Raw genomic sequence first — 72089 nt, 5'->3', positions numbered from 1 at the left:
TTTCGTACTTTCTAATGAAGTGAAAGCCACATCTCCTTTGTGGAAAACCGTCAATGTAAATGAAAAGTGTATGGAAAATTCAATTATATAGGTATATGCGACGTGCGACGTGCATATTATATACCAAATGAATTTATTAATATTAATACTATTGACTGAAGGTACATGATGGAATTTGAATTTAAATTCTAATGTATTTAATACAATATAATATCTAATATAAGATTGCCTTTCAGATCCAGTGATTGCAGCAGTAGCGATGACTCCATACTAGGCGATTATTATTTAATTATAAGCCTACTTTATTATTTTATTATTATAAGCCTACCTTATTTTAAGCCTACCTTCATAAGAAAAATAATTTTTAATTGCATATTGACTTATTTATATAATCACTTGATTATATATTCTATAAAATAATTTATTTGGCCAACGAGAGATGCCGTATGTGTAGGAATGTATTACACAGACAATCTGCAAAGGTTTTAAAAAATATACCATAGCGCGCCATCTGTCTTGATGTAAATAAAGGTTGCATTATGTTTCAAATAATTCTCAATTTTTTTCATATGGACTTTCCTTCACGTAGCCACGCCCAGTTTATCGAATTGTATAAACTAAGGTAAGCTCCGATCACCGAGCCTAAAACCGAAAAAAAATTCTATGATGTTTAATCGAATATTAATAAATATAGACTGTTTTTTAAAATAAAAAGAACTTTTATGTAACGATTTTTGATGTGTATAAATGTTTTGAAAACATACGTATTTAATTCAAACTGATCGCTTAATTTTATGTCGTCAGCGAGTTTTCGAAGTTTCATTAAATTAGTATGTCGTTGTCATTAGTGTGTACCTATTCATTAGTAGTAATATCGTATTATCTACTTATTTCTCGTAAGTATAACTGACAAGTGTGTTTTTTTATCAGATCTCCACAGCCTACCTCTTTCCAAAAGTCACCCTTCGCCACTGGATTGCAGTCATATTAAAAGTTAGAATAAGTACCTACATAATACATTAAACCTTAATTCTGCAGCATTATTTACTCAGAAGTTCAGTGCCATGCCATATATATTTTTCCACTGGGAAACTAAGCAGCTCTCAGTTCCCAGTAAATACAACAAAATATTCATCAGAATCACTACCGCCTTGCACTATAAAGAATTTTCAATGGTCGTAATACATTCTTGGGTTTTCACCGCGTGTAATTCTTCCTTCTTTCCTTGATTTTTCTCTTGATAATGGCCACTGCAACGAGCCTGAAACGTCAATGAAAGAAGGAAGAATCACACGCGTTGGAAACCCAAGAATCTATTACGATAAAAAAAAAACAAGCGTGAAAGTCTCAAAGATTATAATTTTCCATAGTTTTTGCAAGGTAGTTTTATAGACCCTGGCCGGATCCAAATTAACAATACCCGATGCGGATAGAAAAATAATTATTGTTCTCAATAACGCATTTTTCTCAGCCGGTATAAATCCCCTTTGACTTAACAACAAGTAGAGTAGTTTGCGTGCCAGTGTCCTTAAAAACAAACCTTAACAGTAAATGGGAGATATCCATAAAGGCATCTAGAAAAAAAATACATATAAGTTAAGTAAACATTGCCAAACGAACAATGGAGAAAGATGAAAAACTACAACGGTCAGACTCTTTGGGTATTATTAACCACTGGAATAACTGATTGTGCCGAACTGTACTGCACGTCATTGCACTCTGATGCATCTCACGATTATTGTCTTTGTTTCAAAGCCGATACTATTTTGTGATCATTTTTACCTTGCATATTTTTCATGTCAGCTTCGAGTGCAGTGACGTAGATTAAAGAACGGTACCGATTACTGAATATTTTTTGTTAATACAAAAAATAGTAGGTAGTAGGTTTGATTAACATTGAAATTTTGCATACATATGTCAGGAATTTAATCTGCTCTTGATATTGATATTCAAATTGTAAACGAAAAGCTCACGATGGCCGAGCGGTGACGTGTCGACCAATAATGTCGTGGGTCCCGAGTTCGAATTACGGGTCTGGTAAAAATGCTCAATGAGGTCATATGTACCTGGAATACGCGCGAGTCAAATCGCGACATCTGGACAAGGCCTTAGAGCACGATGCAGAACCTATCTTTAGGAGGCCTATGTCGGCATCTTATACTGCGTCGAATACAGTATCCATACATAATGTACGAAAAAAGCCAATGACAGTGAATCAAACCATTTAATATAGGTTTAACAGTTTACTAAGTCGAGCTAAATTAGGAAATCTACATGGTGTTTATTGCCAAGTGCGACTTGGTTAATCCAGATGGTTTTACATCACGCTGTATTGCAGAGGTATCGGCTGAGTTTATGGGATGCTGGATGAGCTACCAATACGTATCTACGCACCCCCAAAGGGTGAGAGACAACCTGGACGAGAAAAAACTGAGATAGCTGGGCTACAGCACGAAAGGTTAAAGAGTACTTACTTTACCAGAAAGCGACTGCACTGGATTGCCCAGGATGGAGTACGTGTCTGAAGTAGTACCAAAAAATATTGTTAATTGTATTCTTAACATAATATAAAAAATACAAAATATGATTATTGATTTCAATACATAAGATGTATGTGGCGCCACTGCGTCTTAAGACGGCACCACATTCTCAAAGGCAGAGCAATAAAATAAAATAGGACTGTCTTTATATCAAACGACTCATGCTTTCAAAATCAAATAAATAGACCGGGCAGGTATATGTTGATACAAAACTATTTAATTTGTAATCAGTGCCTACCTACTGCTTACCTTCTTCTGCGGGCATTACGTTCCATCTGCTATTTATTTGTATAGGTACCTACTTATATTTATAACTATTGTGTTTTTATATATCTTTACTTATTGTAAGTTATTGATAAGTGATAATAATTATACTTGGTCCCTTAATAGTATATAGCTTATGAAAATTTTAACGACGATATTAGTTATTATTTGTCCTGTGAAATCTTCTTATTAGATAATATAATGTAGTTAGATAGGTAAGTATGTAAATAAGCCACTAAGCCAGTGATTCTCAACCGGGTCTGCAAACTCGTGCAAGGTTAGGTTAGGTTAGAACCAAGATTTTAAATACGTTTTGAAAGGTGAACAAATCGTGGTTTTGCATTAGATATGGCAGTGGCGAAGGGTGGAGATAGGCTGATAAAATCCGAGATAAATAGTGCACACTATTGTCCGACAATAAGAAATCGGCGACAACAGGAAGTCGCTTGTAGAATACTTCTATTGACGTACCTGCCATGGCGGCAACGCGTACTAGAGGCGTGTTTAAATATTGTATCGGCTCTTCTTTTAGATGCTACTCTTTTTCTTCATCGCAATAAACCAAAAGTTTACCAACTCAAAATGTCCCTCTGAGGCGGACGAAACCGGTCCTAATCTCTTGATTAAAAGTGGAATAAGTACTACCAAAAAATTGCGTTTTATTAAATAAAAACAACAATGTATTCTTAATTCAACGAAAACAAATAAATACATATTATTACTGAAAAAATGAGAACTATTTCTGTTGAATCGCCCATAGCATACCTAAACTATTATGGTTTGGTTTAGGAAGAGTTTAATTAAATGTTAATAACTAACCAGCACAATCTGTAAATTGTATTTTTAGTTCAATGATAACAAATGACTGACAAAGTTTAGTGTGCACTATTTATGTCGAACCTTAACAGCCTACCTCCACCTTTCGTCACTAAGGTATGGTTGATTTTGAGTCATCTTCAAGCCGCAGTCAGCTTCGCAATAATTATTATACTTTTGTTCCAGTTAGAGTTAAAACAGCCTACTCGCGTATGTACATTATCGCAAAGGGCTGTAGTACATTCAGTGGTTACTAATGTTGGCTAATTTTTTATTTAAATTTCAACCAATATGTTAACAAATTCCCGGTACTATTGTTAGAACATGTCTCATCACATTACGTTTAAAATTAATTCAAAATTCCATGTATGGTACCTACTTAAGGAATTATATTTGAATTTTCCAAGTTTTAGAATCCGTTAATGGCCCGATGTAGAAGTGGTTATGTATTGTTAGGTACCGCTTTCGCAGGTTACATGTAAATTGTACGTAAAACATTTCACCGTGGCACAGTTCGCCGTGAGCTTTCTATCGGAAAGAGATGGCCGTATACTATACGGTCTCCAATTTTATTAGATTCTATATGAACATTAGTTCAATTTTCATAGCTGATTTTGGCAAAATTCATGAATTCAATAACCTAACCTAAAAAATAATCCTGTAGGTATATCGGCTATTTTCAAATTTTGTTTGCTGCTGGCTTCCTGTAAGGTGTTAACCGACAAGAGCCGTGTTTTATTTAGAGTTGAATTTTTATGTCAGTACTTAGGTACTATATGACCCAAATAAGTTGGACTGTCTTATACGGCCATATATTTCTGATACAACATTTCACGGTGAAGTGTGATACGGCGAACTGCATACGTGCAAGTTTCCGGACACGGCTTTTGCAAGGAAAAAGGGTATATTGTTAAAAACGCGCCAATTTCAAATAAAATCAAACTATATCTCCTGTGGTTAATCACTCACAATCACAATAATACTTCGGTTCAAACGTGATAACAATTTATATTATTATGATGATAACAAATTCATTCGTACATAGGCACATGCTTTGCCTGCTTCTTAAATATTTTAATTTGCGGGACCTCGGAGGCCCTGGACTGTAGCTCCTTTAGCCCTATGGTAAATCTGGCACTGTGTACGAGTATTATAATAATAGTATGTTACATCTTGAAAAAAATTGTACCATATTTTCATTGTTCGCATTTTGCTGCGGTACATAGGTGTCAACGGTGCGCGATATTGCAAAATATTACACGCTCCGTTGCGAGGGATGGGTTCACGCTTCGACTCCTCGACCGCCACGAATATTATTTATTGAATAACACACGATAAAATATTGTTAAACATGCCGCTTGAATAGTGTATGTGCTATTCACAGAGATGGTAATACATAGAGTGGGTATACTATTTCACAACTGTCCGCCAAACCCGACGATAGTGTGTCACAGCCAGAGGCGATTGGTCGAGGTAGGCTGTTCATATTTGACATAAATAGTGCACACTAAACTTTGTTAGTCATACTTATTTATTTTCATTGAACTAAGAATACAATTTGCAGATGGTGCTGGTTGGTTTTTCAAATTCAATTAAGGCGATACTTCAGTGAAACGGCAAATAATTTTCAACTATAGGCGCGACAAAATTTTGGACTCGCTGGCAGTCTGAGAGCGAACGTCGAGGTGTCAATACGTCAATTTGTTTCGTGATGGCGACGGGGGTATTAATTCTTAAATCGTGTAAAGATGACTAAAAACGTTACCCATTTACTTTAAAAAGAAAACATGTCAATGAACCCACCACCACCCGTCATATATGCACAACCGTGGATATGCACGGCCGCTTTCTATGACGCTTTAAACGTGTCTGAAAGAAGTGATTTTAAGTGCTCATTCCGTCCCGAGACGGAGCCGCACGGGACTGATGCTGCAACCATGCACCGTAGTGCTTAAAGAAGAAAGTTAGGAAAGAAAATGTTTGTTTTTTGGACTGGCTCTGCTGTCCGCTGACGTTAAGCGCTTTGTGTACCCGCATACTGAGTGTCACGAATTGAAATGGATGAGTCTACAGAAGAGTCGGGACTATTCCGCTCCCCATACGACGCTGCAAATTTCTCAAATGCCGCAAAGTTGGCCTTGGTTGCTACCAGATCTCCATGAACAATTGGGCCCGTGTGAGGACGGACCCTGGCAAACATAGAACATTGAATGGACGCATGTTGGATTTATATGACAAATTATATTTCGGTCAGCATGCGTAATTTGTACCCGCAATCCGCAATCCGCGCATCGCCTAGCCACGATCTTTTTAGGCCATGCCTCAACTGAGGTGCCTTAAGTAAACCCTGCATAACCTTACGAAGTGATAATGTGATGACAAGCTGATGAATGTTTTCGACAGATATTTCCTCAACATCATTTGTGGCCCGGGATGGATCCTGGCTTTATTAAGTCGTCTTGATCAGTCAATTTCCTACGAATAATAAAATTCTGTGACTGAAAAGACTACCTAAGTCGAAAAATATGAATCAACTTTTAGGAGACCTTAAATCTCAGCGCTCCACCGAGACACCCAATTAGCGTTGCCAATTTAGCGTTTTTTGATAGGCATCTAGCTTGCAAAAATGCATCTGGCTTGTGGCGTTTTTACTAGCGTTTTTTTATGCTTCCAACAGCTTTAAATGTGTTGAAAAAACGCTAGATATTTAGTTTATTTATTTTCATTCGCATCAAATTTCTGACTATCAGATACTTAATGCAGGTAAGTCGATACCCATTTAAATGAGAAATAAAACACTATGAAACAATTTCATGCATTATTTAATGTTTTTGTATACTCAGAATCCAAAATACCTATATAAAATAAAAATTTAACAATTATTCATCTAAAAGGTAGGTATGTTCTTTAATTAATGTCTGCCCTGCAAGAAACTCTCGTCTTCAAACCTGAAATGAATTTGAACGCCGTTGAAACAATATTGGTATTTGTTGTCAATTTTTAAATATATTTCTATTAAAATGTGTGCTTTTTACACGTATTGACATTTTTTCGATGTATGTGTTTTTTTGATTCGCTAAACCAAAGATATTGACTTCGTTCTTGGTAGAATAAGTAAATTTACTTGCAATTTTATTTTCACAACATCTAGCGTTTTTCCTGCCAAATAGCTTGTTTTCATACCCCGTCTGGCATGTTTTTATCAATGACAGTTGGCAACAATGCACCAAATCTTCGGGCCTTTCAACGCCATCTTTCGATTAATAAACCCTGAGCATATATTTTTGCACAAGCAACGAGTGGTCCACTGTTCAGCTGTCAAAATCAGATTCCAGATTGCTTGACATAGTGATTCGCCCTTTCTCGTTTCAAATTGAATTATAAAAAATTCTCAAATCAAATATATTAACTATCAGTGCTATTTTTTTATAAATACTATACATTCCTGTTATTCATCAGTTGTCAAAGTCAAACGAGTCCTTCACACAAAAACCGGTAGTAATATCGATTTCCAAAAAATATGTAGCATTGATCTATGCATTACATTATTGTAGAAGGTGTATATTATTTATTATATAGCTCATCTATCCAATGTCCAATCCATGTGTGAACAGGACAGACGCGTCAATATGAGCACTCTATAGAACAATGACAGGTCATTCGTAGACAACAACGGGAGAGGCGGAAAAGGTAGGACCACTCGTTGTGAATGTATCGGCTTTCTACTTGAGTCGGCGATGGGTCGGTCCGTGAAATGTTTCCGGGTAGGTAACGACAAAGCGAAGATCGCTCCGATGATGGCTTGTCTCCTATAAGGGTGATAGAAGATGAAGAAAAAAAGCTATATACTAAAAATAGTAGAGGAAACAAGGAATGGGAATAGGACAATATATTGTGGTATAAAAAATCTCCAATTTGGCACTGGTCTAAGTGTGCGTCTTACAAGATATTCCACGTGCAATAAATAAACAATAGTTGTTTGTTCTCACTGTGATCATCATAAATAATCTGCGATCATAATAGCGTTTCCTTGGGAGTCGTATTTTCAACCATAACCAATCAATCACAATAATTCTGTGAGCGTATATTCAACGATGTGAACATATCGAATTATCTCTCCTCCGTCACTGACCTACGTTGTCGAAAAGTCAAACCGAGTGAGCGTAGCAATAAATAATTTATTGAATTGTTTCGCGAAAAAAATTCAATGTTGCCAGAGGCGGGATATTACAGCTCGCAGTTGTGGATTATTATTTATGGATTTAATTCACAAAGTGGTCACCTGTCAAATAATAACGTTGCTCGGAAATAACATTTAACACGAGAACAATAAGTAAAAATGATTGTTAAATAATGTTATCTCGAATTCATCTGTTTTTTTAAATGTTTTTGAATTCATTTATTTGTTAAAATTCTTTTTACAAATAATTACTCCGAACATTGCGTGAATGAATTAATCGAAGAGAAGAACTGATGAAATTAAGTTAAGGTCGTTCTAGCAAATTTTGGTTTTTGAATGTTTATATATTTGGCAGGCTTTCTAGTTATATCAGATGGTATATTAGGGAATAATAATATGAAACATTGCGCAGGTATATTTTCGTTTTTCTTCATACTGGTATTAAAGTGAATTTGAAATATATTTAAAATGCTCATATTATATTTTATTCCGCCAAGAAAGGAATACTAATTGTGAAACCGCTTTCATCACAAATAGCGACGCGTGATCTTGTGGTGTTGTTTTGATTAAAGGAGGCATTTTTTTAGCGAATTTGACTCTTCAAACCACCTTTAATTTGATAGTATTGTTTGCAGATATGATGCAAGTTGAGTTTAAAGCATGTGTGCAGCGGCAGAATTTACAAACAATTGTATACTTTGTTTGCGAGCAGGTGTATGTCGGTCTCTAGAACCCTTTAGAGCATGGGTGACCAACCCGCGGCCGTGGAGCAGTGAGTAAATAAAAATAATATCAAATGCTCCCGCTAGATGTGCTAAATTCGCAAATTGAGATTCAACATTAGCTCAAGATTTTAAAAACCACCCTGTGCTTTTTGCTGCATTTGCAACGCCATTCTCCGTAGACGTGAATTTATTACCGGGAAATTTACAAATGGAACATTGTGAAATAGGATATTGCGATGAACAGTTAAAGGAGAAATTCAATCGGGTTGGTTTGGAAGATTTTTACAAAACATATTTGGACAAGGAGAAATATCCTGCATTTTACAAACATGCTCTTATGATGACTTCGCTATTTGGAAACACTTACACGTGTGAACAACTTTTTAGTCGGATGAAGCATACCTATCAAATCCCGAGTAAGAACACGAATCACTGATGTGCATTTGGAAAACTGTTTGCGTGTAGGAACATCACTCGATATCGATATTGATGCACTTACTTAGTTCTGCCACACAAAATCAAACTTCTCACTAAAAAAATATATTTTTATATTATTTTGTTTATTTTTTATTATTTAAAAAAGTGTAATCTAATAAATATGCTTGATTCTCATTTTTGTTTCATTTTATTAATATATATATTATATATTTCTTTTTTGTTTTGTATAATAAAAAAAAAATCGGATGTGCGGCCCGGCAGGAAATTTCATGTTTAGAATCTGGCCCGGCTGCTGAAAAGGTTGGCCACCCATGCTTTAGAGTCTCAAGTTTTGACTGCACGGCCATTAGACGGCCGGCCTGTAGGTACAGCTCGACGCAATGATCCATCAACGGCCTATAATTTTAGTTACCCCATCTCCACAGTCCACCCACCATGTATACGCAGCCGCGAGTTGTGCACGGCCACCTTCCATGAATATAAACGTATCAAAATGAAAAGATTTTAGTGCCATACTTTCTTGTCCCGAAATGAAGCTACACGAAACTGATGTAGCAACCATGCACAATATCAGTGCATAAAGAATTTAGAAAATAAAAAAGAATCTTGACTTGCTCTGCCGTCATGTATCTTTCGTGGCATGAATTGTCCTCTGTATGTATTGAAACTCTGCCAAAACTAGAAAGAGTCAGGAGTTGAAAGCGATGAATCTAAGGAGGGATCGGAAGTATACCGTCCTTAAACTTTTCAAATGCCTTAAAGTTGACCTTCGTTAACATCAAGTCGGTGTGGCCAATTTGGTCCGTGTGAACGGACCCTGGCAAACAGGGTCGGTCGGGATCGGTCGAATCCCTTGTTGGTGGACTAACCACCAGACCTTCTCGAACCACAGTGATCCCCTCACGCCTCCGTGTAAGGTACCTTGCCACGTCTTATTACACCCGCAGCGGTGCTCTCGCTTTACCCTGCTTCATCTCTTTCAATACCTACCCAGGCAGTACAAAATTTACACAGACTACGTGTGGTTATGGTCAGCCACCGGCTGTCGGGTTGAGTTGCACCGGCCAGCCGTCTAATGGACACAAAGGCTTAGAAGCGAATTGTGCTAATGTCTACCAACCTACGATCAAAAATACAATAAAACAGTGTGAAAGAGTAAGTACCGGAAAGCCAATAAAATTAAATGTTGAAATTATTATAAATAACGTAAATGCAATTTTGTTTGTAGGAATAATAATATGTATTATAAAATCCATAAACGCAACAATGTGAGAGTCATAATACCACAATAATATTGAATCAAAATGGAAACTATAATCTTTCTTGATTCGATACAACGGAAGCTTACTACAGATCGTAAATATTAACTGTTATTAGAGGAATAAAAAAAGTACTAGATGCACGAATCGACAAGTCAGTAATAGTGTTGTAACGGAAGCAGGGACTCACTTCTTCAGTGTTATAGTGGCGAAGAGTCCCTGTTGAAGGGAGAAAAGAGACAATAAACCGAAAAGATAGTGTACACTTGGGCAGTTATGCTTTTTTTAAACATGTCCCGATCCCAAGAAAATCATGTGGGCCTCCAAAGAGTGGCGGTTGTTAGCCACTTGTTCAACTTATTAGCTCCATACTCTGGGTCCAAATACACACTGAAAAAAAACAGATTGTTGGTGCGGAGCTCGAAGCAGGAGCTGGAGCAATGGGGTTTTACCAGGAGGAGGAGCGGAGCCGGAGCACCGAAAAATTGTAGTGCTCGACTGCATTTTCGTCCGCGTAAAAAAGAATAGCGAAAGCTACATTTTTTTAACGTAAGTATTTACAAATTAATTATTAATACTAACTGATATGATATATAAATGATATTCAAATTATTATTATGTTCACATTGTTCACTACCAAATACCAAGTCCCACATTACATCACATTTAATCACACAGGGTGAGTTGGGCACACAGAACAGATTATAAAAATAATTCAGATAAGCTATACCCCAATACACTACATGTTGACGCAGGGTTTTGAATGTGAGTATCCTACGAAAATGAACCACACATTATAGACGTGCAATAGTATGAGTTGCAACCTTCAAATACACCAATATTGAATGAGCGTCAGTGCATAAACCGAGAGCAGTTGTCAGAACGAAATACAATCGTATTCTTGACACGTATTTAAGTTTATCCCATATTCTTCCACACTCGAGATCGGTTACCTGTTACTCCACACCCGTTAGGTATTTCAGTTCCCATTATTTCTCTGTCAGCAACCATTCAATGTAAAGAAAATTAATAGAAACTTTTATTCAATTTAAATATTTTAAATGACAATGGTGGCCGTAAGATGCCGCTGGCGCTCGCAGACAATGAGCAATAAAAAACAAATCTAAAGAAATTGATAAAAGTCACAAATTATGTTTTCATTCTGCAGTCATGCGCATATGATATTTTGGAAAGATTAAAAAGTGCATCGCGAGAAAATGACGCTATAATAAATAAATTATTACAACAATATACCTAGTTACTACCTAATTTTATCTATAATCTAACCTTCCTGGATTTACCATAGGCAATGGGGTCAGGAAACCACACCGACATCATAGTATTACAGATCGTGGGGCTGTTATCAAATTCGTAAACATAATTAGAGATACGCATTTTCTTTTATGATTCGTCTACTTGAGATAATAGTATACACGAAAAGTCATAGTGCCAGGCTGGGAAGTGGTCTTCGCTCGCACTCCTCACCTTCGTAACTTGGTACTTGATGGGTACCAGGCGTGCCTCGGATTCGTCTACAATCTAGATAATAATATGATAGACGCAGTTTTTTTTGTCATTCGTTTGCTTAGATCATAGTTTACACGAAAATTCACAGTATTCTGCCAGGAAGTCGTCGTGGCGCCCACTTCTCTTATCTTCATATTTCGGTACTTGATGGGCAGCGCGCACACCTCAGATTAGCCTGTATAAATAATATTATATAGGTACCTACATGCCTAAAAGTGGCAGTACATACCGGAAGTGATCGTGGATCCAACTCCTCACGCCCAAAGTTGAAATTACAATAATAATTGTAATGCAATTATTGCATTGTGTTAGCGCTTTAGTTTCGTATGTACCTACTCGTATTTATTTTGAGAGACGCAGTTTGACTTTGAATATTATTTAAAGCTGGCCATTGGCTTCAAGAATACAATATTATTATGCATGTTTCCAGGCAGTTTGTTGGTTTCGTTGTCTTTTATACCTACATATCATAAAGCACATGAGCCTTAAGAGCCCATATGCCCAACGTATGTAAAAATGGAGATTTTATGGTATTTTCAGAGCATAACCCTGGACATTACTTATACGTTGTAGATAATCTATTTATACAATTTTGAAACCTTATTATACTTTATATTTATTTTAATCATTTGATGACTGCATAAAGTATTTTTATTACATAAAATAGTATTCTTTTAAACCTCTCGATCTAATGTTTTAGAATATAGTCATATTTCACTACATCCATGTGCAGTGGTGTTAAGATTTTTTAGAATTATTAATTTTCAAACGCATTTACAAAACCATTAGTAAAATTAATGTTAACATTATATAGTGAAATATTTACGATAAAAATTTATATTTTATAATCTCTGTGATCCCAAATTTGACAACAATTAGGCATTTTATTATTCAAAATGCATGATTAACACATGTGAAGATAGTTCCAAAGATACTGATTATAAGCTATGTCTTTGACCATTCAAATGTGATAAAAATCATTCGAATAATGATTGTTTTATAAAAATTATTGACCTAAGAATAAGGTAGTATTTTTTTAAAATACGCCATTTCTATTGGCATTTCCTAGTCATAAATTGACAAACGATAATTAATGAAGTAGGGAGTAAAATCATGTTAACGCGCGTGTTTGAACATGTACCTAACCGAAAAAAATCGTTTTTTTTTTTTTTTTTAATGTTGGCATGTTAAGAGCACATAGTGTAATAGTGTTTCGGTTTTAAAGCAGTTTTTTTTAATTCTATGATAAGTACCTAGTGTTATTAGTGTGAAAATTAGGGCACATAGTGACATAAATTATGTAAGTCTGTTAGTATCATTCTCCTTCTTTATCGTCGGAAGCTCGTGGCTGATTGTCGTGAATCGAATAAACTCCACCTCTATATGTAGATACTTAGCTTCATATTCAAATTTACTACGAATTCAATATGTGCTTCTACTAGCGAACACAAGCGAACAAAAAACAGCATTTTAAATAACACTTACTATACTTATACCTACGTCAATTAAAAAAAACTAATTTTCTCATCTCATTTATATCTCATTAGCCTTTCGCAAAAATAGAGCATTTTTTGTATCGGACTTGATTTTTTTAAAGTCATTTGGAGGCACGTGTTGTAGTGTACCCAATAATTAGTTGGTAGGTACTTCAAAATGAGAATACTTATACAAAGAATTTATATAAAAATTATGTCTTCTTATTGGTTTTAAAAAAATATGTGGCAAAGATAAGAAAATATTACTTATATACAATTGACAGCCATGTTTATCAATTTTAATGTAGCTACCTACTAAACTGAGCATAATGCCGGGTCCACACCGAAAACAAGTCGCGCGACAACTCGTTAAATTTTACGATAAGCATGATAATTATCGTAAAATTTCTTAAGCAATTATGATAATTATCGTAAAATTTAACGAGTTGTCGCGCGACTTGTTGCCGGTGTGGCCGCACTTTAAGATCGCACGCACATGATGACCACTAGTAAAATCTTACCATACATAGCAAGAAGAAGCATGATGATAAACACAGGGATATTTTGGAGGTGAGGATATCATTTCCACATGTTCAAACCGTCTCTGCACTGAACATCAAACCTGCAACTTCCTGATATTAGAGGCAATGTTTAATGGTCATAATCTGCGAAGCATAGTATATCAATAGGTATACGTATGTAATATAATATAATGTCGATCTACTTTTTGAGATAACATTTCACTATTTCGATCAGCGTTCGAAATCTAAATTTTTACGAACCGGAACGCTCGATAATTTTCCGAATACATATATTAACATACCTAAATAAATTGTCAGCACCGCAGGCAAAAATTAGGGTTGACGAGAAATAATCATAAATATTTTTTTTACCATGATTCCACCAAATTTCGTATAAACTTTAAATATATGCATCTATATATAAGTATGTGTGTATACCTACCTATCTATAATTGAATTTAATTTTTCTACGAGACGGAGTGATAATCTTAGGAATATCACGAACCTGAGCTACGGTCCGGTACAATCCGAGCCCGAATTTCAATAGTACCTAACAGGGCTTGTGTGCTTTGAGAACCTCTCGCGAATTTCACACCTCGCCACTCCTCATCCTGTGGGCTTTCTCATATATTATACACATTGCCTAAAGTGTTAGAATCCAAAAGAAATCCATTTATTTTACAACATTACAATCATTATCATACTACGGTACAAATTCGTTGTTAAAATGTTGTTAGACATTTTGTTGTAAGCCATTAAAAAAACGAACCTACATACAAGTAGGGCCGTCATATCGAATGAAAGTATCAATACTTACAAGTACCGATGTCCGATACCAAGGTAACGAGACTTTTTATAATTACAAAAATGTAATATTTTCTTGAAAAACAATCTTCAGGATAAATAATATAATATAGGAGTAGCGCAGTGCGAGGTAGGCTGTTGAGATCCGACATAAGTGTAGGTACATTAAATTTTGTCAGTCATACGCATGGCCCCTGAAGCGGGCCCAAGGCTAAGATCTTTTTCGGGCCCCTCTACCTATTTCCAAGGTTAAAGGCAGTGTGACGCACTAAAGTAGCGTTTTCCAAATGACTTTCACAGTAAAATTAAGGGTACCTATTTACTGTATTTTTATTACTTACATTCATTCTAATTTTGGAGTTAATTATCAAGTAATGATACAATTCAAAATTACATTGCATTATCAGATATTTTAAAATATAATCATTATGAAAGGAAAATAGGCGACTTTTTTTACTATTAGAGCAAATTTGTGATGTGTGTTTATCTCACTTATTTGGTCGACTCGCCATACCGGGTTCCCCATGAGCCCGGGGCCCCAGGCTAGAGCCCTATCAGCCCCCCCTTGTGGGGGCCATGGTCATACGTATTTGTTTTCATTGAACTAGGTCTACAATTTACCAGTGGCGAAGACTCCATACTAGGCGATTATTTAAAGCCTACCTTCTTGAGAAAAATATTTTTTAATTGCATATTGTCATATTTATATACTTAACCACTTCATTATTAAATTTTATGTTATATAAAAATAATTTATTTTGCCAACGAGAGATGTCGTATATGTAGGAATGTATTACAGTATTACACAGTTTACAAAACAACTGCAAAGGTATTCAAAAATATACCACAGCGCGTCGTAAATAAATAATAAACGCCGCGACGTCTCGACGTAAATAAATTTCCGATTATGTGTGAAATAATTCTGATTTTTTTTCGTATGGACTTTACGTCTCGTAACCTCAGCAAGTCTGCTGATTTGTACGAAATAAGGTAAGCTCCTATCGCAGAGCCTAAAACATTCGCGCATAATAATGTTGTCACGACTGCGCACTTTGTCTAAAATCATTAATAATTAGATAATTAAAAAAATAATTTCAACGGCATTTAATCGAATATTAATAAATAAGTAAGTAGGTATAGATTGTTTTTATAAATAAAAATAAATTTTATCTAATGATTTTTGATGGGTATACATGTTTTGAAAAATACGTAATTTAAACACATCGCTCATTTTTATGTCGTCAATGAGTTTTTGAAGTTTTATTGAATTAGTGTGTCGTTGTCATTTACTAGTGTGTACATATTCATTAGTAGTAAATATCGTACTATTCACGTAAGTATACCTGACAGGTGTGCTCTTTTTATCAGATCTCCACAGCCTACCTCTTTCCAAAAGTCACCCTTCGCCACTGCAATTTACAGATGGTGTTGGTTAGTTTTATATAATTCCAACACTGCGAAAACCAAGCCATGATACTGTCAAAAAATAATCGTCTATCTATAAAATATCTAAAATTATACCATTAAATACACGCTATAATTTTGGATATTTTATAAATTCAATAATATTTTTGAATATGAAAATAAAGCACTTTCTATTTCTCATACATAGATATGCCGATTTCTCTATTCTATTTTATTCTCTATTAGTCTATTTCTCATACATAGATTACGAAAAAATATTGCAAATAATATTTTAATGCATTGTGATCGTCGATAAGCATTTAAAAATTTCAAATATCGAATGGTCCGGTACTGGCAAAATGTATACCTAGTTTATCGTATTGAAAGAGAAGTAGGTATCGATATTTTTTGACGTCCCTACATACATGGCACTTAAATTTAAAGAATGAATAAAAAATTAATACGTTACACATACCTTAGCCAAAAACTACTAATCCGAATTATCGAAATGATACCTTGGGCACGGAAGTGGGTGTTTAACATTTTTTTCTCGATATATACCTATTAATAATAATATGTAGTTGCGTATAGACGCATTATCTGTGTCAATCAGAGATGTTTATTTTTTCTGATACACCTGGTTTAATGACTTAAAACATCATTAACATCCGGTAAGTGTTAATCTTCCGAAGTGCTCGGAACGTTGATAAGTGATAATAACAATATATTTTAATTAAACCATAAACTACAAACTAATAATTCGGCATAGGTAATTTATTTTCTATAAAAATTGTAATGCGCCCATTTACTTCGAATGGCGAACAACTATACGGTTTACCCTCACAAAACAATGCTAAGGGTTCCATTTCGAAAAAATACTCATAATAATTTATTATTGAATTTTAAGGTGGCAACAAATTTAATAAAATTTTTCCGTATTTACCCCGTCTACTGCTTCTCGTCGCTTCATCTGCGGTCTCCCCGCACTTTTCCGGGTACATTCCCCATACCCAGACACTCAGTACTTTCAGTATAGCTATGTAAACCTAGTGTGCTTACATACGCTTGGTCTAACTGTCATAATTAGAATGATCTCATGAAGAGACTCATGCCACGTTAGAATATAACAAATGTTGGATGTTCCAAATGGTTGCATCAATTATTTATGAATGCCGCGGTCGCCACACTGGCGCAGGTCTTACGTGTCGTAGAATTCGCAGATGAGTAATGAGAAGGTATCACGATCCTCCATCATGAGGTCCTGACTGAGAAGAAGAAGCGAAATTCCATTCACCTAAGTAATTCGTATTCCCTCCCTCTTTAGGTTTACCTTTAGGTGGCAAAAAAATGCAGTTCCTACATATTTAATTTCTATGTAATTTCTAATACTTATAATGAAACCATGAGTATGAAGAAATGCGATTTTTTTTCTTGCCCAGGATTTAGGCAGTACTAATGTGATTATTTTTACGGTTGTATCGTAGACTACACTTACATTTCTCTCGCTCGACGCCCTTTATACTACGTCTTGTTTTATCTCAAAACTATCGATACTCAGAGTTATGTGGTATGTATGTTTATTGTTGGCAGTATGTACTACAATTTATATATGGAGAAAATGTTAACAAACCAATAAAATATTTATTATACTATCATAAGTAATTTAGCCATAAATCTTTTTTATGAAGGCACCAACAGCTTCGTTTTATTCCTTTATTCTGAGATATTGTGATGTTGCTAAGTAAGAACATTTAATATAGTTGCATGATTGGTTGTATTTGTTAACCTTTTTACTTAAAATTTCCGTTTAATTTTTTTAATGAAACACTAATTCGCGTCAAGTGGAAAGTCTATAAGCTTAAGGTGATTCATCAGTGAAACGGCAAATAATTTTCAACCATAGGCGCGACGAAATTTTGCACTCGCTCCCATTCGGAGAGAGAATGTAGAGCTGGAAACACGTCATTTTGCTTCGTGATGGCGACGGCCGTAATAATTCTTAAATCGTGTAAAGATGACTTAAAACGTTACCCATTTACTTTAAAAAGAAGACATGTCAATGAATATATTATTATTGTTACTGATAAAACAATAAACAGAACATTAAATGGACACATGTTGGATTTATAAGAAAAATTATAATTGGTTTGACATGCCTCATTTTCACCCGCGACCCGCAATCCGCGCATCGCCTAGCGACGATCTTTTTAGACCGTGTCTCAACTGAGGTATGGCCTTAACATTATTTTAATAGATTTATAATAGTATGTCAGCCAGTAATCACGGTTTTGAATTGAAAAGACGACATCGTTCTTCTCTTTTGATTCCGTCCAATTGACACGTTCTATATTATTATAATATAGAAGACGTTATAATAATATTATAACGCCTTCCCCTATTACAGGGATGGCGAACCTTTTTACGTACGCGTGCCGAAATTTCCCAAATAATATTTTTCAACTGTCCGACGTGCCAAGCAGTTTTTTATGGCGATTTTTTTTTAAGTTTTCTAAAAAAATAGTTTATAATTCTATTTAAAAGGTTTAAAAATTACAATTCAGTTATTGATATTCTATCTTTCACCGTATTTCTAGCCGAAGGCATATCTTTTATTCTTTGAATATTTTCCCCCTTATTTTCAAATCACTCAAAGAGATCGTGAAAGCATTTAAACCACTCTCTTTTCATATTACCTATAGCGGTTTTCTATTTTTAGAGAATATGTTTGAGGTAAAATAACAAGCAGTTATTATATTTGAATGACTGCCAATAATTAATTTCATAAGGTTTGTTGATTGTATATTTTTAAGTTTAATACCCCTATCCTAAGGACCGACCGCAATCGTATATTTACATTAGATTTGCCTGCATTTTTTTATAGAATGCGATTTGTCATTATTTATGCATGAATTTCGTCGTTTCCGTTTGCGCATCGATTGGTAGGTACATAAACATAATATGAAAAACCGAAGAAAATACGCATGGCTATGTAGTCATTATTTTTTAATATTATATATATATAGAAGTACTTAAGTATATATTTATTTGTAAATTATTTTTATAAAAAACATTTTTTTCTCTTCAAAATGAAACATTCGCGTGCCATGCAAAATCATCTCGCGTGCCATAGGTTCGCCATCCCTGCCCTATTAGATATTCATAAGTTAGTGTGCGATTCATCTATACAAAAAATGTAAACGTACAGACTTATCGCCTTTTTCCTTTCGCACACAGATTAATCTAATATGCTGTTATTAACTGTGTAATATTTGTCAATAAACCGTCAGTGAGCTTTTAAATCTATGTGTAAATTTTAAATTAAATGCTTGTAATGACATTAAGAAAACGTAACAGGTAACGAATATAAGTCTGTAGATAAAACAGTTTGCTACATCCTCCGAATTACCTCTTACTAAATTTCTCATCATTTCATATCCGGAAACGTCCTTCTTTTTTTAAGTCGTCATCTGAATTGGTTGCAATTTTAAACATAGGTACTAAGTTAAATTATTTTTATCAACCAATAACTAGGTACCTAATTCCGATCTTGCGTGTGTTCATTCCATCTCAATATCTACTTGACTGTAGGCTTTAAAATAAGTTTACGCCTAAGGCCACCTAGTAGCTCTGCGTTCGTGTTTCAATTAAATATAAATTTGTCGAAAACGGATTTTCCATGACATCAACTTTGAATAAAAAAGATATTTTTCCAAAATTTATAAACCGCTTTTTATTGTCGTGGGATTTTCCACATAATGTGACAGTTTATTTTTTGAGTGATTTATCAATTCAATATCATTAGATTTGCATACAATGTGTTATACAATTTGACAATGTGTTTTATAATAGGTACGAGTGAATTTAAATAAAATAACAAAATAATAATATATTGGTGTGGCTGAAGGCCATAGATGGCAGTGCCACTTTTGAATTCAACCATTATGAATTCCGGCAATATTATTTAAACTGTTTGCAGTAGGTACCTGAATAGCGTTTATTTGATTTATATTTTTATTATATTATACTTACTTCTTTATAAAATTGTGCTGTATATCTTTCCATTTCCGTTTATTCCGTTATAATTCAAAATATACTGAACCAATCGCAGGCGATGTTCTTCCACGCAGATGACACAATCGATTAATCATAAAACTTAAAAAGGGACCTCGAAACAGTTCAAACCAGTCATAAAATTATTGAATTATATCAAAATTATAAAGAGATATTTATTTCTCACAAATCATCCAAAGCATGACAAAAACTCTGCAACTAACATCCAACGGGACAATAATAATATTATAACTAGGGCCCGGATTTATATGCTAGTGCATGTTTTGTTAGGGTGTATGCACAGCTATGAGACTTGCACAGAAATCTGTTTTGAAAGGCACAGAATCCAAAAATAAAATTTTATTGTGCATATAAATGCATATTTGAGACGTTAGAGCATATTTGAGACATTAGTGCATATTTCATAAATAAATGCATATTTTAGAGCTTTTGAATTTATAATTTTAGTTTTTTAAATTATTTTATCGAAATATAACTAAGTTAGGAAGAAAGATAGTTTAGATCTCCGAGCTGTGGATTTATCAGTGAAAAAAGTGAAGTTATCTCGGGCACTATTATTTAAAGTTTGCCCAAGTGGACGTTGAGAGGTACCTCGTTTTCCGCGTATAAACAAAATACTGACAGATACCGGAATATGCGGAAAATTTTAATGCCAGAGCATAATATTGAAAAAAATTATGTAATTTTTTTCGGGCAAAAAACAGAAAATAGTATTTAGGAATAGTTAAGTGTGTCGTTTTGGTTTTTTAAGTTATGTTTGGTTTACATTGCATTTATTATTCAACTGTTTGTAGGTACTTGTGAAAAAATTTGAAAATTGTAATTGATTAACCTTAAATTCTTTGTTTATGTTTTTTGTTCTGATATCGTATTATGTTGAAAAATTATTAACTAGTTATTCGATTTTTTGTCAGTAATATTGGGTAAAGTGGTATTTACATATTTTCCGACAAAAAATGTCAATTTTTAACTGCATATTTCTTTGGGTTTAGTGCATATTTTATTGATTTTACGTGCATGCATATAATCATGTTTTTTGTTGCATACAAATCCGGGCCCTAATTATAACCACACAAATAGCTGGTAGAGAACGCACTTGTAAATAAAAAATAAATATATAAATAACATATTTTTATCACGGGGTGCTTCAAAATTGCTCAACACGTCGGACCTCATAATTCCCAAGGCCCGTCATTGGCACCGACATTAATTAAACTTGCACAGCTTATGGAATACATTATTTGTACCAATTTATTATAGTTATATCTTCTTCTGGTGATCCAAGCATTGCCTATACGACCTTCTTTCAAAAAACTAACGTTAATTAATCCATCTGAAAACTTCATTATAGATTCCTCGTAGATGGTTTCCAGATATACTTATAAGCAAAAGTGGGTGTCGTCGATTTATTTTTCGAGATAATCGATTTTGAACATTTCATTTTTCTATACCAGCTGGTTTTTTTAAGAGTATGTTTGTGTTAATCATAATAATATGACGATTGCTAGGAAATTTGACTGAATTAGAGAGGGGGATGATCACGGTTGACGTTGAAGGGAGGAGGTCTCGTGTGAACAGTGTGACTGAAGCGACAATATTAACGAGGCATCGGCAGATATTAAAGACAATTGTTGGCAACGCCTACCAGTTTCGATGATCACATCTGAAGTAATGAGGCAAAAAAGAAGAACTGAATTTGTTTGATAATTCTTTTTGTCTATTCCCAGAATTAAAACCTCCAATTCCTACTCTGGCTCAATAGCAGGCAAGTAGCCTACTTTAGAATTATTATTTTTATTTACATCAATAATCTTGTTTGAGACTTTCACGATTGTTAATTGTTATCGTGGATTTATGCGCTGGAAACATCGCACATCCGATAAAATAGAGTCATAAGTCAAAAAAACACGAGTTTGAGTTAAGTATACTTACAGAAATATTCACAAAAAAAATCTCCATCTGCTAAAAAATAACTATAATTTTAGCTTTAATATTTAACCACTCAATGGAATTGTGACGGTACCTATTACATTGAAACTAATTTGAACGTGTTCATTCTGGAACAGTGTCATTACAACGTTTTTATTAGCTCGTATTCTTGTTTGTTCGGTGGTTGTTTGACCAGTACAAATCTTGCAATCGATTTTTAACTAACTTCCCGACTAGCTAGATATTTAAAACTTTTAGAATATATCAGAGCACGATGCCAATGCATTTTTTAAATACTTTTAGCCATCTGACTTGAATTAATTTTCAGTTAATTCTGTTTTGTATGGAAAGTTATTTCAGAAAAATCCGTAAAAAGTAAAAGACTATTATTGGTTGCTAAGGGAGTGGTCCTGGCAACTAAATTATTAATTTATACGTGCGTTACTATGGAAATCAAAATGAAATGTCAAAATGACATTTCAGTATTATATATTTGTTTGTTTGTTTGTTTTTAATTTACTTCATAACAAGTACAAGTGTGAGCATAATAATTTAACAGAAAATTTAAAAACGTTGTATATAAAAAGTTCTTTTTATCTTGTAATTATTTTTTACTTTAATTATTGTATTTCGTATCTCAAATATAGTCATAAAGTGGAAGGTGACTATATTGTCATAATTCGAATTAAATACTTTTTGTTGAAACATTCCCAAAACTTATATAAAAAAGTGTCACATCTCTTTGTGTCACAAGTTTTTCACGATTTTCTTTCTGTAAAAAAGTTTTTTTTACAATGTAACATTGCATTTTTCACGACGAATCCAAATAAATATATAACATGAGCCGCAAGTAAAATACCATTTTTAGATATACACTAATTATTATCACGAAAAATAAACATTACAAAAAAATTAATGAGAAGAATGAAAGTGTTGTACATTTTTTCAAATTCAGGTGTTAATTTTGTGGTTGATATTTTCAAAACTGCTTGTAAATGGGCATCGGAGATATTTGATCGTAAAGAATGATGTTCATGATCGAAAATGTTTGTTCACATATATAGGTTGATCCAAAAACAACGAAAATTTTTCTTGCATAATCTTTAAGTTGTTCGAATTTGTCTGAATTAAGGGCATTGTAAAATTTGGATATATCTTCACGACGATGCAATTCTCTTAAACCAGTGTCACACTGCAGACCAATAATCTCAAGTTGTAGCTCTGTCAGTACACTATCAATATCTATTGAAAATGGGTCGCGTACTGTTGCTAAACTTGTCTCAATTTTTCGGAAGTCACCAAATCTTTGTAAAAAATCGTCATTCAGAGCTTTAATAATTTTACCATATTCTTCAAATTTATATTCTGGTATATTCAGCAACTTCAAAGTTGGAAAGTGGTCCACGTTCTTATTCGATATTTGTCGAAGGAACAACTTGAGTTTTAATTGAAATCCATTCAAACTCTTCACCATATCGTGGGCATATATTTTTTTTCCTTGCAACGCAGAGTTAAAAGTATTTAAATGTGTCACGATGTTCAACATAGGAAATAGTGGTTACATAGTGTGAGACGAGACGCAAGGAAGACATACTGAGATAATACATTAACGAAACTACAAATTCTTCAAATTTTAATCTATTGTCAATATTTTTTTAAAAATATATAAAAAAGTTATTCGTAATCAGAAGTACAATTAATGATGGCGGGCCGCAAAAAAATACCCGGCGGGCCGCAGTTTGCCTTCCCCTGCTCTAAAGAGTAATGCGGAAAACATAAAAAAACGTGATTTTGACCATTTACAGATTATTAAACATAGGTACATATTTTTGAAAAACACTAACTGAGAGAATATATTATTATAACCAATAGAAAAAATCTTTTTTGAAAAAAGTAAGCCACCCCGACAGGGAATCGAACCCTGCATCTCCCGGGTTTACGCCCCATCCGTGCATTACCTCTATGCTACGCAGTGACATACTAATAGCGACAAATTTTAACTATTGGCCACTTTTAATGCCCACTCATCAGCGCTCTTCCAAATCAAGCTACTTTTGGCAATGTTTTGTATATTGAATCAAAGTAGATACCTATTACTTCAATTACTAACCGACGTCGTGGATTTCTCCAATATATTTTATAATGTAACTTACTTGAACTTGCTAATAATTTATAATCAACCATTTCTTTTATTCAACGAATAATTCACAAGATTTATGAATGTACCATTCTAATTATTGAACATACATAATTTTGAAAAACACTTTCTGAGAGAGAAAAAAGATTTTTTCTATCGGTTATAATATATTCTCTCAGAAAGTGTTTTTCAAAATTATGTATATTATTATTCAATAATTAGAATGGTACATTCTTAAATCTTGTGAAGTATTCATTCGTTGAATAAAAGAAATAGTTAATTATTTTCAGATTAGTTTTTTGTCTGTACTGAAAAATCTACAATTTGAGTTGTGACTCTATTTTATCGGAGGTGCGACATGTTCGTTTGAATCCCTGACAGGCCATTATTACGTTAATTTTTTTATCTACCTATTTCTACTATAAATAAGAACACTATTTTACGGGTGTGATTTAGTGACAAAGTCTTTGACATCTGCACTATAAATTATTTTAAAACTCAAGCCTACGTAATTGGCAAATTATTCAACATCATGATGCGTGTATGCGTGTGTACACGCGCGCGTGTGTGTGTGCATATGTGTTTGTATAAAAGATATTGATCAATGTGCTGACTTGAATCAAATTAAAACACAAAGCTACAGTTAGGCCTACCAATTTTACTTTGACCCTCTCACGATCGACACTTTTTGTCGCAGCACTTTGAACCAATTTTTATTCCGTAAAGTTTTCCGAAAAATTTCACGCCAAGTTAAAAAATTAAAAAAAAACTTCCTTCTAATAAAAAAAAATGTTCATATATAAGTAACAATCGTAAATTACCAATCAGTACTTCAGTAATTAAAATATTGTATATTATATTCAGACTGTTGTAATGTATCATAATAATTATCATTTAAAAGCTTATTAAGTAGGTACTTAACGGGTATTTTAAAATAAATGGTAACAAATGCGCGTGTATAAGGGGGGTATTTTTTATATACTTATATTATTAAGGGGGGACATGCTCAGCATAGGTCAAAATGGAGCTTTTGTTCTATTTTCAAAGCATGATCCTTGACATAGGTTTTGTCGCAATCGGATGAATGGTATCGAAACCATACGAATAAAAGAAGATATAATGAATAAGAAGAAGAAGAAGAAGAAGAAAAAGATGGTTGTACTAATTCAGAAACCTTTGCAGGTGTTACCACAACAACTGATGAAGGTTTCATCGCAATTGGATGAATGGTATAGGAACCATACGAATAAAAGAAGATATAATTAAGAAGACATTCATTCATGTACCGTTTAAAAAAAATCGGTTAGGTACATGTTCAAACACGCGCGTTAGCATCATTTGTTAACACCACTGTGGAATGCCAAAAGAAATGGCGTATTTCAAAAAAACACTACCTTATTCTTAGGTCAATAATTATTATAAAGCAATCATTATTCGTAGGATGTTTATCACACTTGAATGGTCAAAGACATAGCTTATAATTAGTATCTTTAGAATTATCTTCAAATGTGTTAATCTTGCCCATTTTTTGAATAATATAATACAATATAATTTTTTATCGTAAATATTTCACTATAATAATGTCGATATAAATTATACTGATGGTTTTATAAATGGGTTTAAAAATTAATAAATGTAAAAAATCTTAACACCACTGCACATTTATGTACTGCAATATGACTATATTCTAAAACATTAGAGCGAGAGGTTTAAAAGAATACTATTTTATGTAATAAAAATACTTTATGCAGTCATCAAATGTTCAAAATAAATATAAAGGATAATAATGCTTCAAAATTATATAAATAGATTATCTATAACGTTTAAGGTATGTCCAGGATCATGCTTTGAAAATAGAAAAAAAGTTCCATTTTGACCCACGCTGAGCACGTCCGCCCTACAAGGTTGTTCGAATCCAGACCAGATTATTGTTCACTCCATCTTTTAATAATTGGAACGTCACTTACATAATTATTACAAAATCCATCGACTACTGAGTAATGCTTGCAAATTATTATTTTTTTGGTTGGAATTTGCCTAGGTAATTAATCAGAAATCTAGACAATTAATAGTCAATAGTGATTTGTATAATTACTATGTCTGTTTAAAAATAGTTTACGGTTTTTTAATCACACTATGTTGGTTACATTTACCTGTACGTATAGGTAAATTATTTTTTTATGGCCAGCATCTTCTATATTTAAATAATTTATTTCAATCACAGACATAACAAACTCCAAAACACGTTACTTCTGAGATAAAACGTTTTAACTATTCCTTAATCCCCGATTAACTAATTACGTTTTATAGTGCTAAAGAGATATCTGAAGATTTATGATTTAATAATGTTATGCATATTAATATAAAAAAACGTCATAATTACATTGAGTTCCTTATCGATATTATGTTTTTTGTAGTGATGTACCAAACACACTCGAAATATCTGTTGGAAATAATCATGGAACTTTTTTCATTATAGCTATTAATAAATTATTGTTGTACTGTTTAGTGACCAGTAATAATGGCTCAGATAGACATAGGTATATGCCAAAAAACCCGTTTCTTATGTTCGCGTCCTGTGTCACAGGGTGTCACAGAGTGTAAATACGATGTCATATCTGTCATACAATTTGTATATATAATATGTCGGAATGGCATAGATATGATCATAGACACTAAATCGCTCTTAGCATATATGTGTCGCTAAGTTTCAAAATCAGCCAAGTCCATAGTAGATGAATAGGAAATGGATAGAAAAACAGCTTTTTGTTTTCTCAAATACACTGTCACAAAGGTGAAAGTTTATTTTATTTCGAGTATAGAATATTTAAAATCAATAAATTGCACATTTTGATAATGCAGAAATGGTAGAAAGCAGTAGTTCTTCAGCAATTCACAAAAAAGTCAAAAATATCTAAAGGTGGACATGGCTGATTTTGAAATGTAGTGACACATAATGTGCCCGATCGTCATATAGTCTATTTGAACCTTTACTTTATTGAGCAGTGGCAAAGGGTGGAGGTAGGCTGTTAAGATCCGACATAAATAGTGCACACTAAGCTTTGTCAGTCAAACGTATTTGTTTTCATTGGACTAAGACTGCAATGTGTATATTATAATGATTGTTGAAAGTGACTGAAAATTAGAGCATTTCCACGAAACCTACTCTCAAACAGTAGTAGTTAGAGGTATGTAAAGGTCTGTAGAGTTGACAAGTTTGGAGGCATTCTTGTATGTGCGATAAACATCCATTAAAATATGATTTACAATTCAACAATAATAATTTTGCTGTCAGTATTTTTATGTCTCGATTATTTTTTAACTAAGTTGTTGATTGTCAGCGTCGTGGAAACCTGGCACTCGATAGTAGATTACCAGTACCTATCCCTTTCAATGTTCGGTGCATCACTAGTTTTGATGCATCGAACCAGTTCTATAAAACTTTTATTTTAAAATCATGACCTTTACGAACATTTATTTTATAAGACTTATATGATATCTTCGTATGTCTAATTATATAATAAAAACACCTAGGTATATCCTAATGAACATATGGAAATACTAAAAAAACATTATTAATTCATTACATGGTAAGTATAATAAGCCTACTACAAGTATTTGGTTTTTTGATTTGGTTCATAGTATTCAAATTTAATATTGTTTGAACAATAATTATTTAAGTTTATTAGAGTGTACTCATTACCGGGTGGTCAAATGTAAATGTATTATAAAATATGTAGGTATATAATATTAATTATTAGGTTCATCTGAAGTGACTACTTAGTTATTTATCATAAATAATAGAAACAAGTACTTACTTACTTTCTTTCCAAATTTACATTAAATAATATGGTAAGTATTCTTTTTATTTAATATTAACGGATTTGTTTCCGATATAATAATTACGGTTTTTTTTAATTAAAAGTTTCAACTTTAAAAAAATATATATTTTACTTATTGTTTTTAAATATCGTTTAATAATTATTCATATTTATTTGGCATTCACTTGGTATTTCTCTGTTATAATGGTTTAAAAAACAATGTTAACAAAAACTTTGTATAACAATATTTTGCGTTATTTATATTGACAGCAGTGTTTTGACCTGTATCTAGTATCTACTACCATTCATATGTACCTATTTAATTGTACGTTTCGTAACACCGCCACTGGATGACCTTATTACCTAATACCTACAGCGAGCAACACAAACATAGACACATCCAAACCAACGTCCCACACCACACTCTGTTTTAATCGAGCGTATCACGGGGCGCTACGTTTGACGAATCAGCAGTTTTTTACGCCTGGGAATGTCTCAGGAGCAGATACCCATGATTAATTGATTAATTGTGATAAATTATTGGTGTCCTAATAAATTTGAATTTATATACGCCTGCCAATTACCTACGTGGTCGCAGCCATGATTTATTCTGGATCGGAACCGTTTCCTCGTGTCAAGCCTATCAGGCACCATTAGCGATGGGTGCAAGATAAGTAGATGCGCTCCCTAAAGACATAGACATTTTCAGTGATGTATTTTGCATTTTGTTTTTGAAACTTTATTTATCTGTTTTCAAAATTTTATTTTTCTGTATTAAATTGTACTTACGTATGTTTTGATTTAATTTGTTTTTCTGTTATTATTATTATTACATTATATATTCTCTTCTTCACTCTTGTGAGGGTAATATTTGTTATAATGTAAATCTCATGTTGTGTACGTCTTGAATTTAGATTTGTTATGTCCACAATGTTTTGTATTCTTAAATAAATAAAGGTAACCACGTACTTAAATGTGATTTGAAGAGATTTTCTAATAAAAGTGCCCGTGGACCGTGTTAGAGAGGAGCATTATGAACTAACAAAAACAAATGATTCTAATTAACATATATGTATAGGTATATATATAAGCTAAAACAATACAGATATACAAAACTATGTGAAGAGATCTTCACAACAAGACAAGTAAAAATTTTAAACGCAATAAAATTGGACTTTTTGGCGACCATTTCGGATGGCCTGTTGGACCCAGCTGGTTGAACGATTTGAGCATCTTTTCTCGTTTGGAGCACATTCTCTGATATTCAAGAGGACGTGGTTTGAATTATGTAGTACTCCGCCACATCGACATATTGGTCGGGTGACAAGTCCAAGCTCAAAGAGCTTGGCATTGAATCCACCGTGGCCAGTCAAAAATCGACTGGTGTCAAGATAAGCCAGCAATCTGAAATGTGTGAATTTAAACACCAATAAAAATACTATAAAAAAAACTGAGTATGATATTTTATTGTATACACTGTATGTAAGACACTGAGCTATAAAGGGTTATATATAATATATATTGTTGATAATCGCGATTCTATAGCTTACCACAGATACGCTGAGCGAAATATATCACTGAGGAAGATTAACGTCAAACTTCCACATATTTTAAGCGATTTGCATACAAGAAAGGTTTAATTATTTTAATACTACCAGTTACTTAATAGATTATGATATGTCCACATATTAACATATTATTATTATAATTAGGTATGAAAAAAATTGTTCATTAGGTATATGAAATAGTGGGTACATATTATTATAACACAGGGTTGGAGAACCTTTTTACGTACGCATACCAAAAATTCACAAATATTATTTTTCGATTTTCTGATTGTGCCAAGTAGTTTTTCATGAAGCGGAAAGTATGGTATGAAAGAATTCTATTAAAAATTAAAAAAAAACTACAATTGTGTTCTTGAGATTCTATCTTTCATCATGTATCTAGCCGAAGGCATATCCTTTATTCTTTGGATATTTTTTCCTTTATTTCTAAATTTGCTTTGAAGAGATCGTGGGAGTATTTTAACCACGTTTATTTCATATATTCCCCATCACTGAACGATTTTTCATTTTTAGCAATTATGTTGGAGGCAAAAACAAGCATCTTATATTTGAATGACAGCCGATATATTTCATTGGGTGTATTGATTGAGTTATTCATAAAACTGACAAAATACGCATTGCTGTCGTCATTATGTTGTAATAATATATACACAATAATATATAGATAAGTAAGTATCTATTTGTATTTTTTGTGATTTTTTTTTAAATTATCGTATAAATAATTTAAACTTTTTTTCTCCAAAACAAAACATTCGCGTGCCGTGCAAAGCCATTTCGCATGCCATAGGTTCACCTTCACTGTTATAACACTTACGGAATAATCTTCTTCGACCTCGTGACAGCATTACTAACTATTATGAAGTCTCCCATCAGTGCCATTCTTTCCTCTTATTTTTTCGTTATGCACCATATCTGCTGACATATAAATTGCACGTATTACATTTCGCCGTATCACAGTTCATCGTGAATTATCGTACCGCGGAAAGATGGCCGTATAGTATTGAGATAAATACGCATTGTTCGTGGAACATTGCAGACATTACCTTGATATTAAGAGCATACGTCAATGAAACGGAAAATAATTTTCAACAATAGGTGGGACGAAATTTCGCACTCGTTGCCAATCGGAGAAAGGTAGTCAAGATGTGAGCACGTCAATTTGTATTGTGATGCCGTCGGAGGAATATATTCTTAAATCGTGTAAAGATGACTAAAAAACGTCACGCATGTACTCGAAAAAGAAAACATGTCAATGAATATATTATTATTATTACTAATGTAACAATAAACATAACATTAAATGGACGCATGTTGAATTTTTATGACAAATTATGTTTTGTTCGTCACGCGTCGTTTGCACAATCTGCGCGTCGCGAAGTCACGATCTTTTTAGACCATGCCTCAGCTGAAGTATAGTTACTGTGTTCTAACTATATTCTTCTGTCCTTAACTTGTATTCCGGTGGTTTTTAATACTTACATATTTTTGAGTGTTTTATTTAGACATGAATTTGATTTCAATAACATACGGTATATATCTATTTCCGATACATTATCCCACTGTAAACTGTGATATGGAACTGCATACGTACAAATATCCGGACACGATATCTGTCATTTAGCAATTTTTCCCTGTCTATCATTGCTCAGAACTTGTGGTGGAAAATTAAAACCAGTCTCAGATTCTTGAGCCAGGACGTCATTCTTCTGCCAAAACCTCGCTCACTGGATACCTTTCCTTTATAAATTACAGAAGTTAATACGTTATCCGTTTTTGAATGTGTGGAACAAATTTAATCACTTATCACACTATCGGAAAGGTTAGTTTTTTTTCATAATTGAGTCTTTCGAGTGTGAAATTTCCCATTTTCACCCTGACGGGGACATTTTTTTAATCGGCAGAACGCATAAACTTGGTATTTAATTAATTCGGCTACTTACAGTACCCACGATGGCCGAACGGTTAGCGCATCAGAATTCGTGGGTCCTGGGTTCGAATCCCTGACAAAACCGAGATCGAAGTTGATAAAAAAATAATGACAGACTTTTTCTTCTATAAACAACGTTTACCTATCAACTTTATTTTGTAAATTTAGCTCAAGTGATTGCGGGTACACTCTTGGGAATCCCTGGAGTGTAGGGTCAAAGTTACCTTTATAATTTGATTGATACCAAATTGATACGAATTGCCTATCAAAAAATGCGTGCCCAATATATTTTGCAAAATGCATGGTGTCAAAGTATAAGCGACGCTCAATAGATGGCGTTCCCATGCATAAATAATCGCAAAATAATGATATAATATTGTATCCGACGCTCTGATCGACTTATGCCTTCTTATACTTATTATTTATTATAACTTACAGCGTCAATATTACTTTTCCCTTCCCGAACGATGAAGAAAGATAATAAATTATGAACCAAAGATCGTCTTTGGCACCAAGGTCCACAACCGAAATATTGTGGCCGGGTTCTTCTCTAGTGGTCTCCGCTCGTGTCCGGAAACCTGTAGGTACGTTGTATCAGTAGCGAAGGGTGGCGGTAGGCTGTCAATATCCGTCATAAATAGTACACATTCAACTTTGTTAGTCATACGACTCATACGTATTTGTTTTTATTGAACTAAGATTTACAATTTACAGATGGTGTTGGTTAGTTTTCAAAAATCAATGAAACCCTGCCTAAGCCGTGGTGCATCCGTTCTCTAAAATAGTTATCTGAAATACACTGGTCGATAGGTACTAATAAACATTGCAGAGCTCTTATTTAATCATAAATTTTACTCTCTCGAATCTCGATAGGTTCATACTAATAAATTCGTTCATGTGTGCCTGAATATTCTGACCAATTAGGAAAGATTTATTTTGATATTATCCACATTGCACCGAAATGATTTTTATTTTCCATCCTGGAAATCGTGACCAAATTCAAAAAAGGAATATCAAATTGGCGAGTAATATTGTATGAGAAAGCGAAGGAATTGTTCAAAATTTATTGAATTCTGGAGGAAGGATGAAGGAGAGATTAATTTTAACAATATTCGCTGCTGACTAGATAATGATATTTTAATTACAACCTTTAAAATGCACGTTAATTACATCGATCGGCCGCCTGGTCATTACGCGCCAGGTGCGTCTTCAGCGTCCAAAGTATTACATACGGAAATACAAATTATTAACGTTTATAATTAATAATGTGATCGACTCCATGGTTTTTTTGACATTTTGACAGTATTGTGTATATGGCCCCCACATCCTGAAGTGGGCCCCTAGGCCAGGATCATTGTCGGGCTCCCCTACCTATAGCTAGGGTTAAAAACAGATGCTGTACAGAAACGTTTCCCAAATGGTATTCCAGGTAAAATTAAGGGTATTCAGTGTATCTTAACGGTTTTTTGTAGTTTTCAATAAATTCATTTGTGTTATGAAGTTATAGAATATTGACAAACAATATTCAAAAGTTGCATCACACAATCGCATATTATTTTAAAATGGTAATATTCATAAAGTAAAATAGCGCCGCAGGCGACTTTTTTACCATTAGATTAAATTAAATTTGTGATGTGTGTTTATCTCACTTATAATGTAGACGCGTCACGCGGGCCTCCCCCAGAACCCGGACCCCCAGACTAGAGCCCTGTCAGCCCTCCCCTTGTGGGGGCCATGATTGTGTACTTATAATTTATCTAAAATATATAATATTGTACGATGATTATTGTTTGAATTTAAAACATTAATTGGGTATTGAGTTCCGTTTATTTTTCGATTCAACCATAGAATCTGCACCAGTTGAGATACTATTCACGCAAAATTAACAAGAATCGGATAAATTGGATGGCATATAATCTAGTTAAATACCTTCTTCTTCTAACATTTTTTTAAAATCAAGACAGGCTTCGTCACGTCATGATAACACATGAAAAAAATTAAGTCTAATGAAATACTTCAACTATTGCATTAAATTCACACTGTTATCTATAAAATTTCTATTAACAATCATTACCTACAAAATAATGAAAACATATTATCATATAGGCCAGAGTTGTTGAACCTTTTACGTGCGGGCGCCCAAGATTTCCCAAACATTATTTTCCGACTGACGTGCCGAGCACTGAGCAGTTTTTCATGGGGAAAATGAAAAATGTGTTTTTAAAAATCCTATACTTAAAAGTTTAAAATGTGGCACAATTGAGTTCTTCATTCTATCTTTCACCGTATTTCTAGCCAGATGCATATCTTTTATTCTTTAAATATTTTTTTCTTTGTTCTCAAAATTTTTAAAGAGATCGTGAGAGCATCTTAACCACGCTTCTTTCATATTAGGTATATTCGCCATTACTGAACGGTCTTCCAATTTTATTACAACGTTTTTCTTAGCTCGTATTCTTATTTGTCCGGTGGTTCTTTGTCCGGTACAAATCTTGCAATCGATTTTTAACTACCTTCCCGACTAGCTAGACATTTGAAACTTTTAGAATATATCATAACACGGTGCCAATGCATTATTTTAATACTTTTAGCTATCTTTAAGCAGAATTGAATTCATTTTTAGTTAATTCTGTTTTGTATGTAAAGTTATTTTAGAAAAATCCGTAAAAAGTAAAAGACTATTATTGGTTGCTAAGGAGGTAGTCCTAGCAACTAAATTATTCATATATACGTGCATTACTATGGAAATCAAAATGAAATGACATCTCAGTATTCTATATTTTCTTTTAGCCATCTTTAAGTAGAATTGAATTCATTTTCAGTTAATTCTGTTTTGTATGAAAAGTTATTTCGACACCATTATTGGTTCTGGGGTCCTAGCAATTAAATTATTAATAAATCTGTGCGTTACTATGGAAATCAATATGACATGTCAAGTACAAATTTTTTTGATCGTTTAAGTCAAGCTAATAAATGGTTCAACAGAATTTAAACACGTTGTTATATAAAAAGTTATTTTTATCTTCTAATTATTAGCGATAATATTTGAGGCAAAATAACATGTAGTTGTTATATTTGAATGGCTGCCGATCAATTTTATCAGGTTTGTTAATTAAATATTTTTATTTGTCCTTGATTTTCTCGGAGTGATTTGTGGTTTGTCTCATTTCGTTTTACTGATGAGGCTTGAATACAACTGTCGAAGAATACAGAATACATACTGTTTTATTGACTTCGTTCGTCATGCCATACCTACTCCTCAGTCCACCAACAAAGTCTCTGTCTGCTCTGTCAAAGTCTGCTTGATCCTTATAATATATATATTTTTTAATTTCCACTGGACTCTTGACAGTTGCTACAGAGAACATCAGCTGTATCTAATAATTATTGTAACCAATAATAAAGATAACCTCTAATGATAACAACGTGCCAGCTAATTTTTTGTACGCGCTACCTCTGGCACGCGTGCCCTAGCATCGCCAACCCTGATATACGCATTATCAAAACTATGTAAACCAGATACAATCAGCTTATATTAATTAAAAATATCTCTACATTTTTACATAGGACAATGCTCTATTGAAAAGATTACACAGATTGTAATATTCCGTTGCATCATTTGAGAATTTCTCTTATCTAAGTTTGACTAATTGCATAATAAACTGTTTTTCCTTTATCATCTACGTCTCACATCTGACTATCTTTGCATGATTTCCAGTCCTAGTAAACCTTGTCATGAACATGTTTCGACGGTTCGTCGATATGGAATTCGGAACCTTTTCCTTAGTCAAATATATCGTGAAACTAATTCATGAGAAAATCCTCTCTTCAAATCTTATAGCTTTCTGACTCGGTCTCCACTTCCTGGCAAACTTTGCCATATAAGAAATACATTTTATTGTTGTGTGTCTATTATATTATAACGAATGTCATAACATAACACTGCCCATTGGTTTCTCTTGAAATTAAAAGATTGCAATTTGGTATCTTTTCATATCGAAATATCTAAAGGAAAAAGGGCGCAATCCACGCAAATAAAATTTTACAGGAGGCACAAAAATGTTTTTAATAATATGGTTTTCGGTCAAAGTTAAAATACAAAATAGTCATAACCTTTAAGTGTATAATTAATAGTTTTAATATCCCTAATCTGATATTAATTATTAGTTAATTAAAAAAAAACCAACAAAATTTATGGTTACGTCGTTTTTCCTACGTCACTTACTATTTTTTTTTTTAAATTGCTAGGTAACTTTAGATAATAAATCGGCATTTGCAGCTTACATCATTTGAACACAGCGTGTATTTAGTCATGTAGGTACAACGTTATTATGCAATAAAACCTATTTTGAAAAAACTGAGGGTTACGCTCTTTTTCCTTTCTACATTATGATTGTGATACATTGGTCATACATAAATCGTTGCTTCCAAAAGTTGTTAAGTCGATAATTTAGGTATTTAAAGTTAACAACGGATTTTCTGTCTAATTATATAAATATGTATGCTAGAAAAAACATCAAGGTCATAGTTCTCTAGAGAACATGCATATAAAGCACAAAAAATAGCAATATGCCTGACTTTAGAGGGCATAAAAAACTTTCAAATTGCAAATAAGTACTCCATGACATGATTTCAAGACTTACCAAGTTTTGGCAGTAACCTCACGAAAAAGGGTTGTTATTATTTTACAATTCTAAATGTTAATTCTTCGATGTGCCACCCTTTAGTAACAACGATACACGTAGATACATCGAACATTAAACCTAAATTTTTAATAACATTATTTACTAAAAAAGTATTCGGGTATTGCGTCGCCCCCTCAAATATGCCACCCGGATGCTTTGAACTCCAAACACCCTCGTTTGGTGCAGCCCTGTCTATTACAATAAAGGTAGAGTATTAAAAACACCACATTCCATGCCATGTTGTTAAATGGTTCCATTTTCTAAATTAAATCTCGAACAAGAAGTCCCGCTGAGTAAATTGTAGGAAGCATTTGTTTTTCCCCTAATTGATATGTCATTGTTCGAATAGTTTAGCTATTCGCCAGTCCATATAAAAGAATTTAACAAAATCTACAAAACATTAACATAATAATATGTAGATATGTGCTTATCTGACAAATCGCTACGCCATGCATGGATACTAATTTTTAAACAATGGCTCTGTGAACAAAACAAATTAGGAAAATAATCAACAACCAAAAACGTTGTTTAGAATCATTTTGATAGAACACCCACATAATACAATGTGTACACATACCTACTTTGTTAGTAAGTAAATAGATATCAGATGATAATTTGTTCACTGTCCATTATTCAAAGTAGAAAACTACTATTGATTTGATGCCATGGGAAATAATTCCATAATTTATTATGATGTTAATTCAATTGGTATTTTTTTATTAAACCTGTAGCAATCATACCACTCAGCATTAAACGAGTGACACATTTTAATATGTATGTTTTTTGGCAAAAACAAAACATACAAATTAAAGTCAACCATAACTAGAACAGTAGGGTCTGTTACCTATGATTGGTAATTTCGACAATATCTCTTGTAATATATTATTATGTACTGCATCTGTATAAATTGGAAGGACAATGCAGAAATCCTCACTCAATTCATCGAGTCCGTCATGGGATGCACTAATATTGTCACGAGTCCTTCACTCGACTTAGTCAACGTCATTCCATTCGAATCAAGTCTCTCAGTTCATTAATGTAATCATTATCTTGATCACGTCGATCTCACGAGTACGCAATTACCCGCGATTATAATCTCATGTTATCATCATATATAATATATATATATTGTATTATTTTTCTGCCAAAAACCTTCCCATTGCGGTGGAGCAGTGGCGAAGATCGAACGAGGGTAAACGATTATACAAACAAACACAAAATACACCCACACATATGTGGTCAATATGTTAATAATATATCCAAAGACGACTCGTGAGGAAGGCAGGTCATGAACTGCTTATGGAAGGCACAATTATAATAAAATACTTAACAAAATATTACTTAGAAGACTCTGTTTTACCTACATCTTTTACATATATCAAAGGAAACAGTAAGTATAATGTTAAGTACAGGCCCGCTTCAATGGATTCGGCCGCCCATGTGCGAAATCAAAAAAACTGCCCCCTCACAACACCTCCTTCATTAAAATACGCATGCAAATTTTCAAGAATAAAATATCCCTGGACTTAAATTATTAATAATAAAATTGTAATTCAAAACTAAAATAAGCAAATGGTTGGTATGGGGGACGACGAAAACTAGTGTAGACAATTTGCCGATTTATCTTTATCCTACAAAACTATATACAGGGCCTAATTAAGATAATCTAGGGGCCCTAAGCACGACCTTAAATCGGGGATCTCTAAAATAGTCTAAAATAAACATCCACGTAGACAGCAATATTTTGTTTTATATTGGTCAGTAACCGTTGGATTTTTTCTCTGCAACAAATTATTATGAGACCTTTTTAGCGTTTCTGAGCAGTGAGTTAGGACTTTTCTATTCATCAGATTTGAGAGATTTTTTATACTTCCAAGCTGTTTAACCATATTTAATTCTTTCGTTCAGGATCGGTTTTAATTTATTTTATTAAAATATCATGTAGTGGGTATTTTTCTCGTGACATTTTGTTAAATATAACTACTTATTTCGATTTTTAAAACTAAAAAATATTTATCATTTTTATTATGTCTCGCCTCGCCCTTACAAAAACCGAGCCCTACGCATCTACCTAACCTGCCTGCGGTATAATCCGGCTCTGTATAAATATACAAAAAATCGGGCTCGTCCGGGATTTGAACCCGGGACCTCTCGCACCCAAAGCGAGAATCATACCCCTAGACCAACGAGCCGACGAAAAAAATGGAATAATTAAACAATTTCCAGACGTTCTATAAAAATATTAATTTAATATTCAACAAATTAACGATACCTACAACTCAAACGTTGATTATCAACTAAGTCCAATCGAAACATTGTAATAAATGTGTATAATATTAACATCGTTTGGAACGTCAGCAACACTATAATTATTTATTTAATCAGCTGGGTATCATTCAAAAGCAATACATTTGTTTATATATTATTATCTTACATAGGTAGGTAACATAGCAATAAAGAAGATATTACACTATCACCGCATTATAAAATACCACTGATTACCTCCAGTTCTCGCTATCTATCTCTTACAATCCCAACGAATTTTTGTTGTTCATATTATATATTTTGTGAGTTCATTCATATTCATGTAATAATATAATAAATATTAATAGCTACTCGTTACCGCTCCCTATGGGAGAAAATATGTTGTATTTATTTAGTAGTGAACGATAAAGTTAGTATGTGATATGTAGTGGAAATATTACATTTTAATATTACACATAAAAGTGGAATACTGTTAAAAAGGAAAAAGGACCCAACTCACAAAGATTAAATTTTACAGGAAGAACAAAAACGATTTTGGTATATTTTTTGGTCAAAGAAACAGTACACATGAACTTTAAAGTGTTTTATGTTTCCAATCTGATATTAATTATTCAGGTAATTAAACAAATAAAAACGGTGGTTAAGTCTTTTTTCCCACTACACAATTTAGATAATAATCCGGCATTTGCAGCTAACATCCTTTGAACATATCGTGTATTATTTAGTCATGTTTAAGGCGAAGTCTTCACTGAGCCTTTTTTAAAGAGGCACCTAGCGGAAAAATACGAAGCTTGCAATTTGAGATTTTTTTTTGATAATTTACAATTTCAACTATATTAATGAATAAATATGTATCTGAAAACATTAAAAAGAAAAATATTTTTTATTTTAAGTCAAAGACAAACGTACAATTGTAAAAAATGTAATAAAATGTGAATTTGTTGTATCGGACCTCACCCTATTATTACATATATTTTATGGTCATATTTATTATTAAAATTTAGTTTATTAAGTTTTCTAAACATCACCTAAAAGATATTTGACTAATTCACAGTTTTAATATTTTTTATATCTATTTTAAAAAACATCGATTTTTATAAAAAAATATATATGTGTATAACTAGAAATCCTTTTTATTTATATTTATATAAATATTTTATTTATATTTATAAAAATAATTGATTTGATATTGGATTTGATATGATTTGATATGATTTGATAAGGATTTCAAGTTATACACATTCATATTTTTTTATAAAAATCGAAGTTTTTTAAAATAGATATAAAAAATATTAAAACTATGAATTACTCAAAAATCGCTTAGGTGATGCTTAGAAAACTTAATAAACTAATTTTTAATAATAAATATGACCATAAAATATTTATGTAATAATAGGGTGCGGTCCGATTTAACAAATTCACATTTTATTACATTTTTTACAATTGTAAGTTTATCTTTGACTTTTAATGTTTTCAGATACATATTTATTCATTAATACAGTTGAAATTGTAAATTATCAAAAAAATGTCTCAAATTGCAAGCTTCGTATTTTTCCACTAGGTGCCTCTTTAAAAAAGGCTCAGTGAAGACTTCGCCTTAATGTTATTAATTATTATCTAATAAACCTATTTTGAAAAAAAAACTGAGGATTAGCTCCTTTTTCCTTTCTCAGTCGAATATAATTACTATTCATAACCTAGAACCTCTTAATGAGAGGTCCTAAGTTTGGTGTGAAGCATCAGCAGTCTGGGAATGTCTCAGAAGCAGATACCCAAGACTAAGGTCGCCACGCACTCAGGTGTGCTTTGACTGATTTTAATGTAAAAATGCACCGAATCCAAACTGCCTGTTATCCTTGTCATTTGTAGTAGGTACTCACGATTATAAGTATGTATACGGTATTGACGAAAAGTTCGTGGTCTGAAGGGAAGAATAAGTTGTTGCGAGTTGCGACCTGTCGCACCGACAAGTAATCGCGCGCACGTAGCCTAAATAGGGACAGGTAGAAAGAGCTTATGGTGATGATAAATACCTAAATAAAGTAGATACCTACCTAGTACCTACTTAGTTACTAAAAAAATTAAATAAGGAGTTCCTGTTCCAACTTTACGAATATTTTTATAATAACTGTAGCACCTCAGTGATCAGAGGTACCATTCCCGTTCCCATACTAAAACAACACAGTGGCGTGCAAATCGATTTTGCCAAAATAACTTTTGAATGGAATAATAATTATTATTAATCATTCAACCTTCCATCAATAACAATGAATGAAACGAGCATTATCAAACAAAGTATTATTTCCTCGCCCCAATTTAGCAAAATGAAGGATCTGTTGACAGGAACGTCTATTATTTCAGCCGCCAATGCAATATGCATTGCGTATAATCATATCTACGAAGGCTGAGCTGTATCTTAGCCCTACCTCAGTATCGTTGTTATCAAATTAATACGAATTATACCAACGAAACGTCTGCTTACTAATTGCCACCCTTCGCTGCTCCCATGACTATGCGATGTCGTCCCACGATTATCAACTATTTTATCCATACACTCCACGCTTTAAATTTAGTAACGAACCACAGACGTGCATCTCTAGCTTCTGGTGGAATGCTAGCCGGTGGCTCGCACATCAAAACTCGTCTCGAATACGTCGATGTGACGTCATCGTTATTCACAAAAGACACGTTGCCAAATGGAGCTCCGCAGATTGGTTGAATGCGATTTTTTTACTTTGAAAAAAACATCTAGTGCTGCTATCAACAAATCACATGCGTTTCGGGCTGCGAGTCAAAGATGCCAGAACGCATACACGCACCTACGTATTGATCATTCCTATATCGGCTCGCCGGTCACCGCATCCAAATGTATATACGTTTCGAGAGGTTACGCGCGACTGTCGCTAGGTAGATGTGTGCGGTCTTCATATGCAATACCGGAGCGACGTTCCTAGAAGGTTTGATTTATGGCTGTGCGCGACGAGGCTAGCTTAGATGTGAGAGCCAGCGTAGTGTCTCTGCGACCTGTCGCAAGCGAAAGTATTTATCGCGTGCGCGTATCCTAAAATAAAAACGATGAATATTAAATTTGACACGAACACCACTCGCCACGTGTCCACGTCAAATATGCGAACCTATGCTGTAGTGCAAAGAACGTTAGGTGCCCTCCAAAGTTGTGCGTAGAGTTTTCCTTTATCAGCCACTTAATATCTCTGTCGACGAGCACTAGAGTGTGCGTGATTTGTATTCTCATTAAAATACATAATGGGTACGAGGCTTGGTGTGAACAGACTTTCAAGCCGAGAATTGGCCGACTGGTACAACGTAGGCGGCTCTCGTGGTGCAGTGCGTAAGGCGCTTACCTTCCACCCGAGAGTTCTGTGTTCGATTACCGGTCAGGACACGATATTTATGTGTTTTTCTCAAAGCCTGGTTGTTTGTGATTGTTCAAATTACTAACAACCACCTTGTACGAAAAAATAAGGACATGGTTATTAATACTTCTAAAAAAACGTAGGGTCAGGTCAGACCTCAGAAACTCTCCCGTACAAACCGATATAATAATATGTACCTAGTTGTAAATGTAGATTGTATTTACCTAGTCAGATCGTGCGATCGACATGATCGAGGAATTCACCAGATAAACATGTAGATTGTAGAAAGTAGAGCATACCATAACTGCAGCGGCGATTTTCTTTGACGCAGATGACGCAATCGATTCGCCAGAAAGGGGCCCTGAAACAGGTCAAACCAGTCATATAATTATTAAATGATTTTAAAAGATATGCGTATTTCTCCCAAATTGAGTATAAAATACTACCCAAAGCATAATAAAATCCCGAACACCAACGGGCTCCATAACATTAACAAAAATAAACCACTCATTTTTATTATGTTTCATCGCTCCCATTTTCAAAAATAACATTTTTAGTTTGAGGGTATCATTATACGAGATACACATTGATATTTATTTATACTAAGTTTTTATGTTACTGTTGTCTCATAATCATTCAGTGAGTCAGGCATCCACGTCCCTAAGCCCGCCCTCGCATAACTGACAAGTTTAGAGGCAAAACCACCGGATATGACGTGTCTAGAATCAATCTGGTTGGTTATCTCCCTGCGCCACCTTTGTTGGTAATAAAACACAGGAAACAAATCGGCAAAACACAATTCGGCAACATATCAAACATTATAAATGCTTAGAAGATCTAAAATAATCAAAGGATTGATACCTACCTATGTTTTATTATCTTGACTTTACTGAAGACCCTTCCTCCAAGGTCTTGTCTCTAGAATCTAGACAAGATCAATGAATACCAAGATGTCAAAGGCAGCCGACCACAGAATTAGAGTCGCTGAGGGGTTTGATAATTCAAAAAATATTAATTACTTAGTGTTTATTTTATATAAATATTTTTTTTAAATCATAGCTCACCCGTCAGATAAATTACAATGTATTGTAAAATAATATATTCGATATAATTGCAAAAATAAAGTTTGCTCCCAACTCTGAGTGAGTTCCGATTTACTTTTATTATATAATAATAGACAACCAGAGAGCGATTTATGAAAAGATTATTATTAATTCCATTATTTGGACAAAATCCTAAATATTAACCATTGTTTGATTTTCACTGTTACAATGTGGGATGCATAAATATTTTTGACACGTCATGAATGTGAACCAAATTGTTTTGATTGCAAATTCATAGTAAAGTTAACGGATTGTGTTATCCTCAGCAGGCGTGATCTGGGGGACGTTTGAAGGGTAACAAATTTAATAGAGCCAGCGATAAAACTATATTTATTTCCAAAAAATCTTGCGGCAGCGAAATGCACAAATAATGTGCGAGTTTCTAGATAGGTGGTCCGTAACCTTTTGGGAGACTGGGTCAATTTTTTCATGCTGGATTTTTTAGCGTATTGAGCAAAAGTTGAAATCAAAAGTTTAAGTTGTATATCATTTTATTAATGATATACCTATATCTATCTGGTTAGTGGATTCCTTGGTTTTAATTTGTTTTTAATACGTATTAAATACAAACTATGAATAATTATTCAAAAATGTATTCGCTGCATTAAAGAAAATAAACTAACTTTTAAAGATAAACATAAAAATAATATATAGGTAAGTAGGAATAAAATGGGATCCTCGTTGATTTAACTTTTTTAATTACTGTAGGTTTATCATCGACTTTGAATAAAAAATATTTTTCTTTTTATCTTTTTTAGATAAGTACCAAGGTACGTATTCATTTTTTTGTGAAAACACTTTCAGAAATAAAGATTAATAAGATGAATTCTCTACCTAGCGGATAAATATGAAGCTTGCAATTTGAGACATTTTTTTGATAATTTACAATTTCAACTGTATTAATCTAATATATAAAAATCAATATTTGTTTGTTTGTTTGTTCGTATTTTATGCGCTGCCATACCATTCATCCGATTGCGATAAAACTTTGTCAACTTAATTGCTTGCATTTGCGCGAAGAGTATAGGCTATATCTTATATATAAAAATGAATGTCTTCTTCATCATATCTTCTTTTATTCGTATGGTTCCTATACCATTCATCCGATTGCAATGAAACCTTCGTCAGTTGTTGTGGTAACACCCGCAAAGGTTTCTGAATTAGTACAACCATCTTTTTCTTCTTCTTCTTCTTCTTCTTCATTCTATCTTCTTTTATTCGTATGGTTTCTATACCATTTATCCGATTGCGATAAAACCTTCGTCAGTTGTTGTGGTAACACCCGTAAAGGTTTCTGAATTAGTGCAACCATCTTCTTCTTCTTCATTCTATCTTCTTCTATTTGTATGGTTCCTATACCATTCATCCGATTGCGATGAAACCTTCGTCAGTTGTTGTGGTAACACCCGCAAAGGTTTCTGAATTAGTACAACCATCTTTTTCTTCTTCTTCTTCTTCTTCTTCTTCTTCTTCATTCTATCTTCTTTTATTCGTATGGTTTCTATACCATTTATCCGATTGCGATAAAACCTTCGTCAGTTGTTGTGGTAACACCCGTAAAGGTTTCTGAATTAGTGCAACCATCTTCTTCTTCTTCATTCTATCTTCTTCTATTTGTATGGGTTTCTATACCATTCATCCGATTGCAATGAATGTTTGATCAAGTGTTGTTCTCACGCCCGCAAAGGTTTCTGAATTGGTACAACCATTTTCATCTTATTTTTCATCTATTCTATCTTCTTCTATTCGTATGCGTTCTTATACCATTAATCCGATTGCGATGAAACTTTTGTCAGTAGTTGTTGTGCGCACACCTGCGACGGTTTTTAAATTAGTATTATATAAAATACAAAGTTTGTTTGTTCCATCCAATTTTGGATTCGATTTTATTTAGTGTTCTTTTGTTTGACCTTTACTCCTATTAGAATTATTTTCATATTGCCGTATTGTATTACACAGATATTTTAATATTAAAAAGATAATTATTTATTATTTTTTTTTAAATATCTAAGATAAATGTATCCACGAAGCGACCCTGTGCGAAGCCGGGTACTTCAGCTTGTAATTAATAAATATGACGTACCTATCTGATAAAATTACATAGATTTTTTTATTTCAAGTCAAAGATATACCTACAATTTAAGAAAAATGTTATAAAATGTTAATTTTGTTTACGTCCCTATCTTTTTATGACACTATATTTTAAAATTACTAAAATTTAATTTAGTTTATAAGTTTTCTAAGCATTGTCTAAGAGATTTTAGACTAATTTATAGTTTTCATATTTTTATAATAATTTTAAAAAACATCGATTTTTATAAAAATATAAATTTGAATAACTTGAAATTCTTTTTATTTATATCAAATCTTATTTAGGTATGGTCACAATATTGAAGCTCGATTTGATATAAATTGATAAAATTTGTTCTGACAACTGCTCTCGGTTTATGCACTAACGCGTAGGACACTCTCACATTTAAAACCCTGCGTCAAAATGTATTGTATTGTTGATTAGCTTATCGGGATTATATTTATTAATCTGTTCTGTGATTCTAGCCATTGATGAATTGAATATCAATGATTCTAGCAAATATGAAGGAGCAGATTTTGCGCTATTTTTAAACCTAACTTTCTTAAATTTCCAGAAGTACTAAACAATTTATTTATAGGTCGGTTTCTTATTATTTCAATTATAATAAAATTTTCATGTTCGCAAACTATCCGTTTAAAAATTAATAACAGTCCCCGAAATATTTATTCTATTTTTACCGGTCCGCAGGTGTACAAGGTTGGAAACTGCAAGATATAGAAAGCGTGGACGTCGGTACCTACTTATTAGCCAAAATTAATTTATACTTTGTAGGTAGGTACCTACTATCTACGTAGTACGTATGTCGTTCATTATAATATTAAATTAAATTTGAAGTCTACGTCATTCAGAAAAACAGATACAGGTGCAAATTTTAGAATCTAATAAAATGTAAATGTAGGTGAAAAATATTTACTGTATAAATAGCTATTTGATTCCATGAAAATTTTAATTAAAAATGAAATTACTTTTAAAAATAATTATAAACCAAAAAACAAAAATATAATCTTGGGCTCGTCCGGGATTTGAACCCGGGACCTCTCGCACCCTAAGCGAAAATCATACCCCTAGACCAACGAGCCGGTTGGCCTCCATGACAAATTTAATGATATGGTGATTTTTTCAATCAGTGCTTCTCAATGGTCTTCCATGACCTTGCCAAAATAGGAAAATTATTGTATAAATTACAATTATTTATTTATCAGCAAAATCGGTCATTTCAGCGAGGGCGCTAGTATGACATTGAGAATATTACCATAACTAACAAAAAATGGTAATTTATAATTTTTTATTGGTACCTAGTAGATTTCTGTACAAATATTATGCAATCCATAATTCGAGAAACATGTTGTAAAATTAAATGGCATTTGTAACAAATTTATCCTCGATAGACAATTTTAGTTTCAAATTCGACCGGCTGCCAACTTACGATGGTAGATCTTTAGTAACATGTATTTTGTCAAGAAAGATAACATGAATTATAAATTAAGGAAGCTTATTTTTTTAACGAAATGTATCATGTAGCAGTGACTAGCATGGTGCCTTTCTGATCGAGTGGCCGGGGGGGGGGGGGCGGGGTTCTATTACGCTTGATACGAGAAAATGCAAAATGATATAGGTACTCACCTATATATTTTTTACGCCAGCACCAGCACATGTCCGCAATGTTCCTATCTTCCCGATAAAAAGTAGGGCCAATAATTTAGATTGTGCCAGCGCTCGAAATGGAATATTTTACGAACCGGAGCGCACAATATTTTATGAAAATGTTAACATAGTTATCTAATTGCATGTGTATTTTATAAAAATAAGTGTGTTATGCCGTGTCCACATTGGCAACCTCATTAAATTTCGATTCAAATAATTTTTGGTCAAACAAATTTTGATAATTATCGTGTAATTTAATGACGTTACCAGTGTGGACAAACTTTTAGATTCTTACGTTAAATGGCAAATCTAGCTCACTGTCAAATCAATATGTCCACGAGACGGAGCGATAATTTTGGTGATTTTACGACCCGAAACGGCGCTCCGGTGCGTTCCGGTCCATTTCGAGCACTGGATTGGCCTAAATACTAAGTAAAATTTACGTTGTTTATTATAAATCAGAAATAGCGGACAAATTTGATCGTGAAGCTCTTTTCACACGATGTCATTATTGTATAGATAGGTAGGTATATTAATTAATTATATTGTAGGCGCTCTACAAAAATAACCCAGAACCAGGGCTTGGCGGTCAAATAAACGGAGCTGAAAAAATCTTATACCTAGGTACATATTTAGCTTTTTTTGTCAATAATTACCATTAACCCATAGCTTACGGGCCGCACAACATTGTGTTTTTGCTAATTACTTTTCAAATGCAAATTAACACGTTAATTACAAAATTAATTAAAAGGGCCCGTAAGCATTATGTTAACACACTGAAATAAAAATAATACATTTAGACAAATATTGTAGATTGTACATACATAGTCAGTGACGGTCACCATGAAGCAAGTGAGGCAGTTGCTTCGTCAGAAAGCGCACACTCTGTTCTTAATGTATTTTCAAAAATTTCCTGTGAAAATTTAAAAAAACTAAAAAATAATAATTAGTGCTCTATTTTAACACTCAATGGCGGTTTATTGCATAGTGTTCACAAGCGGGCTGCAAACCTGTAAATGCCCTGGGCCTCCACGTACCTAAAACCCCCCACTGCATATACCAAGAGGCTATATTTATATATATATATATAAATTTGTCGTAAGTATTTTAATAATAAAACATATAAAATTTGACTATCACCCTCGGAGCAATATAGTAAAGAGAGACGGTATTGTCCGGCTATATGAAGCCGTTTTCTTTGCTTTTGATGCACAGTACCTATAACCTCAATATCAATCAAGTACCACCGACTAATTTTAATATTCTTGCTTAATTTAGCATTCTTAATTTTCGGCCTTTACAGGGCAAAATATTCCCTAATCTTGTAAATTCCGATACCTATAGGTATAAGGTCACAGTTTGAAAGTATAACGTATAATAGGTATAACAGGTATAACGTATAATAGGTAGGTATAATAGGTATAACGAAATTTACCAAGGCTAATAAATAATTAAATAAATAGGTAATTTACCATCCAATTAAATCAATTGACTTTAAAGTTTTAAAAAAACCAAGTCAATCCTTACCAATAAAATGTTTTCTATTAATTTGATTATAGATATCAACTTAATAGTAATAACAATTCATTAAAAGCCGATGAATTCTTTTCGTAGATGATAATATCGACAGCATTTAATTACATATCACTTGATCTACTTCATTAAATGGCTAGAACATATTTTTATGTATCTTTTATATTTTCTTAGGTACTTAGGTAGGTAGGTATCTACTCCGTTCGTCTCAAACATTACAAAAAACTTTGGTTAAAATAATTAATAATAAGTATACTTACTTACATACCTAATACTTATTGAAATATTATGCATTTTATTATAATAAGTCATCGTTATTATCAACATCAGCCGGGGCTGATCCACTGCTGGATGAAGGCGTCTCCTCTTCTTACTCCCAAGTTCTTCGCTGCCACGTACATCCACCGAACTTGTACCACTGTTTGTCGGCCGACGGCATTTGTCCAGCACCGTGCGACTTTCCATTCCATGGGGTTATGTCTGCTTAGCGATCTCTATCACATCGCGTACTCATGTCTGCTTCCTTATCAATAATGGTTTTTTTTTAACTTTCCGCGTTACACCCAACGTGCACTTTTCCATGCTAAGATTGAAAATGTAGAATTTTTAATTCGTATTAAATTTAATTAATTATTATTGTGTACATTTTAATCTCAATATTCCTATTTATACATTTAAAAAATTACAGCATTCGCCAACGACCATACCATGTTGAAAGCACCGGTTCTCGTCCGATCACCGAAGTTAAGCAACATTGGGCGCGGATAGTACTTGGATGGGTGACCGCTTGGGAACACCGCGTGCCGTTGGCTTCTTTTTTTTGCAATCTCCAAGTATTTTTATATTCGTATAAAATTAATTAAACTAGAATCAGTGGATATTTTGTATGTTATGTATATTCGATGGCCCATTTCCATAGAACTACTCTAGGAATTATTAGTACTTATTTTGAAAAATGGCTGACCAAAGTGTGACTCATAGGTACTCAACTATACTGACTTGTAAAAAAAGTGACAGCTAATAGCTTCATATTTATAGTGAAACAGGGCTCGAAATGGACCGGAGCGCACCGGAGCGCCGTTCCTGTTCGTGAAATCGGTAAAATTATCGCTTCGTCTCGTGGAAAAAATAATTTGACCGTCTGAGCTAGATAGGCCATATAATAGAAAATCTAACACCTATTTTTTATGAAATACACATAAAATTTGATAACTATGTCTTCTAACTATGATAGCTATGTATTGTTCTTCAGTAAACTGTCGAGCGCTCCGGTTCGTAAACTTTTCCATTTCGAACGCTGACTGAATAACCGCCCTGTGTAACCAGGGAACACATGATAATTAATGAGAACTAAAATACCTAACTTGTGTGGAGTAACAGGCAACCGATCTCCAGTGTGGAAGAATATGAGTAGGTAAACTTAAACACGTTCTCGTTCTGACAACTGCTTTCGGTTTATGCACTGACGCTCATTCAACATTGGTGTGTTTGAAGGTTGAAACACACACTATTGCTCTTCTATTCCAACGTCAACTTCCACGTGCACACATAAACACACTCACACATTCAAAATCATGCTTCAAAGTGTAGTGTGTTGAGAGGGGGTATGTAGGTATTGCCTATCTGAATTCTATTTATTAATCTGTTAGGGTAACCAATGATTGTCTTGAAGCCAACCCCGGAAGTGGTCGTGGATTCCACTCCTCCTCCCCTAACTTGATATTTGAAAGACACCGTGTTCGCACCCCCACGCTCGTACGCGTCGTATCTTCATTTATTTTTTTATAAGAAAGTTAATATTTTATTTCAAAATAACATGTTGTATTGTATGCCACAATACAATGTACCCATCTACCAGATACAAGTTTTTAGTGTGAGATTTGTGCAGTACATACATAATACTCCGTTTTATTATTCAGGCAAATTAAAAAAACCGGGAATTAAAATACTGATTCGTTGAAAGCGTCGATCTGCGTCAGATACAAGCGCGTAAGATTAATTATTCGCCGCCCTCTTCGACCTTTAGGCATTCTTTATCGAAGAATCTTATTAATTTATATCTCCAACACGTAAGGAGGCATTGAAAGGGCTGTATGCTTCGTGAGTACTGCACTGGTTATTTTCGAAAAACTACTGATGTTCCAATTTCAAAAGAAAAGAGATCTTCCAAATTTAAAAAAAAAACAACTCTGATATTGGTAAATATAAAAATATTATTTCAAATTCAATAAATAAAGCCTGCGTGTTCTTTAGTGATTAGTCGATAACAAGTAATTTGTATGGAGATGTAGTTTATTCGTACAAACAGCCGCGCCGGAAAGGAATAATAATCGATGAAAATTGGATACATTCGTTTTGAATGCTTTTCTATCTTTTGCTCATCTGCCAAATGCTTTCAACAACACATTAATTTCTGTGGAAGACTGACTGATAGGGACTGCGATTAGGTCACCAAACTTCGATACAAGACGGGTGTCAAGAAAATAAGAAACGGGTCCACAATATGAAAATTTAATCTGAAAAATATGTTATTAGTTGCAAGTATAATATACTGTTTGCCACAAAGTGAATGTGTAATAATATTATTATTACACATTCACTTAGTGGCATACATCACAATTCACTCTTTTTTATTCAAGATTTAGTTGCCAGGGCTGCACTCGAGATTTTTTAGATAGATAATAGAATAGTTATAGTCAGAGACTCCGGATAAAGGAACAGCTCTCGAAAAAATGTCTGAGACGCATTCTGCAGTTTTTTTGGACATATTATTCGGCACGGACCATATAACCTGGAGAGACCAGTGGTTTTGGCCAGACTCCGGGGTAGGTGGGGCAGAGAAAGAGTGTCGGCGCGCTGAAGCGACCAAGTGACTTTGCTTACTGGAGACAACCTTCACTTCAACCTAAGAGAAACAGAGGACCGAGAGAGGTAGAGAGTGTTAATTGCTCAAAAGATGACTGAATTTCAAGGTGGTCACGACCCTTAGCCATGAAGGAACGACCAAGAAAAAGAAGATCCATGTTTTTTTTTATATTACGCTGAGGATGACAAACGATGACAAATACAACACTTCCCTTTCAAATCTTAATACTTTATGTTCAAATTTTCATTCTGCAACTTCATAATATGCTCAGAAGTTCCGTCCGTATGTGACATTTATTCCATGGAAAAACTACAAACAATGCGGCTTAAAATCACAGTTTGGAGAAAACAGTTCTCATTTTCTATTGAATATGACAAAATATTCATCAAAATCACTACCACCTTGCGTTATAAATAATTTTCCAGGGTTTTCGCAAGGCGACTTCATAGGGCTTGGTCGAATTATTCAAATCACCATTTTTTCAGCCAGCATATTTTTCTTTGAAATAGCATCAAGTAGAGTAGTTTGCGTTTCAAAATCCTTAAAGAAATCTTGATAGTAAACTCGGGGTGTCCATAAAGGCATTTAGACAAAAAGTAGAGGAAAGTTTACAAAAATAATTCTTTTGAAGACAGATGTATATACTTCCTACTAGTCTTTTGAAGGCAGCTGATCGTGATATAAACTATAAAAATAACCCTTTTTACACACATGATTCCGCGCACATCGCTATACATAACATGACGTAACTTGTCTTACGTTGTAAGCGGGGTGGTAAGTAGGATAAGTAAAAAGAAACATAATTGTTTATAGGTCCTTTTGTTTCGTGCAACAACGCCACATCGTTATAATGTTCCCAGTTCCATTCTGCACTCTGTAACTCTGCTAGGCTGTTATAAAAGGACGTGTGTATTGTTGATATGGAATAATAATACGATCGAGATTGCAATAGCACATACGTGAAAACGTATCGAATAACAATATTGACTATGTACATTGTACATAATTATAATACTTATAGTTTATACCCCGTTTACATGTGCACGGATTTACTACTGACAGTACGTATTATCGCGACCATAACAAAAAAATTCACGTGTAAGCATGTATTATCGACGTGCAAATTGCAAGATGGCATGCATGAATCAAAAAGTTCGGAAGTTGGGATCTGTACGATAGTGGGGAACCTGCCGGTAAAAAAAACGAACTACACCGCGCAGAGACTCATTTTGAGGTTAACCGATTTTCATGATTTGTTAAATAGTACCATAGAGTGACACTGCGTCTCGCTTACTCTTGAAAAGTGAGATTGGCGAGACAGTCAGCACTTTGACATGTAAACAGTTATTATCGCGATAGTTTCAAATACACATTATTGGTGCAAGTAAATCCATGCACGTGTACAGGCGCTATTTTCTCTCAAAACCTTAGATTATGCTCAAAACTCAATAGGTGTTGTAAAATTGTCAGTTTCATAGAACGTTCTGTCCGATTATTACTCCAAACTATTAAAAATCGTTGAGATAAATAAACAACTTTACTCCCAAAAATATTAAGTTCATATAGGCACCTATAGGTAAATCATTCTACAGTGGCACCATAGGCGATTCGCGCGTGTATTGAATTGCTTGCGACAATGCCTGTTTCAATGCTAGCAAACAATACCACTACAACTGCAAGCCGCATTTGCCGTACCCATGGTGCCACTGTAAAACGATTTACCTATACCTATGTCACTATACAGATGATACAAATAATTAGCTGCCACTTTTTTTACAAGTCGGTTTAGTTGAGCGAGTCAACACCTTGGTCAGCCATTTCTCAAAACTACCAACTCCTAGTGATAGCTATATGCAACTGGTCCATCGAATATAATAATATATAACATAAGTACAAAATATTTGCTGATTAATTTTACACGAATATAAAATAATAACACGTTGGAGAATGCAAAAAAGAAGCCAACGGCACGCGGTGTTCCCAAGCGGTCACCCACCCAAGTACTATCCGCGCCCAATGTTGCTTAACTTCGGTGATCGGACGAGAACCGGTGCTTTCAACATGGTATGGTCGTTGGCGATTGTTGTGAATTTTCAATCACTCAAATAATAAGAGAATTGAGAGTACATACGTCATAAATTGAATTAATAATAACTATTAATTTACACATACTGGGGCCCTATGTTAGAACTTGCGAGTCCAAGCCGCCCGGTCGACATGACGTTATATGACATCATTGTGACGTACTACCGGAGTGATAATAGCATTCGAGAAAATAACGCTAGTCAAATAGTGGCGTTATTCATTGTCACCAAACACAAATAGGTGTTTCATAATAATATCTATGGTGAGCAGTGTGTGTTGGGCGGCATGCCTCGAGCGTGTATTGGCTTACGTCCAGCGCTCGAAATGGAATATTTTACGAACCGGAGCGCTCAATATTTTATGAAAATGTTAACATAGTTATCTAATTGCTTGTGTATTTTTTAAAAATAAGTGTGTTATGCCGTGTCCACATTGGCAACAAGTTGCTGGCAACCTCATTAAATTTCGATTAAAATAATTTTTGGTCAAACAAATTTTGATAATTATCGTGAAATTTAATGAGGTTACCAGTGTGGACAAAACTTTTAGATTTTTACATTAAATGGCAAATTTAGCTCACTGCCAAATTAATATGTCCACGAGACGGAGCGATAATTTTGGTGATTTTATGAACCGGAACGGCGCTCCGGTGCGTTCCGGTCCATTTCGAGCCCTGCTTACGTCACAATTACGTCATGTCGTCGGGTGACTTAATGTCACAAGTTAGAACATAAGGCCCCAGGTGTTGAATATTTCGCCAATCTCATTCTTCAAGACTCAAGGAGTAAGGAGACGCGATGTTACCATTGTATGGTAATATTTGACAGGTCGTGAAAATCAGTTAACATCAAAATGAGTGCGCGGTGTAGTTAAGTATTTTTTTTTACAGGCAGGTTCACTACTATCGTTCTACTGTGCAGGCGCAGATATTGTACGGTCCAATTGTCGCGTGAAAATTCAGAAGCTTTTGGACTATTTTGATTCATGCATGCAACTTGCAATTTGCATAATAATACGTGTTTACACGTTGTTATACATAGCCGCGATAAAACGTACTGTCAGCAGTAAATCTATGCACGTGGAAACGGGGTATTGTGTATTTGTTGTTTACAATTATTATATTCTTCTTTTAACTTTGTTAATGTTCACTCTCTTTGGGTGTGATGGAAAGGACAGTAAGCTTGGGTCTTGGGATATAGGTATCCATTCCAAAGATTCATACTTATTTTTTCAAATCGATAGGTACCACCAAGGACTGCAATACCGGTATTCCAGTATTTAGCGATACCAAATACCTACCGGTTTTGAGATTGAAAATTCCTGTATTTTCGCTAATAAGAATGCAGACACGTTTATGTTTTTCGAAAATTAGTTTAATATTATTTCTCCTTTACATACTACTCTGTATTGTATTAAATTTTATATCGTTCTGTACTCTCAAAATGCAAATATATTGACTGAATCATACAAAGGTACAATATCAATACAACAAAATCCATCAAATATAATATATTATATTTATAAAATTGTCACTATTGTGGTTTGCTTTAGGCAAGGTTTAATTAAATTTAAAAAAAAACAACACCACCTACAATAATTATTTGTATTCTTAGTTCAATGGTGGTTTAGTATGCGGATCTCCACAGCCTAGTACCACACAGCCGCTACAGTAGAGATTATACCTACCAATACATATAATGGTCTACATCTCCATAGTCATTATTAGGGCTCGGATTTATATGCTAGTGCATGTTTTGTTAGGGTGTATGCACAGCAGGGCTCGAAATGGACTGGAACGCACCGGAGCGCCGTTCCGGTTCGTAAAATCACCAAAATTATCGCTCCGTCTCGTGGACATATTAATTTGACAGTGAGCTAGATTTGCCATTTAACGTAAAAATCTAAAAGTTTGTCCACACTGGTAACCTCATTAAATTTCACGATAATTATCAAAATTTATTTGACCAAAAATTATTTTAATCGAAATATAATGAGGTTGCCAGCAACTTGTTGCCAATGTGGACACGGCATAAAACACTTATTTTTATAAAATACACAAGCAATTAGATAACTATGTTAACATTTTCATAAAATATTGAGCGCTCCGGTTCGTAAAATATTCCATTTCGAGCGCTGATGCACAGCAGTGGCGGCCGGTGATTTTTTGGATTGTAATTTTTGAGGGTGCGCTGGAAACTTACCTTATTGAAAAATGAAATCAATTCAGCGTTATTTTTGATTTGACAAAACGTTATTGACATTTGGGAAATTACCTGTATATTTTATATTTTTAATAAAACATGTTGCGAGTTACTTAAATCTTTATTGGATTAATTTTAAGAAACGATTGCATCTCTTATAGTAGATAAATACCTCTTAATTTTAACGTAAGCCATCTTATTCTATATAATTACATTATCTTCAGCAATTTGTACACTGTATGAATAATGATTATTATGAAACTGCACTTTGTGAAATAGTATTAAGATTTATTTGCTTATCACTAGAATTCATGAATTAATAATTTTATATACCTATTATAAATAACCGGCATCATTTCGCGTTTAGTCAACACACAGGATAATGAAATATTAATTTTCCAGAAATGCGGTAGGTACCAAAATTATATTTATCTTCACTGATTTAATTTGCAGTACACATAAATCAAAATATCTTACCGACATTGTATTATATTTCTTACCCATTTTAAATTTAGAAAATAATGAATTCTATTGTATTTAGTTTAACAGGCATTTTACATACGAGATTGCTAAATATGATACTAAACATAATTTGAGTATGAACCGTGTCGCAGCGTCTATAATAACAAACCATAATTCAAATCTGTAATTGCTCTCTACTCAGAACAATATGATGTCATTTTACCCGGTCGGCGCACGATATTCTGGAACTTACGCATGACGTAAACGATTAGCACGGTTTAAGTTGTTTTATAATGGCTTTAGTTAATACTAAGCTTTGGGTTAAGTAAACAAAATATACTGCTGGGGCGCAAACGATTTCAGTGAAGATGACGTATACGGTGTATAGTGCCTGTATTATCGCCGATTGGCAATATGGGCACATCGGTTTATGGTTTGCATTACAATAAGTTAGCAATAATATTAAAAACCTATGAAGAAAAAATATGACTTACAATGTTGAACGATGTTTCACAGCAATTCAAGCAGTGCAGTGCACTTGCATGATGTTAGACCAGCCGCCGCTGATGCACAGCTATGGGAGTTGCACAGAAATCCGTTTCGAAAGACGCAGAATCCAAAAATAAAATTTTATTGTGAATCAAAATGCATATTTGAGACGTTAAAGCATATTTGAGACATTGGTGCATAGTTCATTAATATATGCATATTTTAGGGCTTTTGCATTTATAATTCTATCGAAACATAACTAAACCAGGTAGATGCACTTGCGTTTTTAATGGCATCCCCGAGCATTTCATTAATTTATCAGAAAAGGTGAAGTCAACTCTGTGTCTTTATTTAAATTTTACGCTATCACTATGTGGACGTTGAGAGATCATTTTCCGCATATAAACAAAATACTGACAGATATGCGGAAAATTTAATGCCAGAGAATATTGAAAAAAATATTGTAACTTAGTTTTTCGGACAAAAAAACAGCAAGTGTGTCGTTTTTGTTTTTTTAAGTTGTGTTTAGTTTCCATAGTTTACATTTACATTTTGCATTTCTTGTTCAATTATTTGTGCCTACTTGTAAACAAACTATTTTGAAAATTGTAATTGATTAACTTTATATTGATTATTTGTGTTTTTTGTTATTGTATTATATTGCTTATGATTAATAATTTGTTATTCGATTTTTTATCGGTAATATTGGGTGAAGTGGGTATTTACAATATTTTCCATAAAAATGTCAATTTTTAACTGCATATTTTTTTGGTTTTAGTCCGTATTTCAATGATTTTAAGTGCATGCATATAATCATGTTTTTTGTTGCATATAAATCCGCTCCCTAGTCATTATATACGAAAAAACACCATAGTCGTAAATAAAAATGATGTATATTATTATTGTATAATATTTGTGTAATTGGTAAAAACAAAGAGATCGACATGATGATGTAGCAGTAGGCCCCCTTAAACTTTTGACTGACCACCACAAAATAATGAAGATATAATATTATTCACTCGGTAAGAAGGGTAGGATATGATACATACAATACATACAATGGTAGAACAGACGCCAGTTGGTATGCATTATTATAAATGTGACCGAAAAGTAATGTAAAACAGTACATTTGAAATATAATATTGTTAAATCTGTAAACAAAGGAACTGGCGTACCTATTAGCACCATTCAAAGAGTAATGCGGAAAGCCAAAAAATCGATAGGTAGGTATGACGTAAAATAAATTTTTTGATCAGTTATTCCTTAATTACACTCCGAATAAATGGAAAAAACGCTGTGAGCACGATATAAAAATCGACGATTCTTATAGGGCAAGTGATTTAGGAATATACAAACATGGAAATCTTGATAATAAACATTGGTGCAGAGTCGGATGCCAGCGATGATTATTATTTTCAAAACAGTACAGTGAATCAGATGAGATGTCATACTAATGCGCGATTTATATTGAAAGTAATTTTAACGACTTGCTACGTGTAATACGGACTGCCGTTTTCGTAACTGACCGAAAACTTGCGAACCCACCCGAACTTCAAAAACTTCATGTTTATGTTGTCTAGTTATAAAGCACATTGAAAAATAAATTAAACCCTTTATTTTTTACATCAACTTCTTTCGTTCTCTTTTTTTCATCATTCTCTCATTCAAGCATTTCCCAACAACAAAAAATCGCAAAAATTCAACTTATTGGCATGACGTTTTACGCAAAATTTGTGGTTCAGTCCATCATTACTAATATTATGCTATTCCTTGTCCGTTTATTATACCTAATACCTACATAAGAATTATAATAATACTAATAATAACAACTAATACACAGTTTATGATAAAATTTTGTATATTATTATGAAGCAGTGGCATATCGTGATCATGTATATAAATAAAGTTATCTTTGATAATAATATAAACAAATCCCTTCATTGTTCAACGAGTACATCTTGAAAATTTAATATTCTTTACCCCGGGGGCTCCTAGAAGTAAGAGGGTGACTATCATTCATTACGCTTTTGAAACGGAATTAATAAAATATATCTAATAATATTTATTTTTATATTCGTATAATCAATGTCATAGTTGATCGTTTTATATTATCTATCTGTGTGAATAATTTACGCCCACGATGGCCGAGCGATTTAGCGTCAGCCTATAATGTGGGTCTCAAGTACGAATCCTGGATTGTTTGTGCAAATACAGGTATTGTTTTTTAATTTGTGTTTGGAGTCAGAGTATGGACCTAATAGGTTGAGCAAGTGACTAACATCATTTTCTCGTAAAAGCAAAAATCTGTTAATACAAACCTTCACCCCGTGGAGCCCCATATGATCATATTAAGATCGGACATGGAAAGAATAAGAAATAATGCAGTATAAATTAATTTGACTAGTTTGCATTTCATAATTATATAAATAAATTTGTATTTGACACAAATCATTCAAACAGATCATGCGCCTAAATTATGCAACTAAAATAAGATCATATTGACGAATTATGTAACAAAATCGCAATATTAAAGTATATTTTACTATATCTAATATATAAAAATTAATATTTGTGTGTTTGTTTGTTCGTATTAAATGCGCAGCCATACCGTTCATCCGATTGCGATAAAACTTTGTAAACTTATTGCTTGCACTTGCGCGAAGAGTATAGGCTATACTAATATATAAAAATGAATGTCTGTCTGTCTGTCTATCTGTGTGTCTGTCCCGTATGTGTTCCTATACCATTCATCTGATTGCGATGAAATTTTGGTAAGTGGTTGTATGCACACCCATGAAGGTTTCTGAATTTAAAAAAAAAATCATATTCTTCTTCTTCTTCATTCTATTTTCTTTTATTCGTATGGTTCCTATACCATTCATTCGATTGCAATGAAATTTTGGTAAGCGGTTATATGCACACCCATGAAGGTTTCTGAATTAGAAAAATCAATATTTTTTTCTTCTTCTTCATTCTATCTTCTTTTATTCGTATGGTTCCTATACCATTCATCCGATTGCGATGAAACCTTCGTCAGTTATTGTGTTAACACCCGCAAAGGTTTCTGAAATAGTACAACCATCTTCTTCTTCTTCATTCTATCTTCTTTTATTCGTATGGTCCCTATATCATTCATCCGGTTGCAATGAAACCTTCGTCAGTTGTTGTGGTAACACCCGCAATGGTTTTTGAATTAGTACAACCATCTTCTTTTTTTATTCTATATTCTTCTATTCGTATGCGTTCCTATTCCATTCATCCGATTGCAATAAAATTTTTGTCAGTAATTGTGCCAACACCCGCGAAGGTTTCTGAATTTTTACAACCATCTTCTTTTTCTTCTTCTTCATTCTATCTTCTTTTATTCGTATGGTCCCTATACCATTCATCCGATTGCAATGAAACCTTCGTCAGTTGTAGTGGTAACACCCGCAATGGTTTTTGAATTAGTACAACTATCTTCTTCTTCTTCTATTCGTATACGTTTCTATTCCATTCATTCAATTGCAATAAAATTTTCGTCAGTAATTGTGCCAACACCCGCGAAGGTTTCTGAATTAGTACAACCATCTTCTTCTTCTATTCGTATGCGTTCCTATACCATTCATCCGATTGCAATGAAATTTTGATCAAGTGTTGTGCTCACGCTGCAAAGGTTTCTGAATTGATACAACTATTTTCTTTTTCTTCTATTCTATGTTCTTCTATTTGTATGCGTTCTTATACCATTCATCCGATTGCGATGAAATTTTGACCAGTTGTTGTGCGCAGGCCCGCAAAGGGTTCTGAATAAGTACAACCATCTTCTTCTTCTTCTATTCGTATGCGTTCCTATACCATTCATCCGATTGCGATGAAACCTTCATCAGTTGTTGTGTTAACACCCGCAAAGGTTTCTGAAATAGTACAACCATCTCCTTCTTCATTCTATCTTCTTTTATTCGTATGGTCCCTATACCATTTATCCGATTGCAATGAAACCTTCGTCAGTTATTGTGGTAACACCCGCAATGGTTTTTGAATTAGTACAACCATCTTCTTCTTCTTCTTTTATTCTATTTTCTTCTATTCGTATGCGTTCCTATTCCATTCATCCGATTGCAATACAATTTTCGTTAGTAATTGTGCCAACACCCGTGAAGGTTTCTGAATTAGTACAACCATCTTCTTCTTCTTCTTCTTCATTCTATTTTCTTTTATTCGTATGGTCCCTATACCATTCATCCGATTGCGATGAAACCTTCGTCAGTTGTTGTGGTAACACCCGCAATGGTTTTTGAATTAGTACAACTATCTTCTTCTTCTATTCGTATACGTTTCTATTCCATTCATTTAATTGCAATAAAATTTTCGTCAGTAATTGTGCCAACACCCGCGAAGGTTTCTGAAGTAGTACAACCATCTTCTTCTTCTATTCGTATGCGTTCCTATACCATTCATCCGATTGCAATTAAAATTTGATCAAGTGTTGTATTCACGCCCGCAAAGGTTTCTGAATCGATACAACCATTCTCTTCTTCTTATTCTTCTATTCTATGTTCTTCTATTTGTATGCGTTCTTATACCATTCATCCAATAATTGTGATGAAATTTTGACCAGTTGTTGTGCGCAAGCCCGCAGAGGTTTCTGAATTAGTACAACCATCTTCTTCTTCTTCTATTCGTATGCGTACCTATACCATCCATCCGATTGCAATGAAACTTTGGAGAGTTGTCATGCGCATGCCTGCGAAGGTTTCTGAATTAGTAAAACCATCATCTTCTCCTTATATTCGAATGCGTACCTACACCATTCATCCGATTGCAATGAAACTTTGGTGAGTTGTTGTGCGCACGCCTGCGAAGGTTTCTGAATTAGTAAAACCATCATCTTCTCCTTATATTCGAATGCGTACCTACACCATTCATCCGATTGCAATGAAACTTTGGTGAATTGTCGTGCGCATGCTCACGAAGATTTCTGAATCATCTTTTACTTCTATTTGTATGCGTTCTTATACCATTCATCTGATTGCAATGACATTTTGATCAAGTGTCGTGCCCTTGCCCGCAAAGGTTTCTGAATTAGTACAATCATCTTTTTCTTCTTCTATTTGTATGCGTTCTTATGCAATTCATCCGATTGTGATGAAATTTTGACCAGTTGTTGTGCGCACGCCCGCAAAGGTTTCTGAATTACTGCAACCATCTTTTTCTTCTTTTATTTGTATGCGTTCCTATACCATTCATCCGATTGCAATGAAATTTTGATCAAGTGTTGTGCTCACGCTGCAAAGGTTTCTGAATTGATACAACTATTTTCTTTTTCTTCTATTCTATGTTCTTCTATTTGTATGCGTTCTTATACCATTCATCCGATTGCGATGAAATTTTGACCAGTTGTTGTGCGCACGCCCGCGAAGGTTTTTGAATTAGTACAACCATCTTCTTCTTCTTCTATTCGTATGCGTTCCTATACCATTAATCCGATTGCAATGAAAATTTGGTGAGTTGTCGTGCGCACGCCTGCGAAGGTTTCTGAATTAGTAAAACCATCATCTTCTCCTTATATTCGAATGCGTACCTACACCATTCATCCGATTGCAATGCAACTTTGGAGAGTTGTCATGCGCATGCCCACGAAGATTTCTGAATTAGAAAATCATCTTCTTCTACCATCCGTATGCGTTCCTATACCATTCATCCGATTGCGATGAAACTTTTGTCAGTTGTTGTGCGCACACCTGCGAAGGTTTCTAAATTATTATTATATAAAATATGTACAAGGTTTGTTTGTTCCATTTAATTTAGATTTTTTTTTTTTACTACAATATATTAATAACATTAATAACGTTTTCATATTTTGGATTCGATTTTAATTTAGTGTTCTTATGTTTGACCTTTACTCCTATTAGAATTATTTTCATATTGCCATATTGTATTACACAGATATTTTAATATTAAAAAAATAATTACCTCTTATTATTTTTCAAATATCTAAGATAAATATAACCACGAAGCGACCCTGTGCGAAGCCGGGTACTTCAGCTAGTAATATATATTGCTGATTGAAAGCAATAGTGGGATACGTCGAAAATACTAGTTTCGAACTATGTTTGTGTTATTATAATGAAATAGTTAATTTTTTCTGCGGTTTATAATATAGATGATAATGATAGGATTTTTGTATACATTATTAACTTTGGATAATCTCAGTTATCACACTCTTGCGTTGAAGTTACAGGACAATTTTAATAGATGTAAGTGGAATTTTTTCTCTTAAGTGAGGCATTACAGTTTGAAAAAAAATCAGTGATTCATTATATATTAATTAACTTACAGCAATCAATTGGCATACTTATCTCAAAATTGCCTTTTTTTACTTTATCTTACTGTTAGTTGCTTTACGGTAGGTAGCGTAGCGATATATAAGACTCGGCCATACATACAACATAGCTGTCTATATCAGAGCTCGAAATGAACCGGAGCGCCATTCCGGCTTATGAAGTCCCCAAAAGCATTGCTCCGTCACGTGAAATAAAATAAATTGACCATCTGAACTAGATAATCGATATAACAAAAAATGAAACACACTTATTTTTACGAAATATACATACTATAAACAACTATGTTAATCTTTTCGGAGAATTATTGATCGAAAAGGCAATATTTGAACGGATATACAAAAACACGTTAGCAGAATAAGATAACAATGGTGTAAACTGTAAAGACATTAACGCGGTGTTTCGCAGTGGCCGGTACTTATTGCGACGAAAGCTACAAATTGTCAGGAGAAAAGGCAAAAATAATAATATTCACCCCGATACATAACCTTTCGAGATTTTTTATCCCACGTAGGGTCAACGAGATATGGTCACCCAACTTTTTGAACCCTGTTCAATCAATTCATTATTAATCTTGTGTCCTTTTTTAAATGAAAAGTAAAATTAAAACCCATCCAAAACAATTTGTTAACGGTAATGTTTTTATTTTGTTTTCAACAACATTGAGGGCGTGTCTACATAACGTTTGTTTGGACACCCGAAAATAATATATTAACCCGCATATAGAAAATTTGAATAAATATTTAGTTGTACCGTTATAACGGAATCTACCCTTTCATACGTATATAAAATAGACACAAAGAAGTAGATTCACGTGGTGATTACGTCAAACATATATTATTATATTTTTACCGTGACATGTTGCGATTTTCTAAGTGCAGTTGAAGCAGTCATTTCGTCAGAACGTATGTACTAAGAACTAAGGAATATTGCAATGTACAGTTCTTATTCTTTCTCTCCATGTGCTGCATCTCAGCGCAAGATTTTCCGCTGGCTTCTGTCTCTTTTGTCAATCTTTTCCAGTTTCCCAACCTTTCCAACATAATTTATTCTGCAAATTGTGCATTTTGTAGCAATATATAGCATAACCGTACTTACCTATCTAGTGGCATTTGTCAAAACCACGTGGGGACCATACATCCGGGTGATGGTGAAATACTGACAAAGACGAAGAAAAAATAATATTCCATTCATCTTAATAATTTGGGGGTTTTTCCATTCCTGGGGGGAGGAGAGGTGGGTCCAGACCCGATAACACCATTTTATGTGCGCCTGGTCACTATCCCTACACGCAAGCTTTTCCATGCATTAGGCTCTTAGCCGGCTCTCACATCCATAAATCAAACCTTCCAAGAACGTCGATCCGGTGTTGCAAATGAAGAGCGCGACAGTCGCACGCAACATCTATAATAGTCTATGCACGCAACCTTCGAAACGTATAGATATTTGGATGCGGCGATCGGCGAGCCGATATAGGAATTACCAATTCGTAGGTATTTGTATGCATCCTGGCGTCTTCGACTCGCAGTCTGAGAAGCATATAACTTGTCGATTGCAACAGCAGATGTTTTTTTTTCAAACTAAAAAGTTGCATTCGACCAATCTTGCGGAGCTCCATTTGGCAACGTGTGTTTTGTGAATAACGATGACTTCTCATCGACATATTCGACGAGTTTTGATGTGAAATCCGGCTTAGATAGTTGGAGTATTCTATAGTTATTATGTTCTTATAGAAATCTTTGTAAACTGTTTTGTGCAATATTAATATCTTGACGTACGAAATAATGACGTATCTTAGTCAGGAGTCCAGACCCTGGACTAGATATCAGCCTTGTTTTTAAGCCGTGAAGTAAGTATTCACACCCAAACCTTTATTCGCTAACCTTAAACATCATAGGCGTGCTGCAATAATAAACATAGCCTACTATAGTCCTAGATAACAGACTACATAACTAGGACCACGTCAGTGTGGTAAATAAGAAAATAAATAAATGCATTTATATTGTGTGAGTATTTACAATTTTATGATAGTCATTACGCCAATAAATCTTCCGTAAAACATTTAATTACACTCTTAATAATTCATTAATTTGAATTAGTATATCCAGAGCTGTGGAACTCCAACTGTTAAACAGATAATAATTCTGAGTAGAAAGACATTGAATTCAATAAAATAAAGCACAAATGTCCAGAAACATAGTATGGGGGTCCATTTCTACAAATAAATATTATTGTTTTTTTTTATTGCGGCTGGATTCAAAATCTGATAGGTGCAACTGACTTCCGCGTTTACCCCATGGACCCTCGTTGTTATCCGGGTGTATTCCCAATACCCAGACACTTTGCACTTTTAGCCTAGGGTTAGATACCTGACCTGCAGATATAAAAAGGGTGCCTACCCACGAACTATTACGCGCTATCGTATCCACAGGTGGTGATTGAATGCACGTGGTCTAATGGTATAATAATTATTAGGATCGTTAGTGTACCTATGTCTGTATCGTCCGTGCTGTTTGGTCTTGTAGACACTCCTGATCGTCTTAGACATATTTTTATTATAAAAAGCTTCAAATTACGTAAATTGACAGATCCGTACACTACGGGAGCGTAAATTAAAATAATAAATTTAAGGACGTTCCACAGTTGAAAACGGAAGTGTGATTAGCTGCATTGCAGGGGATTGTTAGTTCACAGTTTTAACAGGTAGATAAGAGGCTCTTCTTCGACAGTAGGTAGGTACTAACCAATTTATAAGTACATTAAGGTGATTTATTGAAAACATGAACACTAATATAATATTTTTACAAAATTCTGTAGGTATTCATAATTAATTATAATTGATTTCTTTTGATTTTTTTTGTTAAATATAATATTATGGGTAAATAGGATTATAACTGAAGCAAAACAAGAGCGATAATTCCTCCTAATTTATTAGGGATTGATCGTAGGATTTTCGTAGGATTCCAATTTACCTAGTTTCAACGAATACAGTGGCGGTTTAGTGACCTGTGTGCCCTGAGGCGCTGATAGTTTTGGACGGCCCCTTCCGATTTTTTTGTGGTGTGATCAACCAAAATCTAACCTGCGATGGACTTATTGTACAAACATTGAATTAAATTGCCACCAGAAAGCTATCGTTTAAAGTAAAATACCTATCGTATTAATTCTGTGCATATGCCTGTCCAACTATTCCTTATCTTACGAAAGTGTTAAAAGCTTCTGATGTTATCAGTTATCACTGCATAAGATCTATACGCAATGCCGATTTACGCACAATGCTAGTATCTACCCTACATATTTACAATATCTACTTACAAAATTTAATATCGATCATCCGGTATATTGCGGCATGAAAATCTATACGAATAATACAAAATAAGTAACCGATTTTTACTTTAGATTGACTGTGGCACAGGCAGTGTTGTTACTTGTAATATTAGTAAATAATAATACGTGCCATCAAGTGAACTTTTAATTCTGCTTTCACTCCACAAAAATGTTATAACATAAATTAATAACTAATGTTCCCGATGTGTGATTTAATTGTTCTAATATTCCACAAGAACCAGATGATGTGTAAACGATTGATCGCTCGATGATATTAACAAGGTCGTGTTTACTATAAGCATTTTTACTGGAATCATTCCTACAGTGGCACATACGAATGGCAATTGGATTGGCATTGTTTGATACTCTGATAGCAATGAAACTAAATACACAATACCAATACACCTGAGAATCGCCCATGATGCAACTGTAGAATAATTCCAGTATACCAGTATAGAAGAAACTCCCGCTCGCCTGTCGACCTTTCCACCGTAGAAAATTTAGAAGTCAGTCAGCGAGGTGAGCCTGTGCTGTGTATAAAGTGAGCCGGAGCGCTAGATAATACGTGAATACATAATTAATACGACCGATGCAACAGTTCCAAACGACCAACCCACTGAATGGAAAATTTTACGAACCGGAGCACTAAATAATTTCCCGAATGGTTATCTAATTTTATGTATATTTTATAAATATATGTGTGTTACATTTTTTTTGGAATAATAATATTTTCTATCTAGCTCGTATGATCAAATTAATTTGTCCACGAGACCGAGCGATGATTTTGGGGATTTCATGAACCGGAATTGCGCTCCTGTCAATCTCGAGCCTTGCAAACGACTAAATATTGTTTAAATTAAAATAACGTTCTTGAGTAAATTTCTTTTGGTGGTCATTTGGACCATTTTTTTCGTTTCAATCACCTGCTCAGTTTCGATATGATAAGTTAATGTATTTAGCTTGAAAGATTTATCTTCCGTTATCTTTAAATTATTTGATTTTTTTTTCAGAATTGGGAAATTTACATCAAAATACATTAGCCACATTCGATAACCTGTAACAGGAATGATAATGTAGGTACATTTTAATTAATATAGGTACTAACACTTAATATGAATTTGTATTTGAAAATAGTACAGTAAAAACGAAACAATGATGCGGTTTGTCGATTGTATATGTACGTATACCTACGTACGAATACGCGGTCATCGGCTGCCAGCAATCACATTATTAATGGACAACGCAGTCAATACTGTAGCTAGCAAGTAAATTCGCACATGTATAGGTAGATGTCACGCAATTTCCATTATGCGATATCACGCATCGGGAATTTATAGCAATATCACCTTTATTATAATGGCGTTAGAACAGTGTCTCTAGTGTCAATGTTCATTTGAGCGAACCCGTTCGAACCGAACCATTCGGCAGACCGACAAAAAGCATCGGGAATTTATAGCAATATCACCTTTATTGTAATGGCGTTAGAACAGATTATGCCATTCCCGACAAAAAAGTGAGTGTCATTTTTTTTCCAGATGCTTCGTCCATATTAATGTCATTGGCTGCCAGGCATTTATCACGGCTCCCGCATACGCACGCACACAATCGACCGACTGCATTATTGTTTCGTTTTTACTGTACGTACCTATTACTTTTGGACTGCTGTCAAGTTTTTGAAAAAAACATAAACATATTACCTAGGTCTATTTATATTATCATTCGATTTTTGACAGGATAAATAATAGTATTCAAACGGCACTATATATTTCCAGTTAATTTAATATCTAGAGGCCCTAGGCTTTTTTTTTAAATTTATTGTACTTAATGTCCTATTCACCCGGTAGCTATATCGACAATCGATTATTAAAAATAGCAGATAATGCACACCACTAGTAAGTCAGTGTCGTTTATTTGTTAGAGATGGTCAAAATCGATTGCGTAGCCGATAGGTATTCGGAGCAAAACAATAGAATGATCGCTTTTAAAGTCAGTTTTATCTGTCATATGGATTTATGTGAAAGTTTTAAACTATAATTCACAATAGGAAATACATAAAAAACGCACACGGGGCTAACGGGCATGGAATTTTAGATCGAAGTGATAGCGAAACAAAAGATATAATAAGCAAGACACCTACTATTAGAGTATTGTATACCAAGTAATTAATAAAATTAGTAGCTTGTTATTGTCATTGGTAGGTACTGTGCACATTTTCCATTAGCACATTAGAAAGTAATAATTTTATTATCCATAATAAAAAAGCGAAAAATACAGCAAATATTATTTAAATAGCAGTTTATCACACTGGCATATTTTTTGGAAGGTAGCCTCCAAACTAATCAGCGCCTCATCCTCTACTTAGATGCCTAAAATTGCCCCTCACAGAATTTCGTTTACGAATTACTTCGCAACCATGATTATTTTCAATCCCAATTCACCAATAAAAATGTTACCTAACTAAGTTTGTGTAAAATGCGGTTGGTTTTTTACGTTAAAATTTCAATGTTATCATATTTTTTGTCTAAATACTAAAAATGATGATAGAAAAAAAATAATAAAAAAAAGAAACTTGGGCTCGTCCGGGATTTGAACCCGGGACCTCTCGCACCCTAAGCGAAAATCATACCCCTAGACCAACGAGCCGGTTGATGCTAGTGAGACATTTAACCATCTGTTTTTAAATATTTTCAACTAATATCTGTCAATAAATTAAAGATACATTTTAAACGAAATTCTTGAAATTCTTATTACAAACGTATTCAAATTAATGACAGGTACGAAATAAATTTTACTCCACTGATAAAATTCTTATCTAACCAAAAATATGATTATAATCGACGTAAATAACATACATTGGAAACACACCAAGAGATGGCGCTGTCACAATGTGAGTGGGTGATAAATTTATAAAAATCTAATTATTATTATTGGAGTCTAGCAAAAATAAAAATATTCTATACTTATTATAATTTTCAAAATATTATATTATTAATAAATTCAACAATTTTTATTGAAAAATGTATTTTTGTTATTTGTATGGAGTATGACTACATAATATTATATATATTATGTAGTCATACTCCATACAAATAACAAAAATACATTTTTCAATAAAAATTGTTGATGTATGTATACTACGTTATTATTTTTATGTATGGGACAAAATTTTGCTGGTGTTCAGTAGCGGAACATGAAATTTTTTCCGACTCGCAAAAACACTTTCATTTTATGAAACATTTTTTGACCGCGAGCACAACTTTTAAAAATGTATAGGTATTATAGTAGTTATACCCCCCAAATCTTGGGGTGTTACGCAAAATAGTATTGAATTTGTAGGTAAGCCAATTTCACAAACATTATTATTAAAATAATAAACAGGTACACAGGTATTCAATCATTTTTATTTTTGGTATAACTCAGAGCTGTTAGAATCACGAATCCTGAATTTAAAAGTTTTGTTCTGGTTTTCAGTAGATGATTTTGCATGGCACGCGAATGTTTCATTTTGAAAAGAAATTACTATTTTAAATATTATACCTATTTAAAAAATGTTTTTTTTTTACTAAAAAAAGTTTTACAAATAAATATATAGGTAAGTACTTAGATACCTACTTAAGTTCTTAGCCATGCGTATTTTCACATTATGTTTACCAATAAATGCGCAAACGGAATCAACGAAATTCATGCATAAAGGACAAATCGCATTGTTTAAAAATTAGCAGGCAAATCCTTTTCAAGATAATCATTACGTTTAATGTAAATATACAATTGCATAGGTCGGTCCTTAGGATCGGGGAATTAAAAATAAACATATTCAACCAACAAAACTTATGAAATTAATTATCGGCAGTCATTCAAATATACTAACTGCTTGTTATTTGGCTCAAACATAATCTCTAAAAATGGAAAACTGTTACAAAACTGTTGAACAGTGATGAAGAATATAATATTACGAAAGAAGAGTGGTTCAAATGCTTCCATCATCTCTTTAAGAATTTTGAAAACAAGACAAAAAATATTCAAAGAACAAAAGATATGCCTTCGGCTAGAAATACGGTGTTAGATAGAATAACAAGAACTCAATTGTAATTTTGAAGCTATTTTAATAGAATTCTTTAAAACTGTTTTTTTAGAAAACTTTAAAAAAACTTTTTTTTCGCCATGAAAAACTGCTTGGCACGTCAGACAGTCGAAAAATATTATTTGGGAAATTTTGGCACGTCCTATATAGTACCATACACAATATTATTATATTACTTAAAATAAATTAGGACATCGAACTTCCCCAATAAAACATAAAATGCATACATACTTTAATTATTTATTTATAAACGAAATAAAAAAACAATTAGTGAAAAGAATGGCATTCACTTTACTCCACAATTTTTTCAACTCTCGGTGAGTACCTTGTCAATCCTATTGAAATGCTATTATCAAGATGTACATCTGTGAGTCTGTTTATATTATTACTTTTAACCACCTTTGGAAAACGTTGATTCACATAAGTAGGCAGAACAAAACAATGCCTTTCAGAGGCAATTTTATAAATATGATAAAATATACGCGAGCTACCGAAAGTAGCTCGCGAGTGACCGTTTGGCGATCACTGTTCTAGGCTCTCAAACCTTTTCATGGCAACATTAAAAAGTTTCAGAATGTGTAGGACCAAAATTATTTATCCCCTCGGAAATCTCCTCTCCTCATCTTGATCTTGTTCTTATGAGGTAGATATTTCCTCAATTACTTCCTCATCATGGAATCCAGGATCATTCGCATTGCAATTTAACAGTATTATCACGTCTTGATACTAAAGATTTGTTGTGAGGCTTTTTTTACAATTTAAACCTGTTTCATCAGTATTGTAGATAAACTCGTCGCCATATTCTTCTTTCTCCATAAACAGCTGACAGCTTATCCCCGCGAATCCACATCCTTAACACCATGTCACATTTTAAATTATCGAGCCAACCCCAACTTGTTTTGAAGTTTGAATCTCCGTTGAATCTTGTGTTAAAAAATCTAGCTTTAGTCAGATAATAATGGACCATATGGGCTGTCCAGATGATCGCCTTTGAATGAACCACATCAAAATACACCCTTCGATTTGTTCATTTCGTGATTTTTTCATAACTTTCCCCTCTAAGCTGCCATCCTCGGACATTATACCTACAGTTCGTAAAATGTATAATTTCTTCACTTTTTTATATATCCGAGATCGTTGAGGTGCCGACGCCATATTTTTTAAACAAAACAAGCTTCGTGAATCACCTCTTTTGAAAGCATTGATTATATCCACTTTGTCTTAGATAGGACAACACGTTTTCTTTTTGATGACATATCGATAATATTCAAAATAAAAATCGCGAAAATGAACGTTTCAGAAAACTAACCTGTGTCTGTTTTTAATAATCCTGATAATCGAAAATCCAGATAATCGAGGTCCGGATTATCGAGGTTTCACTGTAGATAGATTTACCTTTTCGCTTTTCAAATATCTCGTATTCTATTTTCAAACTATTTTTATTACTGTATCATCAAACAATGGAGTCAAAGCAACAATGGAAGCTATGTAAACGTAGTATCTACCAAAGAATTATCGTAGTAAAAATTCCCAGATCAAACGGTTTTTAGACCGCCTCTGGAATAAAATGTCTCTAACAGTCTAACACATTAAAACCTCAAACAAATTATAATTTTATTATTAAATTTATTAAACAATCACTATTTATATTTTGGCCACAATTTCACATTATTGTTAATAATAATTCCACTGCAACCAGTGGCGCGTTTAGTGACGTAAAGGCCCGATCCACCGACTAATTTTGAGGCTCCCTACGATTAATAACGATTTTATTTTTGTATACTTACTTAGATTATGTTAACATTGTTTAATTGAAATAGTGTCCTCTCTTACAAATCACAATAGGTAGGTACAGTAAAAACGAAACAATGATGCGGTTCGTCGATTGTATATGTATGTATACGTACGAATACGTGGTCATCGGCTGCTAGTCATTTATCACGGCTCCCCATACGCACGCACACTATCGACCGACCGCATTATTGTTTCGTTTTTGCTGTACATACATCTTAGGATGGCCCTTTTTAATTTTTCTGACGAATCGGTTACGTCATTTGCGTCAAATAAACGCGTCACTGACTGCAACAAACTGAATGTTTAATTATCAGTGGCGGCGAACGGTACGTCTCATGACGTTCAAAGAAGTATAAGAA

General features: G+C 33.7%; 5 non-coding genes across 5 annotated transcripts; 1 reads left to right on the top strand and 4 right to left on the bottom strand.

Moving 5' to 3' along the window:
- Window positions 1–38211: 38211 nt before the first annotated feature.
- On the bottom strand, window positions 38212–38283 carry TRNAP-UGG (transfer RNA proline (anticodon UGG)). The gene has a single exon. It is a non-coding gene; the product is annotated as a tRNA-Pro (tRNA).
- A 7649-nt stretch (window positions 38284–45932) lies between these two features.
- TRNAP-AGG (transfer RNA proline (anticodon AGG)) lies at window positions 45933–46004 on the bottom strand. The gene has a single exon. It is a non-coding gene; the product is annotated as a tRNA-Pro (tRNA).
- Window positions 46005–48795: 2791 nt separating this feature from the next.
- Window positions 48796–48914, top strand: LOC147074449 (5S ribosomal RNA). Its single transcript, XR_015070330.1, has one exon. It is a non-coding gene; the product is annotated as a 5S ribosomal RNA (ribosomal RNA).
- Window positions 48915–52927: 4013 nt separating this feature from the next.
- LOC147074448 (5S ribosomal RNA) lies at window positions 52928–53046 on the bottom strand. Its single transcript, XR_015070329.1, has one exon. It is a non-coding gene; the product is annotated as a 5S ribosomal RNA (ribosomal RNA).
- A 15380-nt stretch (window positions 53047–68426) lies between these two features.
- On the bottom strand, window positions 68427–68498 carry TRNAP-AGG (transfer RNA proline (anticodon AGG)). The gene has a single exon. It is a non-coding gene; the product is annotated as a tRNA-Pro (tRNA).
- Between the last annotated feature and the right edge of the window lie 3591 nt (window positions 68499–72089).

The sequence above is a fragment of the Rhyacophila brunnea genome, unplaced genomic scaffold, assembly GCF_057557595.1.
Source record: "Rhyacophila brunnea isolate RB1 unplaced genomic scaffold, BYU_Rbru_1.0 scaffold_16, whole genome shotgun sequence".
NCBI classification, from domain to species: domain Eukaryota; kingdom Metazoa; phylum Arthropoda; class Insecta; order Trichoptera; family Rhyacophilidae; genus Rhyacophila; species Rhyacophila brunnea.
Note: the sequence above shows the minus strand (reverse complement) of the source record. Positions and strands in the feature narration are given on the sequence as shown.